This window comes from Sphaeramia orbicularis, chromosome 20 (genome assembly GCF_902148855.1).
Source record: "Sphaeramia orbicularis chromosome 20, fSphaOr1.1, whole genome shotgun sequence".
Lineage (NCBI taxonomy): Eukaryota > Metazoa > Chordata > Actinopteri > Kurtiformes > Apogonidae > Sphaeramia > Sphaeramia orbicularis.
This window is the reverse complement of record NC_043976.1, coordinates 25,823,706-25,890,261: the sequence shown is the minus strand read 5'-3', so window position 1 is coordinate 25,890,261 and position 66,556 is coordinate 25,823,706. Positions and strand designations below refer to the sequence as shown.

Genomic DNA, 66,556 nt, shown 5'->3' with positions numbered 1-66,556 from the left:
GGGAAATATGTCAAATGAAGTTAATTTGTCAGGTTTTTGTCTTTGGAAAATGTGGAAAAAAAACCAATGAGGAGACTTTTCCTTTACAATAATTAGAAATGCAACACCTTTCTGTAATATTTTTTTGTTTTTCTAATTCTCAAATCATTGCTTTGCTTTTGTTGTTATTTTTTCATTATTGCTGGTTGATACTGGAGTGAATAGTTTTAATAATAATTTTTAGAATGATTCCTTTTAGTATAGAATAGAATAGAATAGAATAGAATAGAATAGAATAGAAATTGTGCACCTCCCTTCTCTTCGAGTCACATTTTGTCTTGACAGCAAGAAATTGATTAAAATAATTTTTAGAAATTTTTTGTAATATTTGGCCCATATCACCCAGAGTGAGTAAAGTATCCAAAAATAAGTTATTTCAGGTGGTTTATAAAAATCCAGTTCACAAAATGACTACATAGTGAACATACAAAGCTGAGATTAAAATTCATGCTTATGTGCAGATAAAATGTATTCCCTCAGGTTTGATAAATACGCTCAAAAGTATGTTTGGCTTCGTAAAGATGGCACCATACAGAGATGGAATGTGATTCTCCAGGTGTCATGTTTGCCAAAATAAATATGAGAAAAAAAATGTCCCTGGTAAAAGTGGCACAAACCACTTAGATAAGTAGAGAACCGGCTTTGCACTGAAAAAAAAAACAGTAAGTACTTCACCAGAGTATATTAGACTTGTTTTGCTGATGTTCAGTTTCCTGTATTGAAGGTGTTTTATTATAAGTGTAAAAACTGTTTTTTCCCCCAGTAAGAAATTCCACATCTTCCTGCATTACAGGAAATCTACTCAGCTACATGTGTGAGCCTACATGTTTCTGAGCTCACAGACTAAATGACTGATGATGAGTCAATGGTGACTGAAGTGAAAACGTAGGAAACCCAGTCTCCAGGTGCAATGAGGTCATGCTTTTAGAACCACAAATAAACCTTTACCATCAAAATCCTGGTATGGAGTTTAATTATGGAGTCCTAAAAGGTAAAAGATTTGATTTTTTAAATCTTAGAGCCATAAAATACAAATACAATTCACCATCTTGCAAAATATCATTGAGGAATACTATTAATTCAGGTTATATTTGTGGGAGTATTATTAAGTTTGTTCACATCTGAATTCTCCACAGTAGATTCAGACACATATGAGGGACTCATTCTAATAAATTAAAAGTTTATTTTATTTATGTTACAGATCTCTGCCTTGAATTTCACATGTCCAGCTGTTCTTTTTGGATGCCACTCTTGATTAAAATTCCCTCTGAGTCAAACTGTTGGATCCAAGTTTCATCCCGTGACACAGCGCTCGTCTGATAATCTTTTGACTGTCCTTCATATACAATTAATAGACATGGAAGAACACATCATTATTTTTACCTCCAGTACTCAGTCAAAGATTAACGGCCCATGCTGTCCTCTTCATGTGACACAAGAATGTCAACACTGTCTGTCTATTTTTAGACTTTTCCAAGACTACACAGGTACTGAATAGAGGAGCATCAATGTAGATACATGTCTGCATCATATAAACTGTTGCAGAAGCCAGTGTCTATTATATATGTTCACGTATCTGAACTGAGACAGCCTGTTTTAGTAGTTTACACACTGCAGTATCAAAAATCCACCACCTACACTCATACTTTTAACAATAATAACTGTGGACTTCGACATCATGACTGGATAGATGTGACGCACCACCCTCAGCGGTGCTAGTAATTCATGTTAGTTGGTTTTGTTCATTTCCTGTTTTATTTTGGTGAGGGGTTTTGTTCATTTGTGTGCACTGTGTCTGTGTCCTCCCTGATTTCTCTGATTGTCTTCACCTGGGGCTCATTACCTCTCTACCCTTTATATACCCTCTTCTCCTCGTGTCTGTTGTCAGTACGTCTCTCATGCCATGCCATGCCATGTCTAGCGCTCCCTTGACCTTCTCCTGTTCGTCTGTGCTGCTTGTTACACTTTGTAAGTCTATTGATTCCACATATGTGAAGATCTTTTTTTTTTTTTTTTTGATACCTCGGCTGAGAAGATTTTTGTGTTAAATTTTTGATACCACGTTTGCGAAGACTTTCTTGTTAATTTTTTGATACCATGTTTGTGAAGATCTTTTTGTAAATTTTTTGACACCACATTTGTGAAGATCTTTTTGTTAGAATTTTTGATACCTCGATTTAGAATATTTTTTGTGTTAAATTTTTGATTCAACTGCTGTGAAGATATTTTTTGTTGCTTCAATATTTTGAGTGAATACTCAAACTAAGTTGCTCTGTGTCAGTCTTGTGCATTTGGGTCCAAGTGTTGTGTATTCATAATAGATAGATATCATTATTTTTTTTTTTTTTTTTTTTTTTTAATGAAATGCATTTTTGTTTTTCACATATTTGCTGTATATTCTAGTTGTACATACATTACTACAAAGACTGAGAAATGCATATGTGTGATCATCTCAAAAAATATGTGAATGCTATCGGGACATCACTATTGGTATGTAATTGTAACACCCACTTATTGACTTTACCTGCAGAAGCTATTAAGTTCTGATTTTTTTTGTTTTTTTTTGTTTTTTTTTGTTTCAATACTGTGCAAATGTACAGTGTATAGTGTTTGCTCTTGTGTTGCATTTTGTTTTTGTCCATCTGTCCTTCCATCTATCTAAATATTTCCTGCATACTTCTCTAGAAATAAAGACACACTAATATTACAGCCTTGTAAGAACAACACGAAAGGCTGCCTAAGACTTATGCACAGTATCATATAGTACAATGATTTGATTTATTGTGTTACTCTAGTTGATATGAGTTGATTTATTTGAGAATATAAGAAAAAAGGATCTGAACATTTTGCCTGTATGACTATAACATTTCAGTTAAAAGCATTAACAGTGGCACTGTTTGTTCATTGTTGCCTCTTTGGGTTTGTTTTTCATGTTTTCTGCTGTGACTTGCTACACTGAGTTATATTAAATATTGTCAGAAATACCTGGAGCCTTAATGTTATTGTGGATCCCAATAAACTAAACTGAAACTAAACCATGACTGATTGAACATACATCACTTTTACTATGTCGATGTATTCTGATGGTTGTACGTCATGACTTGACAAGTTAAGACATCAACATTAGCTGGGAAGCAATGTATAGCATAGTCTGTCGTGTCACACAACACAGATTTATGACTCCGCAGTCATAGGCAAAAATATTGTTTAGTCTGACTGTGGCAGGTGATATGTAACAAGACAAAACAAGATGTGGAGGGAAGACTGGAGGGTGGAGAAAAGCCATCAATATGTTTTGAGTTCTGCACTGAAAACTGATTTGCATACTGAAGAAAAGCTATTATTACCATTATATTAGAGTGGTTTAATAATGTTCACATAATAATAAGAGGCATGGTTGAGTTAATGTCATAGAAACTTTTATAGACAACTGTGAGTCCCTTTCAGTGACTATACTTTTTCACTTTACTACAGCACATAAGTTCCTTTTACCAGAGTCTATTTTTACACAAGTATTTCTATAGGAGTAAAGTATGTATTTACTATACCTCATATAAGTGGAATATGACAGTTGACTAGGAAGCAATATCAAATGGGCTCTTATATTGAAAAATACTATGGTAAAAAGGTCATATGTTGACCTTTTGGGGTAGAATCCTGACCCACAATATAAATCACAACTTTATCCCATCTTTTGAATTACAGGTGAATTAGAACAAAACTGTAACATATTTTCCTCCCTTTCTCTGCTTTCTGGAGGATTAGTCTGGGTGTGGTGGCTTTTTGTTGTTATCTCATGAGTATGTTTGCATGTTTGTTAAATCTACATGGAGTCCACATTCTCCTGTACATACAACTACAGTGTTTCCATAAATTTCCCAGACACAAGGTTTATAATTAATCAAAATGTCTAAAACATCTTTGCAAATAAGACTCACTGCACACTGGAGTTCAGAAACACTTACTTACAGATACTTTACTGTACTTAGTGTATGTTGTTTACAGCCTCTCTGCTGGCTGTTTGACATGCAGCACATAGCACATGGTACACGCACTAAAACAGCCATGCTCTTTGAAAGTAAACCCCAGTGACATTTGCCGGTTCTGTAAACGTAACACTGACACTTATTGGAGGGTCGTGTGAGAGGCAGAAAACCTTTATGCCTGAAGTGCATGTCCTGTGTGGGTTTGTGCTGATCACGACCAAACTCCACCCATTCAAATGGTGTGTGTGTGTAGAGCGACCTCCCTGCACTGCCTTGTGTATGCTGAAATGTGTGTGAGTGTGTGTGTATGTGTGTGTGGTGCCTATTCTCTAAATAACCTGTTGATCCAGTCAAGCTAAGGCTCAGTCTCAGGAGGCATCAGGCTCGGCTCTCCTTCCACTTTTTCTTCCTCTTTTTTTTCTCCCTGAATTTCATCTGAAAAGAAGCCGAGTCATTGTAAGGTTTTGGGGGTTTTTTTGTATTGTGGTTTTCTCAGCTCTGACACACATTTTTCATCAAGCCACTAACTAACGGCTCACTGCTCACTCTGATTTCACCACTGACACAGCTATACATGGTGATGACAGCTGACAGTCCATTTGCATCAGTGTCCAGTTGCTTCTGTAAGTACTAAAACAAAGCTTTTTTCCATATTTTAATGTCTAGAAATTGGGTAGTTAACCTTATTAACACCATTACTACAACTAATACTAATTATACTACCAATAACCTTAAATTTTTGTAGATATTTACAATGAAATTAACAGTAGTAGTGCAAAAATGGCTACAATTTCTTTCATTTTGGACTAGGAAGTGAAAGATTACATTCCAAAGCTGCCCTCAAACCTCTAAAAAAACATGATTTTCATTCATGAATTTCATCTGCTGGTCAGACTTCAACTGGAATGACCTTTGTCATGACATGGGAGTGTAGCTGAACAGTACAGTGGAAGCATTTGTGTAGTATTATCTCTCATACGTTAGTCAATAAAGATTGTTGTGAAGCTTCTGTATCTCAAGAGGAGGGTTTTTTTTTTTTTTTTTACTTCTTTTCACCTATTTAATAAAAAGCACACAGACACATCTGAAAAACAAGGTAAAAAGTCATTATAAACAAGTGTTATTTGTACATAATACACTGCACAGAGGCAGCAAAGTAAGCAGCATTTTTATGATTTATTATATTTTGTTTGTACTTATTATTTCTTGTTGAATGAATATGAAAGCTGGTTACACATGTAATACAGGAGCTAAAATTAGAGTCTTAATAGCTGTAATTAAAGGGTTTGACATAATCTGGCAGAGCACAAAAGGATGAAAAGTTCTTGTTTATGCATTTACACCTCAAATATAAGCTGTTATTGGTGCAAAATAATCAATTTTAGTGTGTTTTAAATAGTTACACCAAAATAGTTAATGACTGGTTGCTTCAGATGCTTGTGTTTTACACTGTATGTTGAGTCATGTTACATGCTCATATAAACGTATTAATGTACAGCGCAGTGGGTGTAATTTTAGCTGGAGAGTGCACCTAAGGTCACCTTCTACTAACGGTGTTGTTATTACTGTTTCAACAGAGTTTGTAAATGTTTTAGACAGAGCAGAGTGAACACTTTGTGTCTCTGCACATTGACCTGTTAATGTATGGGGTGTATTTACATTCTTTTATTCTTTACATGTTAAAAGCTCCAGTTTGGATGTAAAACACACTGACTTCAGCCACAGTTTTAATAACTAGAACTGATCAAGTGTTGCTGTCAGTATAAAATGCTCTTTTAGGCTTGTAAACTCACTTCACCTCGCCTTCTTAAACTCTGAGGAAAAGTTCTGGCATGATTTGGGTTTGGTTCACGTCTTTTACAACAGGGAAACTGCCATCTCTGTTAAAACTTAACTTGTTTTTTTTTTTTATATATATATATATCATACTGGTTTCCTGCACATTTTTGCAACATTTACTTGCAACTTTTTGTCTCCCCTGCAACACAAAACAACTCCAGCATGTGAAAGCACACTCAGACAAGTAAAGGCAGAGGTCTTTAAGCTTTAGTGTGCGCTCACTCAACCGCTGGTGCACTTTTGCTCCGTTACCAAGACAAATTATTTGGCCTAAATCCAAATGTTGCCCTTCTTCTTCAGCCAAAACAATGACACGGGCTGTAAATATGGGCTAATGTGCTACTGTGGCACTCTATAATACCTCAAGAGGGGATTGTCTTCATGTGTAATGCAGGAAGGATGCAACAATAACACAAGAAGACTATGACAATGTCACCAACAGTGTGCTTCCACCACTCCCAGCCGACAAACGTCACCACACTCCAGCAGAATATCATTACCCCAGTCACCGTAAAACTAATATTCTTCCTCTTCTTTGAGTTTCAGACACGCTCTGGTAAACTTCCTTAAGCCACAAAGACCGATTTCATCACTGACAGGATACCTCGCATTTCCTCATGTTCTTTGGCGTAAAGTACCAAGTTCACCTGTGTTTGTTTAGGAGTGTTAAGATAGTGTCGAGATAAGCTGAGAGGCTTTTATTCTGCGTGAACAACAGACGTATCCTCTTCCTTTTCGCTTATCAAATCCACTTATGAGATAAAAGAGTGGACTAAATCAGAGGATAAGAACGAAATGACAGAGGGAAACACTTCACAGAAATGCTGTCTTTAAATCCGGGCGGTCTTGTACATCAAACGTCACATGAATCCAGCTGCAAATCTTACTTCTATTTTGTACTTTATGCTAATGAAAAGGGAGGGTTGACGGTAAACTCCTCACTGCTCAACAGAGGATCAAACCTGTATTCACCTCAGGAGACTGTACACGTTCTGTCATGTCTTAACTGTATATGTTGTGTCCATATCAGGAATGTGTCTCTAATTATAATATTCTCTTCTTTTTTTTCTTCATTCTATGTGTGCTTTTGATGGAAAACCACCCAGAGAGATCCAAGGAAAAACCAGCAGCAAAAAAAGAGAGGAAACCTTGAGCTCAAGTGGAAAAATATGGACTGAAGCCTCGACTGCTGCATCATCGTCTCGTTTTGTGTCTTAAATGGTTGTAGCTGAAAGGAAATCATGTCAGCGATATACACCTGGACCTGTTTTCTGCTCTGGATCGGCCTTGCCACACAGAACAAAACGCCAGGTAAGAAACAAACACCCCTTTGTCTGATGGCCTCAACTGATCCACTGGCGCTGAAACTTTCACAGGGATTAAAAAGCTGAAGCCTGCCATGCCAAAACATGAGACATGAATACAGTTTGTGAGGAAAACACAAGCAATTGTGCATCTAAAAGCGGAAGGTTTTAGACAAAACACTGTCTCCTTTGAGTCAGATCACATATTTTAGCAACATTTTCCTGCAAATGAATGACGTCAGGATGGAAATATTCTCCAACCATGGAAAGAAAGAAGCAGCCAGAGTGCTGAACTTTATGGGAAATTGTGTCTGGTCTTATTTTTATAGCTGTGACCATCATTCCTAACAGTAAAGGTAACATTTATTCACCAGATTCCCTGCTGAGATCCACAGCTTTACCTTATAATTAAAACACTTAATTACAGGCCTGACATGTCTCTCACGTTCACTAATTGAAATAATTCTGATTATTTACTTAATATTACACTACAAACTTGTAACCATCATGTAACCACTTCAATCTTAAGAGACTAAATTGGACTAAATCTACAGGTTCAGGTGGTGTTAATGATGCAATGAAACTGAAAAAAACAGGACTTTCATTCATAACTCTCTTCAGATGCTCATTCCTCACCTTAAATGACCTGTATTTTAACCTCAAAGTGCAACTAAACAGCAAATATGAGGCATTAGTGTAGTAGTCTCAAAATTCAGTCATCATAAGAGTATTGTGAAGCTTCTTTATCTTTAAAGGCAGTTTTTTTATTCATTTAGTCAAATTTTACTCATAAAGTATTTTTGTTAGAGATGTTTACTTTAAAGCATGCGACTAAATACAAGGAGTGAAAGAAAAAGTAATTATTAGGATGTTATTTACACTTAATGCATTGTTTAGAGAGAATCAAGTGCATTTTATTTGGAAGTATTATTATATTCTATATGTGTATATTACTGTACTTGTAAAAATGATAAAATTAGTGCTTTAATAGCCACAATAAAAGGATTTGAGATAATGTGCCAGTGAACAAGAGGTTGAAAGGCAATGTGTGTCTTTATATTTCAAATAAAAGCTGTTCTTAATGTAAAATAGGGTATTTTAAAGTGTTTTAGGCAGCGCAGTGTGAATTTGGCATAATATTTATTGACAAATTGCTACATTTGCATATTTCAGGAGTTATAAAACTTAGATAATCAGTTAAATAGGAAAAGATTAACAGCTTATAACCATATAAACCTTTTGTTTTCTTATGGTTGGATTGAATTTATTCTTCTATGGTGCAAAAGATTAGGTGATGTGACCAATTTTTGAGAATATTAACAAAGCTAGAATCCACCAATTATTCAATCCAATTAAAAACAGCTGGAAAAGTTTGATGACACTTTATCACAAAAGAAAATAAAATCTTCATCAGTTGTATTTATGGGAGATTAGACACTTCTCAGCACGTGGAATCACGCCATCATGTCAGTAAATTCTGATTAAATGCTTTTGGGTGTGAAATCACACATTTTATTGGATCATTTTATCTAGTGTATGGCATCAGAATGATTTCAAACATTCAACATTAAAACATTCAAGAAACAGATATTTTATGACAGGGCTGTTCATTTTGCACTGATCCAAGAGATAATCCCAGTAGGAAAAATTTGCCTGTATTTTATAATTAAGATGATTAAATGCAGTACTTCTTCAATAACACTTCCAAAAGCTTTACCCTTAAAATCAACTTGATCTCAGAGGCAAATTTTGTACTTTTTACTGCACTACATTTGTCTGACAGCATTAGCTACTTCTTTTTTCCTGTATATTTCTGATAAAATGAAGGAAGAGGGGATGAGTTTATATAAATTCTTTGGAAAATGCATCTCCTCATAGCTGATATCTTGCCTGTTTTTGCCAAGCTCATGAAAAGATGAGTTTTTACAGACATATAGGCATATGATTGAATATGACGCATTATTGTGGGGGAAACTACCAACAGTATAGGAACATGTAACATGACTCTCAAGTTACTCAACTTTAGAATCTTGACATTTATTCCAACACTGACTAAAAACACAAAAAAATCAGAGTCAATTGGGGATAAAACTTAAAGATACACCAGTATACGCCTCAGTCTTATTACAATGTTTCTTGTAGTGTCTGTGGTGGGTTTTCAAAGCAGCAGAGTTTAATAGCAAACATGGTATGGAAGACATTAAATCCATACCATACACAGTCATGCCCCAGTAATCTCCAGTTACTCTTTGTCCCAGTTCTTGTGATGCCTTGAACCAGACAGATGTTTCCAGTTTGCATAAATGCCGTGGCTCTAAAAGCCTTTGTTGGCTCTGAGCGCTGCCCTTCAGTAAAAAGCGAGGGTCAGGTTGTAAAGTACAACATATCGCTTCTTTAGTAATAACACAAGAGGTCTTAATGTGTTCACAATCAGTTAAGTAAGTACTTGGTTTGCTTTGAGTGTTTGCCTTGTAAAACAGCGGCGTGTTTGAGGTCATGTTTCACACTTTGCCAGCTCCCTTCAACGGAGTGTTTGCTGACGAAATAGCTCAAGCGCCACAAGTCTTTTATCAAGGGCACGAAATGTCGCATAGCAGTGATATCCCCCACCGTCACAGGGCTGTCAGGCAGGTAAAGACGTCCGTTGCTGCGTCAGGTGTGAGTCAGGATGAGTCATTAGTCTGCAGCTGTCAGTGCTCTGATTTATAAGAAGTATGACAGGAACAATGAAAGAACTACTCAGGCGATAGAGTAACAACTAATCCCTTCTGTCAGTCATCTGCTGTGCTCTGTACCTGCCACACTCATGGGAACACATGTGAGCTCTGCATGCAAAGCCAAACAAACCTGCAAACAAATGATGATTATGTACAATATGACACCCTTTGGGCAAAACAAAAGGCTTGGTTTCTGTTTTGTCTTGACAAGGAGGAAACAGAGGCTGAACACAGTGAGCTATGAGGTGGTTTAGTCAGAAAAAGTTGTGAAGGTGTGTGGAAATCAGACCACAGCTTCACAAACACTAGGAGTCAGATTCTATTGTCTACATGAATAAACTGGTCTGTTCAGATAAAACAAAGAGTTGATTTGGAAATACTGGTTATTGTTTTTAAACCTATGAATGGTTAGCTTAGATGTAACATAGACATAAGTGATTAGATACAAAAACATTTCTAAACGTCTGCAGCTTATGTGATTTTATTCATTTATTCAGCATTAAACTGTTGCCCTCCTTTCATTTTACATGCTGTCATCTGACTGCACTGTTGTGAATGTCCTTTGAAAGTATAGTTTTGCCAACTATCACACGGGAAGAATTTTAACGATAGCAAAGATACGCAGACAGTGGTTCTCAGCTGGTCTCACTTTGGAGGCCACATTCTCCCCTGGGCAATAAGTCATGACCCCTTTTACATAATTCAAACCCAACCAATGTATTTTTTAATAATAGACTGGTATGCATGTTTAGTATGCCATATTATCATCTTTAGACCTCAATACTCAATACTCTTGAGTCTTAAGCTGCAGTACTTAATAATCACCTTTCAGCATAGTGTAAGTGAAATGGGATATGAGAGGATATAAGAATTGTGTGTCTACTTTTTGCCTGTGTTTTCTGGCTGTAGAAAATCTACCTTTTGATGCAGATTTACGCTAATCACAACAGGTAAGGTCAGGTTACGATGGGTTTGTTCCACACAAAAAAGACAATAAAAAAGGGAAAAACAGAAAAAACAGGGGAGCATGGGTTCAGTTACAGGCAGTTAATCCAGTCCAATAGTTTAACACCTTACTTGCAGTTGGTAAGGGAGTTGAATACAATTCAATACAGCTGTAAATACCGATTCAGTCAGATGCAGCCATGTCTCAGAAGCTTGGTAAAGGGCACTGCTTTTCCATAACAGCATCTTTATATAGTGTTTAGTGTTTTGATTGCGACAGAAAGGAGAGAATTGCAGAATGGAGAATTCTTGCATTATTAACTCCAGATTTTAGCACCTGCTGCTTGTGGAAGTGTTTTAATTCTAGACGATGTTTCAGTTTCATTCCCTCTTGTGTGAACTTTACAGGTTTCAGTCCCTTTTTATCGTCAAGCTTTGCAAATTCATTTTTAAGATATTCTGCTTCCTTCAATTAAAATCATAAAATTAGCTTGTCAGTTTTCAATCAAAGGTCATTATGACAACAGTGAATGCAAGCCTCTTCCATGGCTTTTGAAATTCATCAGGGGGATAAGCACTGAAGTCAGTTTTTTGTTGACCACACACTCCACAACACACTCTAGTTTGATTAAAAAAAACTGCTAACAAACTAACTTGTACTCAAGATAATAAAATATCACATTCTGGAACTTAAAGGGCTCTGTAGTGTAAAGTATTTACAAGTATTACAGTATTAATGTCAAATTCAATATGATTATATTTGCAATAGCTCATTTTGATGATGTTAACAAAATGTGACTTAAAAATATGACTACAAATATGTAGCTGAAGTACAAGCAAGGGACATTTATGGCTTCATAACTATGTAATTGGTTATAACAAGACGATCTGGGGTACGACCTTTGGACAATAGAATATAAGTATCGTAAAAGGCTCAAAAAGACACACAGAAAAACACCATAGACGGGTTCAAATCTGCAGTTGAAGCATTTTGCTGAGAAAAAGTGAGATTCTTATTAATAAATCAGTTTCAGGCTTCAAACAGTGTCAAGTCTTACCTTTTGCTTTTTTTTTTGTTGCTTTAAGGACAGGTTAACTCTTCACTCCAAATCAGCTCCACATTCACAGCGCTCACATTTTCAACTCTGTATGAAAAAATACAAAACACGATGAACAAACAATACTGACTAAATCACGCATAATGTTTAACGTCAGCCACCAAGTGCTGCTATTTGATTATTCGATTAATGATTCAACGTCATACTGTGTTTCCCTTACGTCTGCGTTATGTAAAACACTAACAGCCGATGTCAGGTGAGAAGAAGCATGACAAAAGTCAAGTAAACGTTGTAGAACTCAAACAAAAGCTCAACATTTGTAGAACGCAATGTAAAACTATGGTGGAAGGGAAGGGCGAGTCAAGGACAAAACCCTTAAATTCTGGAGCACATCCATGAAAAGAGGTGGAGCATGGACATTTTAACCTCAGAGAACTCCAGGTTAACTACCAACTCTGAATGATTACAGTCGGTTGTTTAAACAAAACAATAATCAGAGAAAACTAACCAGTGGCAGTGACTAACAAAGAGGAGGAAACCATGGGTCATAATCGTGTTTGTGGTTTAACAATACAGCACAATGAGAAGCAGAGTGGACTGCTGGCCTTAGCGGAGATCTATGTCCATTTATCATCCTTGTCATGTTCAGTGAAAGAAAGTGCTTCTTTATAGATTAAGTTTAACAATCTTTTTTCCTAAACTCTTCATGCTATTAACCCCCAAAGACCTAAACAGCCACAAGTGACCTAAAGCATTTTCTGATCTAAATGTCCCTTTTTCCTCAGTTTTGTCTGTTTTCATAAAATAACCTTTAAATTTACTCTGAGTTTTTATGAACCTTTATATTGTCAGTAAGTTAGATGCAGGAAAATACCAGATTTTTACTGAAAAAGCAAAATACAGAGTAATATTGTAATAAATCACAGAGAAATTGTTAAACGAATAGAAAAATTCATTTGGAAGTCACCACTAAAATAGTTCTCAGTTGATATTTTTATTTAAGTAAAGGATTTCATCACTTCTTCCATCACTGCTGAATAGTAATGAAAGTTAAATGTCAATAAGCAACATCAACAACCAGAAACATCTGTTCTTTCAATATGAATAAACTAAATGTACTGTTGAGTGTGGCCACAAGCTAAGACAAGTTATTTTATTAATCATCTGTTCATCATGTTCCTGGACCTTCATACAGTCATCTTTATTTGGAATTTGTCCTGCTTAAACTGCCTAATAATGACGTCTGGTTTCCTGTTTTGTGTAATTCATTTGGTCAAAGTCATTGCACATTCACATCTACTGAGGTGAATACGCCACCGACACACCACATGTGTTGAAATAACAGGAACTTGATAATGAGGAAAGAAGAATTCCCCTTTAACCAGCTGTGAAAACACATTTTTTCTGCTGTTTGATCAAATTTAGGGATTACACAGATGTGAAGTAATGAATATCTACAATAAACATACTGTCTGGGGTTCTGTAAGGCAGGTGGATTTGTTTAAGGTTGTTTTTAAAATACGAAAAAACATAACTTTTAATGGCTTAACGTTTATCCATTTTTATAAATTTATATAAAATGTTCCATTTTATAGAAAACAATACATAATGTTTTTATCCCACTCCCAAATATCTACTGGCCAGATTCATTAAAATGAGATTTTACAGTTTGATATAATGCAAATTATGCCCGTTTTTCCCCCTTTAATTACTTTGACCTGATGAGATCAGTGTCATTGAAACTCCAAGTAACAAAAAACCAGGACGTTCAAATCCAAAACAACTGCAGTACTGTTGTCCACACAGAGAGCCAGAGTAATCTGAACCACCTGGAGGAAACATCTCCACGGTATCTGGAAAGTGATGCTGATATTTAATAGTCAGCAGTTCCTTGTGCTCAGAAAGCAAAAAAAAAAAAAAAAAAAAAAACAGTTAGTTTGATCCTTCACAGTGTTCTTACTGAAAGATGGTGTTCAGCATCAAATACTGTCTGTTCACAAATTATTTATTCAAAAGAAAGAAACTGTGCTGGATCAAAACACTTCCTGAAACAAGTGGTAATATTGTCAGCTTTAGTTGAGTTGGAGGACATTCTTTTCTCCAAATTCAAGTACAAGATAAACACCGCTACAGTCACGAATCAAAATGAACACAACTTCAAGTTCATTACAGTTTTTAGAGCAGCGACTCATATTGGCTTTGTTGACTGTGGCTGATGTTTATCTCTGTGTGATATTAAAGGTCAGTTAGAACTAAATAAGAATACCTGAAAGACTTAAACCATCAATTATTTTTTAACCCTTTAGGCGCCAGAGTTTTATTTTATTTTTTATTTATTTACATTTTTTAAATATTCAATTTTGATATCAAGATTTCAAAAAGCTGTCTGTTTCATTCAGTTATCTTGCTTGTCATCATACTGCAGTTTTGGCTCTTAAAGGGTTAATATTGAAGATTTCTTTTTTCCTTGGTCCAAAAGATAAACAAAAAAAATAAAAACAAAAACACAACAAACATTTTGCTATAATGTGAAGATTATATCTTAACTTAAAATAAATATGAAACTATATATTGAAAATAATTAACATTAACTTTCTTCCAAAGCGCAAATCAATCAGTCATTGCCTGCAACAACTGAACTAAAAACAATATGATGAATTTTCTGCAATTAAGTCTAGACTTAGACTTTTTTGTCACTTACATGATTTTTGTCTTGATGCGGCTTTTGTCATTTTGTCATCGTGTCTTATGTTTTACATATTTTTTGTCTTTTATAATGCTTTAAGTGTTTTTGTTATCTGCTGTCTTCTATAATTTTTCATGTTGAACCTTTTACGTTTTGATCTTGTTTCATGTTTTCCATCATTTCATTTTCTTTTTAGATTTTTTTTAAGTGGCTTTAATATTTTCACATTTTTAAAATTTTATTTAGTTTTATCTTTCATGTCATTTTTCTCTGTCTACATCTTTTGTCTTTATTTTGTTTGTTTTGTCTTTCACATTATTTTTGTCTCTTTACATCTCTTATGTTGTTTTCAAATTATTACATCTTTTATTTCATTCCCCTGTTGTTACATCTTTTATGGCATTGTTATTTTGTCTCATCTTTTATGTGATTTTAACTTGTTACAGTTAGTTTGTCATGTGTGAAAGTCACTGATGGATACACCAACAGACCAAAATCATAATCAATCAATTTTTTTTTTAAATAAAATAATTATTAGTTATTAACAAGCCTAGTTTGAAAGTACACTCATTTTATTCAAATCTATGCAGGGAGTAAAAAGGTGGTAGAAAAATTAAGATTAATGTACAGATACTCTACATGTCAACCTAAATACAGTCAATCGTATTGTTTATACCTCCTTACTCCCCATCTAAAGCCTGTGTTTTGTTTTATTATTTTGTTCAGATGTCCATGTGACGTGCATCATATCGGAGGAGTGTATCCTCCCCTGCAGCTTCAAACCGGGATCAAAGGAGGTCATCCAGTGGTTCAGACAGGATGAGATGGTCTACACCTTCCAACATGGAGGGGGCAAGGAGAAAGAGGAGGAGGAGGGGGATGACAGCGAAGACAACAGCAGCGAGGAGCAACCCGAGGCCAAACAGCTCCTCGGTCGTGCCTCCATTTTCCCACACCTGGTATCCCGCGGCAACGCCACCCTCATCCTCAGGGACAGTGGTCCTAAAGACCGGGGCAAGTACAGGTGCCATGTTCGCACGGCAGAGGGAGAGTACAACATGAACGTCATCGTGAAGATGGAGGGTGAGTTCAAATGTGAATAAAGCATCAACAGGGTTCATGCTGATGGGATTTCTGCAAAAATACCAGTGTTTTTTTTTTACTTTTACTGCAGCTTTTTTACTTCTACTCCACTACATCTTTCAGGCAAATAATGTACTTTTACTTGACTGCATTTGTCAAACTGCTTCACTTACATTTTAGACAACTGACAAAATTTGTAAATATAATAAGTTTTGAAAACACAGCAACGACTTTTTGCTTTGTGACATCCTGCCAAAAAAACAGGATGTAGCATGCTTACATTTCAGGTGTTTATGAGTTATTAATAGCTTCTTAGCTCTAAACATTTCACATGGTTTCTTCTCAATTAATGATCAAATCACTCGATATGTCACCACAAATCAGCACACTTTTAAAGAGATCACAGGAAAAGTCAAAAAACTAAACTGATTTTTGCTTCAGGACTGTGTTTTCTCATATTTCCTGTGTTTTCCATATTTTTCGTCAGATTTATCAGTCATCCCAGTTTATAAAACTGTATAAAGACATTAAAAGTAGCTCCACCTTCAGCAGAAACAGCAGCTACATGATGCCTCAACACTGATGATTCACTATTAATAATATAATGATGTCACATATACTAAGATTTCACTCATTTCAATGAAAATACTGTAAATACATTTGGCTGCTATTCTTCTGTACGTCTTCCATTACTCACTTTCACATGAATATGCATTCTAATGCTATGGGTAATACGCTGACTGAGTATGATGTAGTAAAATTGTTTAACATGCATCACTTTTAATTTTGAAAAGTTCTTAAACATCGTCACACGGCTGAGACAGAGGTTAATCAGTCACATTACCACAGAAAAACAGAGCGACAACTCTTAGGGGAACAACGTCTGAAAGGGTTAGCTAATACAATCCAATCAGATATTTTCTTACTGTTGTGAAATTTTGAAAACATAAAAATAAATACTCATAAATTATGAGACATTACTATTCTGTCATGGGAGTCTGGTGGCTTTATGGAGCATGTTGTGGCTTCATCTGGCTATTGGAAAATGACCGAAAACTCACTTACCATTAATTTTTTACAGTAAATTTAATGATGCCCTGCGATGAACTGGCGACTTGTCCAGGGTGAATCCCGCCTTCGCCCCATGTAGCTGGGATAGGCTCCAAGCGACCCCCGTGACCCTAGTGAGGATAAAGCGGGTTCAGAAAATGAATGAATGAATGAAATTTAATGATATAGAGAAGAGGTTCAGTATGATTTAAAACTGAAAATGTCTGAAAATAGCTGAACATTTCTTTTAAAAAATTGCACCAGTTTATTAAGGAGATGTTCACTTTTACCACTGATGATTGACTGATTACTTTCAGTTTGATGTTTTATAATTCAGATATACTTATTTACAATGCCTGTAAAAAGTTTGAAAACACTTTTGTGTCTGAGAGATACATGCATTTTGTTTCTATTGTATATAACATCCATCCAGAGAATTTCCTCCAGTTATTGGAACTGACTCGTCCTCAGCTTACAGCAGAGCTCAGTGACATGTGATGTACCCACGTCAACATCCACTGTGGTTAGGCGGCTTGGAGATGCAGGGCTGACAGGCAGAATTTCCTAAAAGAAACCACTACTGAAGGCTACAAATGAAGCAAAACGACTAAAGTGGGCGAAAACACGCAAGGACCAAATGGTGGAAGAAAATTCTATGGATAGATGAGTCCATATTTGAAACATTTGGCTCTGACAGAAAAAATTACTATCATTGTTTCTCATGCTTCAGTGCATCAGTCAGGGTCTACAGAGTATTTAACATGTTCTCCAAACCTTTAGTGAACAGTAACTTGTGAGGTGTTATCGTCTAAGGTGACAGTTGGATGAAAATGAGGATTTTTTTTTGTACCATTATCTGTACATTTATATACTGTTAGGTCAATATAAACGAATATGAATGTGTCTCTCATAAATTATAAAAGGTGTTTATGACAGGCACTATAGGTATCTATTACTTGAATAATTATATATATATTACATATTATATATTATGACTTAGAAGTGCTGTTGTCACTGATGCCCTAATCAAGCCAAAGACAGACACCGGTGTTGACATTGGATCATTAACCACCTATGTGCTCTTTCTGCACCAAAAAAAATCTACTGTTGGTCGACCTCTGGTGTGCAGTAGCTCTTTAAATCCACTTGAACAAACTATGCAACCGTCCCTCACGTTCCCCTAGTCCCTAGAGATGCAGAAAACCTGTGACTGAGGGTAAAAAAGAGTAAAAGTCCCAAAACCACTATTGACAGATTCCTTTAACCCAGAGTATTGATTCTTGCCTGTTAGCAGAGCTCTTGTTATCTGCACTAGAATGATAGCACTGTCTGCCGGGCTATAGTGAGCGCTGACATTCAGAGTCTGTCATCAGGGGCTGCAGGGAAACATTCAGCCTGCTGTGAGTGTTTTTATGTGTTCAGCCCCCATCAGAGGCCTGATTCTGCAGCTGTCCAGGCTCAGCGGCTATGAGGAGATGAAGTGCATCGTCCGTAATGTCTACCCGCCTCCTCGCATCACCTGGGCGACGGAGCCACCAACCTTCGAGGACCTGCGTCCGGTTACTCGCAAACAGGCCGACAAACATGGGCTGTACACGGTGGACAGCCGGCTGAGGATGCTGAACGGGCAGCCGGACCTCATCTACATCTGTAAAGCCACGTCTTCATACGGGGGTCCAGCCTGGACCGCTTCACTCCGGGAAAGAGGTTCAGAAAGTTTAATTTTACTGACTTTTTGTGTTAACTCTTTATGTAATTGACATTTAGAGGTTACATTTGTGCACATATTGAATTATCATAATAAGTTTTCATAACTCTTTTTAAAGCATCTTCTCTGTCAAGCTGCTATAATTAATAGAAAATGGTATTGAACACTGAATTTCTGAGTGGTTTTTACACATATCCACAGCAGACAAATCCTCTCTAGTAAAGTGTCTAAAATTAAGTTATTGAGTCAATGAAAAAACTCCACTAATCAAAATACATGCATGTTAGGTACAACTTTTAATTATTTAGATGTGCTACACTGAAGCAAAATTATTACAGAAGCACTTAAGGACCTGTGCATGAATAGTGTGAAGTTTCTTTAAAATTTAGTAAATCTGTCTTAATAGAAATGATTGAGTTGTTGTCATGAATTGTGCCTAATCATGAAAGTAATGACAGATGGCAAAATAAAATAACATAAACCTTTTGCATTTTAAACAATGGCCATTCAGAGATTCATGAGTTTATGAGGTGTACTTGAAAGCACCATGAAGTTCCTTTCCCTAAACGCAGACTATTTTGGCACAAACCTTTTCCTTCGAGTGCAACCAATGCCTTTGGGATTTAATATGTAAATGGAAAATCTACCCATATTTGCAGTTTGGTGGCGTTAATTTATGATGTAAAAACTGAAAGTCTAATCTATGTTATAAAAGGTAAGTGGACTCAGTTTGTGTCTCAGGCATCACACAAAATCCGGAAAGTGTAGTTTGGCATTCTTATGTATTTTTGGTCAAGGAAGAGACTCGCGAAAACAGCAAGTTGATAGGACTAATATTTTGGGAGGTAATAGTAATTTTGGGAAACAATGGCCTTCCAATAGCCAATTACATTGCTATTCCCAGAATTATAAAATCATCATTGAAGTGGGTTACCTAGCAACAGAAAGACACCAGGGCCATGTTGCCATGGTGTCAGATTTCACATGCAGAAACAGACATGCCAGCTGAGAGGTTATTCAATGAAAATGCCACTGGAATTTACCAAGAAAGTAAAGAAAGTAAAAGAATGAACTGTATGTGAGGATCAGAGACCTGATGTTGCCCACGGGTCAACTCGCTAGTATATGTTGAATATAAAATACAGTTGTAACTTAAAACAAAGCAGATACCCTCACAAAGCAGCTACCTTAACAATCCCAGCCCTTTTAACACACTTTTAGACCTTGAAAATTAAAAACTAAACACGTTATTAGACTTCTTAATAATCTGCAGGGACCTGAACCTGAATTCTTAGCATTTAAACTCATATCTAATGTTTAATAAATTAATTGAATATTACTTTCTAATTATTGAAGTTGTAAAATGCACATTTAAACAGAAAACTGTGTTTTCAGGTCAAGTTAAATTCAATAGTAAATAGTCATCTATTATTGCTATTATGGTCTGGAAAAGATTACAAAAAAACTGAAGACAAGGACAAAAAGGATAATGATGTGATTTAAAACAGCTCATGTGAACAGGTGATTGAAAAACAGCATCCAGGTTTATTATTAGTAAACTCAACCTGTGACCCGTGGGCCAAATCAGGCTCATGATAGGCTTACAGCTGACCCACCATTTTCTAATTCACAATGAGAATAAACTGATTCACTCTGGGGTTTATTTCTTTTAATATCCCTCAAATGTAATATCCATTGACCGCAGTAAAAGATCTGCTACATAGTCTGAAGATAAGAGGAGACTGAATTAAAAGACTGCATTAAAAGTCTGAATGTTCTTCAGTGAATAAAGCTTGTCTCTAACTGATAAAACCTCAAGAGCTCAGGATTATTTTGGCAAACCTTTGAACCACTATACGCAGTTACATCCACAAACGCCAGTTAAAACCTTTAACTGAAGCCTCATGTGTCCAGAAGCGACTTCTCTGGCCTTGGAGGCATCTGCGACGGACCATCACACAGTGGAAACGTGTTGTGGTCTATCATGATTACAATTAGCTGCTCACATCCGTGTTTCAAACCACATCATTATTTAGTTTTTACCTCATTACTCATCCTAAACCCATGTGTATGTGCATTTACAAATCAAATGAAATTGATAAACACACAAGACATTAAATATCTGGTCTTCATCATGTCTCCGAATCACTGATTTCTGTTTTCATGTGTATTTTCCATGATGTCCCCAGTATTACTGATTTGAGGTTGTGGTTTCTTTGTGGTAGAGCTACAATTATCAACTTATTTATCTATTATATGAAGTGTAAATTAGCTAATAGAAACAAATGGGGCTCATCAAACTGGGGAGATGTTTTTGGAATTTCGAATATTTTCTGATACCAGAGAAAAACAATCTGCAGATGAATCAGAGATGAAAATGATGATTTGTAGGAGACACACTTTTCATACTTTTAACATGATTAACATTTGACGTTACCATTTAACATGATGCACTTAGAAAATATTACTGTAAATTAAACAATGCAACTGTTTATATAAATTTTCTAGAATGAGCTTCACCTCCATCAGACATGTTTGTTGAAGTGAAATCCCTTTTATTACCAATGAATGATGCTTCTCAGTGGGTTAAAATGTATCTCTCTCTGGTAGAAATCAGAGGACATGAAGGGAAGGACCTGACGATTCCCTGTTCTGCCCCGTCATACCTGAACAACCCCGCCCTCCACTGGAGCTTCATCAACAGTGAAGACCCCAGTCACATCCTCACCTATGACCTCCAGACAGGGCGCAGCATCTCGTCCTCGCCTTGGGACAGACATGTGGAGCTGGACGGCTTCAGGGTCCCGTTCGGAGATGGCTCACTACGGCTCATGGACCCCAACCACGAGGACCACACGGGGAGTTACGAATGTGTGTTCTCGTCACCGTACAGCAAACACACCGAGCGAACTGATGTCACCATCGACACTTCTACAGGTGAGGACACAAACACAGTCATAAATCACTAAAAAGAGGTTTGTGGGAAAAATTAGTCAACTATGAGACAAGATAAAGGAACAATCAGTTGCAACTCAGCCCTTCAGGTTTACTTTATAAGGATGTAAAATGAGGTAATTTTGAAATAAAACAACAAAAGGAATTTTTTAACAGGATTTAGACTGTTGCTCAGGTACAGCAACAGACAGACCGTGGTAATTAAGTTTTACTTCTGACTGCGCACATTGTTCTGAAGCCGTGATTCATCTCATGGTTGTCTGTTTAGTCAGTGTCATCTTTTGCTCTACCATATTAGAGCTAAAGTTATTTTTCTCCTCATGATACAGAAGTTCAGTGTAGTGACAGTACTATAGTGAGAATCTGACACTGTAAAAAACACTTGCATAGCAGGCTTGATTGCAAACCTCTGCCGTTAATGTTTCTCCTCATCTTATCTCATTGAGTTTGGTTCATTTGTCCACTGCTGCTGCGATTCTCCTGGTTTCAGTGGCTGTTGGTTCTAGGTTTGGGTCAGTTGTGTGTTTTGCGTACAGGTGTGTATGTTGTAAAATGGAGTTTGTGTGGTTTGGTTCATTGTCATCATTGTGTATAACAATAACTTCATTCAACAATTAATTTATATCTTTGGTAACATGGTTAAGTGAGTCTCCGTTCACCACAATATTTTTGGTTTATTGTACAACTATTGATGATGCAGCACAGTGTGTATCATTATGGGAAACACTAGGTAACAGAATGTAGTTTGTAATGTTTATTTCAGGAAGTTTCTAGAGCTGCTTTGTGTAATCAAACTGTATTTTCATCAATACCAGCTCTACTTACGATGCTGTCTCTGCAGATGGATTTGGGTTTTGTTTTGTCATGTTATAGATGGAGGTGGCTCACACAAACACTGCTACAGGAAGATGCAGCTGTTGATTGTTTGATTGTTTAAAACTTCAAGACCAAATATTCAAGGGCTACACATTAGCTGCACATCCTAATACTAACTTTAAAAATGATGCCTGTTTATTATTCTCTAATTTATGACTAGTTTCTCCACTGAAGATGCATCCATTTCCTCATCAGCTGCTCTGCTTCTCTAACTTACTGCTGGATCTCAAACAAAATAGTTTAATAATAACATTTTCATGGGATAAATAGACTGAAATTCATCTTGTAATTTAATATACTCACCTGTTTTACTGTTTCCTGCTGCCAACCTGACTGTTAACCTAGTCGACAGGTAAGTAAAACCAGGACCATCTTGCACTACACAACATTAACTAACATGGTTAACTAATACCAGTTAACACTATTTTCTACAGTGTGAGGGTTTGTGATGCTAGCTAGCAGGTTTCATTTTAAAAGGGTTATATGTAGTATTGATATTCCAAACTCTAAACAGTAGGGGGGTGTCACGTGTCAAAATATACTCACAGCTGCTAAAACCATCAACAAATCAACAATATGGATTGATAGACTACAACATTCAATGAATAAAGTCACTTTTTACACACATCTGTATTATGGTATCAAGTTTTCTTCTCCATAAAACTAAAAAAGTCTTTCAAAATAACACAGTCTTATCTGCTGCATCAGCTGATATGTTATAGCTCTGTTTTTAGAAAACAGCCACAGTAAAACCACAAATCACCTCTGTTTTCTGTACGGTTTGTGTTGTCAGTAGCTGCACTAAAGATCTGTTTGGAATCACTCAAACAGTCAGAAGTGTCACAGTTTAATCTGAACTGTGGATCAACAAATGCCGAATTAGCAAAGATAATAACATCACATTATAACTTTATACCTTCGTAAGCTTCATAATCATTGCCATTTCAGCATCAACTTCAATTCTTTTCATTTAGAACTCTGTACAGTGGTGAAAACAACAATAGTGCTTCTAGCTTTTATCATTGTTGTCACCTATTTTTTTTACTTTGATAGTTATTTCCTATTGGTTCTCATCCTCAACTAGGCCTTGGTATTAGATTTTAATGCCATGGTAGACCATTAGAATGATTCACAGCTCCCTCTAGTGGTCACATATTCACATTAGCCTGCAGCTGTGAATAAATTCAGCTCGTCTCTGCAACATATTACACATAAGTCTGTCATAACATCAGAACTCTTAATTTTAATCACTCAAGTGATACATTTAGGTGGTTTGACAATATATTAAAGATGAAATACTACATATAACATCTGTAAAACAATGGCTTCTTGTTAAATTTTTACCTGCTCTGGGTGGTGAAAACACTCCTTCGGTCTCTTACCTTTTTTTGGCGGTGGTTTCATGACTGAGTACAGAATGTTTTGATGTGGACAAAGTTAGATGTGCTGCTGAGTACAGCCCACACAGGTGAAAGTGCTATAGTAGTTTTTAAACCTTTAGCCCTCTTGGCATATGTAGAAACTTCACTATCTGGAAGACAAGACAATACAGACATAGATACAGATTAACTTCATTTATTCTCAGGAGGAAATTCAGTACAAATCAGTTCCTCAAATACTGTTAGGCACAACTCTGTCAGGACACTTCCCTATTGTCTATATGACACAAAATCCACTTTATGGTAAGAGAAAAAGCTTTTTGTGTGTGTGAAATCATATTATCTGTTATCTGGAGGCTCAGGAGGTAGAACAGGTTATCCACAAACCAGACTGTTGGTGGTTCAATCCCTGCCCTGTGTCCACATATTGAAGTGTCTTTGAGCAAAACACTGAGCCCCATTTTGGTCCAAGTGACTGTTTCACTGGTGTGTGGTTGTGAGAGTGTTTGTGTGCTAATGGGAAATGTGCAAAGTGCAGTGAGTACCATCAAGATAGAAAAGTGCTAAATGTAAAGTTCATTTAGCATCTGTCTTGATATAGCAAAAGGCATTTTCTCAAAAACATTAGATAAAACAAGTTTCAGCATAACAGAAAATAACCAATCCATTATTATGAGAAAGCAACCTTTGTTATGTCAAGACAATGAAATAATGAACTTGCTATTATTTCATAATAATAGCGTTTTTTTATCGCAGCAGGTGAAGAAGTCCTTTATCATTCTGTACTGTTCTACTGGCTGCTTTTATTCATGTACATTTGAAAACATACATCAAGAGTTTTAAACCTAAACTAAAAACAGGCTGTTTTAGTATTGACAGTGTTTTTGTCACCTGTTCACAGCGAAGCGGAGTGCATCAGAGGAGACGTCCTACTGGTGGATCGTCGGTCTGGTGCTTGCAGTGCTGGTCCTCGCGCTGGCAGGCATGTTGGCCTATTTAAAGGCAAAAGGTAAAAAATTACAGTAAACACACATACAGGTTAGAGATCAGTTCTACATTAGTGATAGGAAACTAAATAAAATAAACACGTGTACAAAAAATAAAATAAAAAAATAACGCAAAAGTATGCAGTCACATATTGTAATGTAAGCAGTCTATTTTTTTTTTATCTTAAATAATTGTCATTGTCATTTAAACACATAATATAGAGACATCATCACAAGAAACACATCTATATTAATGTTTTTCAGTTTTTTAGAGGATGGGACAATGGTTAAGAAAGTAAAAAAAAGTGTGTTGGGCTGTTTCTAAAATTGCATTTTTGTTTTGTTTTGTTTTGTTTTGTTTTTGTAACAGTTTGGCAGAAAAATATAAACAACCAAGAAGGTGTAACAAAAATTTTAAACATAAAAGTGTCCATTATTTTATGAAAATATAGAGCAACTGAAATCACAGAACATAATACACACAATCGCATTTCTTTAAAACTTACATAAAATCTCAAATGTTCTGTATAATGTGCAGCAGCACTTAACTATTTCCAAATTGTGAAAGCGACATCTGGGTCACAGCATCTCCAAACTTCAGGTCTAAACCTGGTCTGCAGTTGGTATCTTCCAAAAGTCAACTAACAAAGACAACTCAATCCTAGTTTCTTGACCAACACAATTTGTGTCTAGTCAGAGTTACTCACATGCTTAGACTGTGCATTTTTCCTTCTTGCAACACGTGAAATTCAAGCACTAAATGTTTACTTGCTCCATAATAAATCCCAGCCACTGGCAGACCATTGGAACCAGGTTATCAACCAGTTCACCTGTCAGTTATATTGATGTTACAGCTGATAAGTGAAATATACTATGAAAACAACTTGAAAAGAGTCATTTTGCTGAGTGAGAGTACTTTAGATACTTTAAATTACCTTCTCTTGAAAATTCTTAAGTACTTTTACTGATTTATCATTTTAAATTAAAGATAAAGACAGTTTTTTCATCTCTCTTCTAATTCACGTAGAAATACTTTTTAAATTTCACTGGCATGTTCATTTCAGAAGCTGTGATCAGACTTTTAAAGGTTAATTTGCTTTGTTAGCTAAATCCAGTCTGCATTTTACCCATCCTAAATCAAATTACCTAGCATTAGCATTGTACATGGTTTAAGTGTCAGTAAAAATGTATGATGATTTCATGATTTTGGGTCGTGATGAGACAATAACTTTGTTCCAACTATATGAATGTGAAATAGGAGGCCAAATGAATAGAAAACTAAAAACATTAAAATATCCGTAAATTAGACTCACCTCATGTCAGACAGGTGTGCTCTGAATTAGCATGTGGATGCTAACACCACAAGATACAAAGACGTTTTAATTAGCTTAGCTTTCGTTTAGCTAGTTTACACAACTTCACACAGAAAAGCACTAAACTTATATATTGTGCACCGAAAAGCGTCATTAACAATATAAATGGAAAACTATCAACAAAACGAAGTCATTACTTACAGTTTTGTCTATAAACTGTGAGAATCAAAACTCATACTCTATACCAGGGGTGTCAAACATGCGGCCCTGGGGCCAAAACCAAAGCCAAAGGGTCCAATCCGGCCCGCAGGATGAATTAGTGAAACATAAAAATCACACTGAAGATATCAACAATCAAGGATGTTAAAATAATTTTAGGTCAAGTGGGTCAGAACAGTAAAATACTATCATAATAAACTATAAATAATGAAAACTGCAAATTTTTCTCTTTGTTTTAGAGGGGGAAAAAAAGTAAAATTACACAAAAATGTTACCATTTACAGACTAGCCTTTTACAAAAAAATGTGAAAAACCTGAACAAATATGAATAACCTGAAATGTCTTAAGAGAATTAAGAGTAATTGTACCAATATTCTGTCTGTTATTAAACGTTTTGTGTATTTGTAGATCCACTGTGATCTGTAAGTTGTAATGAACATGTGAAAATGAGAAGCTGAGACCAAATAATGGCATAAATTGTTAAAATTGTACTAAAAAAAAAAAAAAAAAAAAAAATTTGGTCATGGTTGTTCATGTTTTTCCACATTTTTTAAGGATACTTTGTAGGTGTAAAAATTTTGATAGTATAGAGTAATTTTACTTTTTTCACTCTAAAACGTAGAAATTAGACATACAAATTTTGGAATTGATATTATTTATGTATTATTGTGTTATTATTTTAATCATCCGGCCCACTTCAGGTCATATAGGGCTGTATGTGGCCCCTGAACTAACATGAGTTTGACACCCCTGCTCTATACTGTGTAAATGATGCAATTCACTTCATTACCATAAGATGTCACTGTTGTGTCTCACAAAACACTATCTATGGAGCTTTAAGCCTCTTACATGGATTTATTAAGATTAAAACAGAAAAAAAAAACATATGATATGTACTTTGTTGCCATACACTTTATGTTCTTGTTTCTTATTTCTTGCAATGTAATTTGATAATATAGGTTACTGCTCCATACCTAAATGGAAACCAAAAAAACTATGTCACACCTGTCATAATATAATAACACCAGTTAAACCAATTACACTAAATGGAACCTGGTTAATGGTCCTGATGGATTATGACATGTAGGTAGTGTACACAAACAAGCCAGAATTTTGAGTTTGATATAGATTTTTTATTTATTTATTTTTATTTTACTTTTTATGGACAGAAACAACTCCCTGCCAATTTCTGTTTTGTTCTTCACATACTTCACATCTCATTCATCTGTTTTTAGGAAGTACCTCAAAGCCAAGAAGCGATCCAGAGGAGGCAACAGAGCTACACCCCGTCAAAGGTGGGTCATGAAATAAAACACATTAAAATGCACAAAACTGACAGTAGATAAAGGCAAAGCTACACTTAAAACACCACACAATAGCTACAAGAAAAAGTGAACTATCTGCAGCCTCCAAAATCACTGTGAAATGATTAAAATGCGAAGGTTCTTCTCAGAAATCAGAAACAAATTAAATCTAATGGGTTTAAAAGTTACAATATTGTGACAGAGGCTGCAGCCATTTGCTTATTCACACATCAGTTCATTATTTTCAGTATGAAACATGAGAAAATTGTGAATACTTGCTTATTAGAAGTGTATGTTTGATTGAATGCAAGGATCACCTTGAGGCCAAAGGTCAAGATTCAACAAAATGAGCAATATTTTCCTTCTGAATTAACAAAATGCCTCTAAAATTGTTGGTTTAAATGGATGTTTTTAGGACCTTTAAACTTACTTTCCAGTTTAAACCATCAAGAAGTTATAGTCAGAGTCTGGACAAACATGGATTGGAACTGATACTTGACGATCGACTTGAATTCTAGTGACAGTGTGTGAATCATTATAACCTGATTTTCTACTCAGACCCTATTTTTCATGTTTTCTCAGAGCAGACAGTGGACAATAAATTGAATGCCAGCAGCCCTTTGAGTGTCGGCAGCACCAACGGACAATCAGGCCTCCAGACCGGCTCTCCATTAACCTGAGAACAAACACAAACACAACCTGGAAGCACCAAACTAACAAAATACTAACCAAAGAAAAAAGCATGCACACAGCTAAACACTGAACAGGAACTAAGAGCATCACAGAAACAGGATGAGACTTTTCTTTTTTTAATATGATATGATTTATCATATTTGGTTTGCTTTGGATTTTAGAAAAACACTGCTTTTTGAAGTGCACCTATAATGTTCATACAGCCTTAATGAAGGGTTTGTGATGGAGCAGCTTACATTTAGCTCCAATGGTTCTTTCAAGGAAACGATTCGTCATGAAGAACCTGAAAATCTCTCGCTGAATCTTGAAGCCATTTTGAAGACAGATACACCCTTAAAGGAACCAAGGACCTAAATAAACCAGGGTGGTATTTTAGTTCAGTCCCTAAAGAGGCTCAAGAAGCAGCAGTTTCCAAGGTTTGCTGTAATGAGTGTCACGTGATGTTTAAAATCACAAAATGCAGATGCTCCACCAGCCACACGAAGGGTGCCAGTGGACATTTCTTAAAATGCCTACTGATGTGAAGACAAACTTTTTTGTTTTTGTGCTGTTTTTATTTGTCAGATGATAAATTAAAAAGGGCCATTAGAAAAACTCCAGGGGCCCAAGCATTCTTCATCTAAGCAGTTGTGTTAAAGAAAAAAATGCCTTTAAATGAAATGTTGCACTTGTTTTATAAACAAAAACTCTTACTTGACACAATATCCAATGAATGACATGAGTCAGATTCAATTGGGTTTTGGTTTTGACTTGCTCGTGTATGTGTGTGGTATCAGCTGAAGTCATAAACTAGTCATGCAGCAGATGAACCTTACCTGTGCTGACTGGAAAAATATGGTGATTCAGTAAGTTTATCAGGTGACAGAAAGTACAAAGGGACAACCAGAAGTGAAACTGCTCTAGTTGTACCTTTATAAATAAAGGTTAAATGTATGAATTCATAAAAACATGGTCTTAAAATTATTATGTACTCCACAAGAGAATTTTTTTTTTTATCTCTCTCCATAGGATGCGAGGAAAAAAAATGACAGTGGGTTTTTTTTTTGTTCTTGACACATCATCCAGGCAAAACATTTTTGTCACGTGGTGTCAGACAACTATTGTGTGATTGGTCATAAATTTGAAGTGGGTGTGGTCAATGCATAAAAGCAGAGGACTGCCCTGGATTTCTGCACCTGAGTTTTTCATGAAGTATGGAATGTTCTTACTAGAACTAATATTATTCTTAATTCTTGCCACTTGAAAAAACAAACAAATTTCTCTGTTCTTGTGGAATATTTACTGGCCTTGTGTTTAACAATGCAAGGGTTTGATTGGTTACAGCAAATCAAGACGTAAAAAATGAGAAGAGTCGGAGCAATTCATGAACCCTTTTCCACCAACATGAATCTGGTGCTGCTTCAGGTCTGGTGCATGTGCTGGTTCGTAGTTGTTGACCTTCAACAAACCACCAGAAAGGCACTGTCATGCTGTACAGGTCAATGGTCGATGGCAATGTTTGAATGAAGCTAATGTAGCTTTTGTTACAAAGCTGGCTAATATACATAATAATTTTGGAAATGCTATTGTTTTTGTGTCATAGTAGTTTTATGATTATTTCACATTTTTTCAGTGTAAAGATTGACATTTATCAAGGTAAAGCTAATTAAATGTTTGCTCCAGCATTTTGGTGATGTTTGGTCCCATTAGCTGCTAGCTAGCACCTAAAAGTTTATGTCTGCAATTATTAACTGCACCAGGAACAACATTATATCAGCAAGTCCTTTATAAGTGTATGTTTCAATGCAAAAAGGCCATTTGTCTCCTCCATGGAGCCCTGCTTTTTTCTATTTCATGTCGGTCTTGAAACTGTGGTTTTCTTCATTTCATTAGAGACACAAGATGCTACTACTGCTTCTTATGGTGTGTATGATTAGTGATGCAGGATGATGTCAGCTATTGCTTTCTGAACTGTCATTTTAAAGCTAGAAGTCCGTGATTTAGCAGAACGTGTTTACTTTTTGGAGCCAGAGGTGACCATATTTGGACAACAGAGGCAAAACTATGAAAGCCCAAAGGGTCAGAGCTCAGCTAATGCTAAACACTAGCTTAAAACAGTAAAAATTGAAGACTTTTATTCATCCTGAGATCTGATTAATGGAGGAATATGTTAAAACTGAACACCAGATCACAGGTTCTAAATAAAACAGATGTGACCAAAATGACTCCTAGAAGAAATGTGGTCTCATATTTTTGAAGGGAAGTTTAGTGTAAATCTGTGGGAGCCACGCCTTTTCAGAGCCTCCTACAGTGGCCATCAGCTGTATTACAACTATAATATACATCCAGACTGGTTTCATTTTTGAGCTGAAGTCATTGACCCTTAGTCTGCTTTCTTTATCTTAATAATATTAAAAATTTTTTACTTGTTTTTTTTGGTCCCTGTAACACGGTGGTGCAGCGCTACATACTTAAGTTTATGACTGTGCCATGGCAATAAAGTAATTTCAGTGCCGTTTTCTTGGATTTACATAATCATATTTTACAATCTGTAGTCTTGTGAGCTCAGCTGATGTGGGTAAAATCATAGTTTGATTCAAGACAAGCAACTAATATGTGTTGTCTTTTGGTATTTGGACAAACATGATTTTCTGCTGTGATTAGTTTCATGTTTCTGTCCCACACCTTTCTATCCAAAGCAGATGGAGAGGATGAATTCATATTTTGTATTATTTTTTTGTGTGAAAGGAAACCAAACAAACTTAAAAAAAAAAAAAAAAAAAAAAAAAAATGTCTGAAGTTAAAGTGGCAGAGATGCTGTGTGAGTTTGGTGGTGTTTTTAACCTAGTCCTTTCTCAGAAGCGTCAGTTAATTGGCGCTCTGCTTTTGGGCATTTGTGCAGCCTGAATTTTGATTATTCCTAACATCACGTCTCTGCTACCTAAAAATACACACTTAATGAAAAGGAAACTTGAGGAAATTGAGAAACATATGGAGTTTTCTTTCCAAGTCATAAAATGAATGTGTCCATAAATCACTGTTGTCACTAAACAGTTTATTGTTGTTGCACAAAGATTCACCAACAAGCACATTATCAATATTTACTTGCAAATTGTTCATTTGCTGCTGTATCTACACACTTCCCTTGTTTCACAAATGTGTCATAACATATTAATGTCATTAAAAAGACTAATATCTGATGGCTGATATTCGTTTTCATCCACATTTCCTAAACTAAATAATCTCAAGGTGTTGGAGGTCATCTTTTTTCCTAATTTCTTCGATTTTTTTTTTTTTTTTTTTTTTTTTTAAGATCTATTATGTAACATTTCTGAATTAAAATACCTAAAAATAAAAAATTACTGTGTCATATATTTTGTTGTTAGTATCTACATTAAATTAAGTAAGTCCAACAACAGACATGATATATACAAGCTCTGTCAAATGTCCAGTATAAAAACTGTTAATCAACACTAAAATCTAAATAGAACAAAACTAAGACAAAAAAAGTTTATAGAATGGATAGAAATATGAAATATAATATAAATGTCACTAAGTACAACAATGTGGCTGTGATTAAAAATAAGTCCAATGTTGTGCAAAGTCAGAGAAATCTGTCCAAAAAAATCTAGGACACAGCAAATCAAGTGGGAAAAAATGAGAAGATAAAGGTAGAGGTATTATGATTATTATTGTTATTAGGTAAATATCATCTTTTCTTTTTTTTTATTCATTCATACATTTGTTGATTCATCTTCTGAACCACTTAGTCCTCGAGAAGGTCAGAGGAGTGCTAGGACCTATCCCAGCTACCAATGGGCAGGGGGCGAGGGGCAAGGGGCAGGGGGCAGGATACACCCTGGAGGTACCGTCAGTTCATCACAGGGCTGATGAACAACCAATCACTCTCACATTCACACATATGGGCAATTTAGATTAACCAGTTAACTTATTAGTGCATTTTTTCTTATGTTTTTTTTTTTTAATTAGGGGGCCAAGCCCACGGGGACTGTGGAACGCGTATGCCAGCATACGCGTTCCACAGTTCCAGCGGTGCTGTGGAACCCTATTGTTTTTGTACGGATTTTTATTCATCAATATTTTTATTCTTCCATTGATAAAACTGTTACTGCAGCCTAAACCGTACATGGTACGGCGGTGCAATTTGGAGGGTTGGTCCAGACCCCTGCAGGGACCTCAGACGCAAAAATGCGCATATATTCACAAGCAGGGGGCGCTATAATCAAGGACAATGCGTTTTGGTCTATAACTCCCACACCATATGTCGCACATTCAAAAACCTTATATCCTCGGATTCCCTGAATAGTACAGAATCAAGTGAGCTAGGCCACGCTCATTTCCGCCATGACTTTTTTCCCCGCAAAATGGTGAAAACTGAAAAACATACTTTTTCGAACTCCGATGTGAGAGTTTGTCTGATCTGCATGAATTTTGGCACATACACTCTTCTCATGGGCCTGATCCAAAGTTATTACAAGAATTTTGTTTGGTCGAAAAATGCGCAAATAATTAAAGAACAAATTTCTGTAGCTAGCTAAAAAAATGCTAACTCTTACATATCTCAGTCAAAGTAAATACTTTCAACACCAGGTCTTAGATCCTTGGTTCTCATGTGACTGTGAGGGTATGAGCCGAATTTGGTGAATGTTGGTAACTAGGGGGCGCTGCAAATGTGGAAAATGTATATCTCCTAAGCGGCTGCACCGATTTCTACGAAATTTGGTGGGTATGATGAAGGGCCTTTCCTGAGGCCATATCTTGAAGGTGGGCGTGGCTAAACAATGTGGGCGTGACTTATTACAAGTTAAACAACAAACATTTCCTACAGCTGAACTGTTCTGCTGAGGGCTGTGAAATTTCTATGGACCCTATAGAATAGGACACAGATCTACCAGAGCAAAAACTGTGGATGTGCTCCACTAGGTGGCGCTATAACGGACAAATACGCGTTTTTGCCTCTAACGTCCACATTTTAAATGACACTTTCATAAACTTTACATCATTGTATTCCTTGGATAGAGGTGAGTCTTCTGACATAGGCCCCACCCACTTCCGTTGCATATTTTACTTTCTAAGTCGCTACATATCGAAAACATACTTTTTCGAACTCCTACTAGGGTTTAAGCCCCATTGGCTTCAAACTTTGCACAGACAATCTCCAGAGACTTCTGATCTAAAGTTGTCATGATTAGTTTGCTGCTTTAAAAAATGTGCTAGTTATAAACGAACAAATTTTTTTGCTAGCGAAAAAACACATATTGTTGCATATCTTTGCCAAAATAAATGCTATCCACATCAAAGTTAATATACTTATTTTAGAGATAAACCAGAGGCTCTGTACCAAATTTGGCACAAATCAGACAATAGGTGGCGCTATAAGCAGAGAAAAACCAAGTCACAAAAAAGTTGGTCCGATTCACACGAAATTCAGTGAGCATGATGTGGGTTCACTCCTGAGACCAGCTGTAAAGTTTGGTAATGATTGGTCAACGTGGGTGTAATTTATTACAACAAATCCCAGTCCCACACATTCCTCCTTCTGCATTCCTAATGCATTGGTCCCATTCCAGTGAATGCAGGGAATCCGGCTCCAACTGTTCCTGCAGCCTAAAGCGTACATGGTAGAGTGCTGACATTTGGAGGGTTGGTCCAGACCCCTGCACGGAACTGAGACGCAAACAATTATATATGTCCACCAGCAGGGGGCCATAGAACCAAGGCATATGCATTTTGGTCTATAACTCCCACACTGTATGTCACATATTAAAAAACCTCATATCCTCAGATTCCCTGAATAGGGTTGAATCACATGGGCGTGGTCAGGCACATTTGGGGGACGACTTTTTAACCAGCAAAATTGCAAAAACTGGAAAACCTACTTTTTCAAACTCCTACTTGGGATTTGGTCCAATCTCCTTGAATCTAAGCATGTACACTCTTCTCATAGACATGATACTAAGTTATCAATAGAATTTTATTTGGTAAAAAATTTGAAAATTATTGATGAATAAATTTCCGTAGCTAGCTAAAAAAAATGTTAACTATTACATATCTCGGACAAATTAAATGCTATCAGCACTAAATATAAGATACTTGTTTGACATCTCAATGTGAGGGTATGAGCCAAATTTGACAAATATGTGAAATTTTTATCTCTGAAACGCCTTTAACTATTTCTATGAAATTTGGTGAGTATGATGTGGGGTCACTCCTGAGACCAGCTGTAAAGTTTAGTAATGATTGGTCTACGTGAGTGTAATCTATTCCAACTAATCCCAGTCCCACACATTCCTCCTTCCACTCTACTGGTGCATTTGTCCCATTCCAGTGAATACAGCGGCTCAGACGGTGGAATACTAACTCCAACTGTAAACCCTTATGAACGGGGCCCAGCCTCCACCAGCTCAGCCCCAGACCCACGTCCTTCGGGGACGACTTCCGTGGGCTCTGTGGGGCCTGGGGTCCGAGTGGGCGGGGAGGCTTGGCCCCCGTTCATAACTGCTCGCAGTTCTAGTTATTGTTATTATTTCTTTCAACAGACAGTCCTTTAAAGAGGATTAAGTTTTCGTAGGAATATGTAATGGTATGCTAGTGTGGTGGTGTGTCATATCTTATAAATTTATAGACAGAAATAGAGTGTAATTTCAATTCACAAAAGTAGATACAATATATCCACCTTTATTCAGGTTTATTAAGGATGTTAAATTACTTCAACCACAGCTCAGAAACCCAGTTTCCAATGCAACATTGGGCAGAAATGTGCTGAAATTCTCAACAGGAGGCACCATTTGTCCATGTGTATGTAGGACAAACACTGTTTTCGTCTGTAAACCTTTAAACTTTAAACCCACATATCAAGTGTTCTCCTCAGTTTCAACAGCTGTAGGTTACACAAGGTGATCAATTATAATCTTATCTTAACTAAGTTAATATGTGACTTAACCCTGTAAGTTTTTCCTCGCCACTGTCACCAGTCACAAGTGTTTGCTCCTGAACGATTCTGTTGGGTTTCTGTAAATTGGCTTGAGTGTCTGGTTCTAACTGACGCTATATGTAAAATGTCATGAGATGACTTTTGTTGTGATTTGGCACTATATAAATTTGATTTGATTTGATTTGATTTGATAACACCAAACTTATCATATTTGATACATGAGTTTTGAAGCCCTCTACATAATCAGTGTGATATTTGTCATCTTAAAAAAGACCTGATGTATACAATTAGATACATGCGATACACAGATAATAAACAAGAGGGAGGAATTAATTTACTTTCATTCATTTGAGACAAGATGTGTCAAATATGATACAAAATTCATACATGAAAATTGATATTTGGAAAAAAAAAAAAAAAAAGAAAAAAAAAGGGATGTTCAGAGTGACCAATAAAGGCTCCCATTTCAAATAACTGGAATTTTCTGTCAGTGATTTAATAGTTCAGGCTTTACAGGGTTAAAAACACTGGTGAGTTTGACCTTTAGTCACATTTGCACAGATGGAAAAAGCTTGCGTGTGTTTCTAATATTACGTTCTATTTTTGAACCAAGATGCTTGGCCTAGACAGCACACTCTGCTTAAATCATTCTGCTTTTTAACTAACAGAAAATGAACAAAATGAACTGAAAGAAATGAAAACATCGATTGTCATCTCAGTCAGCTATGTAAGCAGGCCGGCTTACTCATGGATTTTTGACATTCCCTCACCTGTTTCGTTGTGACTATGCAGTAAACAGAAGTGAAGTCAAACAGAAGAATGACAGGGGACAATTGTGTCGTATTCTTGGTGGTCTTGACCTTTTTATGGACTGCTGCCAGAGGAGGTGAGTGATCTTCTTCCAGTTTAGGCGTAAATCATGAATGTATTTAAACACTGTACATTGTGTTGTCATGCTTAGAGAAACGTAAGAATACCAGGAAATAAGTCATAATTAAAACTACTTAAGAAAGCTTAAAGGATTCATTCTAAGTGAATGAATCCTTGAAGATTTCATAAGTAATCTTCAAGGATTCTTTAACTTATTTTGACAAAAATAAAGATTGTGCCAGTGTTATCTGAGTAACCCTTTTGGACTTGAACTTCAGTCACCACTGAAACTATAAACTTTACTGATTTAAAGCATGAAATATGACACTTTAACAAGTTCAAAACTGACTGTCACCTGACGTGTAATGAAAATTAAAGTATATGTGAATAAGTAACATTATTATAAATGAGGATTTAAAAAAATAGAAACTACCACAGCTAAAACTTTAGAAGGAGTCACAAAACAAACATAGTCTTCTCACTACAGAGTAATAAAAGACAACAGCTTATTAACTTGAGATAAGTTATCAGAGATAAATGAAAATAAAGATATTATGACAAAATCAGTCATATTTCCTGAAGGACTCTGTTGGGTCTCTGTAAACTTGATTTGAATTGATTTGATTTGATTTGAATTGATAAAGCACTTTGTGACTCTGTCTGTGAAAAGTGCTCTATAAATAAAATTTACTTACTTACTTACTTATTTAATTCCATTTTCATATGAAAGTAAAATAATTAAAAGGAAGGTTAAGGGTGTGTACATGTAAATCCTGTCAGGTGACATCATTCCTGAACAATGCTTTTATTTCTGTCTGTGATTCATATCTTCAACTACTCTCGGTCAGTAAATGTATGTTCCTCATGATAGGGGATTTATTGTTGTGTTGTTTTTATTTTTAACTCAATTACCTTAAAACAGTTCAAAATAAGACTTACGCATTTACAGGACTGATTGACATACAAAATGTTACAGATACATGCATTGTGCAATTAATAAATGATCATTTGTGTCATGATGTGCAGAGGACCACTGATGGAATACTGTGCTGTCATGTTTTGGAGAACACATACTATATTACTGAGTAAATCAGCACTTTAAACGAACGTTTAATGAAATAGGAGTGAGCTGTTGATGTGGATGTCCCAAAAAAAAAAAAAAAGAAAGTATATCATTACACTTTACATTAACATAGCAAATGAGCTGTTGTAAAATCAACTACTTTCAGATTACAGGCTAATGTTGGACACATTCTCCAGCCAGGACACTCAGGTGTTTCACTTCAAACACAAAATTAAAAAACACAGATCACTGATCCATGATGTATTCAAGATGGTCATATGCATTTACACATGCAGGAGGCACAGAAGTACAGATAAAGTATGGACAGGTGTAACAGAAAGCAAGTGTTAATCTTCTGTTTTGTGATACAAATAAAGATGTGACCATTGATTTATGGAAGTAAACAGAACCAGGTGAATTTAAAAGTCCTTTTTGTATTTGTGCTTAAAGGAAAACATGCTTTCACTAGTGTTAAGTATTGTGGGTAAGATGAGAACAGCATTTAATTTTCATAACATCAACTGACAACATGAACTCATGCATCTCCATACACTACTGTTATGAATAGCTTCATCTTGATCTTGGTTGGAAAACAGATTTAGTATTTCATAGAATAACATCCAACCTGTGCTGCTGATGGAATCACTGGTCTGGATCATACAGCATTGTTTCAAACTCTTTTGCCTTTTGTCTTTTATTTGTTTCTGCACTTCTTCATATATGATCATATTTTTTGTACTAATTTAGAGAACTGTGTAGTATATGAGCTCACACATAATTATTGACAGAATCTGTTTCAATTACACTTATATGTATTTAACTTTTATTTACCTTTTGCAGTTAGCTTTTATCAATAACTCCCTCACATGTACAAACTTTTTTCAATTTGTTGTTTCCTGCAATTCCACATTGTTTCCCCCAAATTGAAACAGGTGGATGCAAATGCACTAAATGGGTCAAAATGGACAGTGATGCTTAAAGAGGAGTTAATACTCTTCTTGAATGAAGATAAATCTTTCCATTGTGCAGTGGCAGGATTGTCTTTTTTTTGTTTTTTCACTATCTGTGTATTATTGCTGTGAAAACCCTCCATATGAAAGAACAATCTTTCTGTAGAAGGGATTTAATCATTTTGATACCACAAAACATTTTGTCATGTTCATGTTTTTCACAAAAACAAGTTATCTCCTGAAACTATTTTCCGACACACTGTCACAGTATTCTACTTAGAATCCCCCAAAAGAACCAAGACTTCTACCCCTTTATAAGCTGATAGAGGTGGGTATCAGACCTATCTACAGCACTGGCACAGTTCTGTAGAGGAGCATGAGAAAGTGTGGAGTGTGGACATCTGGCTATCTGGGAAAACATACAGTATAATATATAAATAAATTAAAATAAAACAAAATGTATGATACAAACAAAGATAATGTAATATTACAAACATGATTCACTATTCTTAATCTATGCAGATGTGTTGTATGAATTACAGAAACCACTTTATTGAGAATTTTCTGTGAGCAGGCACAGAGAGACTGAAGGACACTCAGAAAGGTCCTTGGATGTATCATGTAGGAAACAAGGAGTGGATAGGGTGCAATGTTCAAGACAAGACTGAAGATTTGTTTTTGAAAATTTGTTTTTGAAAATGTGTCTATGAACCTTGGGCTGTAGACATGTTGTCTGCAGAACCAGATGGAGGACACGGTACAAGGTGAAGTGTACAAACAACAGCACACCATGTCTGCCAACAGACCACAGACCTATGAGAGAATGTCACTGACACCTCTGTCTTTATTCATGAAGGATGTTTAATTCTAAATGTGTAAAACATAAATAACAAGTGAAACATTACTTATCTAATGTTTCTGATGTGGTCCTTGATGGACATGTCTTTCCTTATGTTGTACAGATGTTCAATGCATTTTCATGGAGAGCTGCATCTTGCCGTGCTCCTTTGACCCTGGGCCAGAAATCGTCATCCACTGGGTGCAAGGAAATAAGCCTGTCCACTCATATTATCACAACGCAAACAAGCTTTCACACCAGGACAAACGCTATACAGGAAGGACTTCTCTGTTTGAGAGCCAGATTTTGAATGGAAATGTTTCACTGCTGCTGAAGAAAGTGGAGATTCAGGACAGAGGCCAATACAAATGTTATACCAGCACCATTAAGGGCAACAAGGAGCAGTATGTCAGCGTAAACGTGAAGGGTATGACCAACACAACATACATTAAAATGCTATTTTCCTATGTTGTTGTATTGTTTTGCTGTGTATTTCTACACCATACAGTATTAAAATGATCAAACATCAGGGTTAATATGAATATGTTAACCCTCAAAGACCTAAACAGGCTCCAGTAACATAAACCATTACTGATTCTAAAATGTATAATAAGTTTTGTACCAATAATCCTTGATATATCCAGTAATTGACATTAAATAACTTTTTATCTCAGCTTTTCATGGTCTTCAGATATGACCCATTTGGACATTCAGAGGCTCCATTGTGATCATGGAAACACCATCATCTTCTGCAGCATTGATTCACAGATAAAACTCATGTACTTTGAAAAATGGCAGTGGGTGTAGATGCTTGTTTTTGTGTTTAGTTAATGATATGTTTTGCTTAAAAACAGCTTTCTCTATTTTGAGCTTTTATGAACAGCTAAATGATCAGCAAATTAAATCCAGGAAAAAAAAACTTGATTTTCACTGCAAAATGCAAAATACTGACAATAACATACTTGATATCTTTCTTCATAGGAACCACTAAAACTAATAAGTTCTTCAACATAAGAATAAACCTAAATTCGATTTAACCTAAACCGATACCTACAAGAACCTTGAGTTCTTGCATTCATTACTGTTGCATCCTAATCTGAAATCCATCTGTTCTCCAAAATCTCATGGTTTCATCTGATCCATTCATTCAGTTTTAGATTTTACATTCTTTATTTTGTGCCCGAGACATTGTGTTTTTATCATAAACATACCAACCAGTAGACACCTTCTTGAAAAGGATGCATCTAAAAACCAAAAGTGAAAGATAATTTCTCTGACACTGCGTATTTGTTTTCATGTCATGACTTTTCACTGCTTAATGGATTAAACCAATCTACTCCACCAATTTTCATAAAACTTGGGGAAAATGGTATGACATGGGCCAAGGATAAAAACATGCAGTTTATGGCCTGTGTATATTTTTCTCTTTCTGTGCTCAGTTTGCAAAGACATGAAACACAATCAAATGATGCCAGATGGAGAAACTGAATTTCATCAGTCACTTAAACACAGGACGAAGGTTATTAATGATCTAATACACAACAAGTAGCTTTCATGATTTAAACTCTTTAATCTTCATTCCATTTGTAAGATAAGAAGTGGAAATTTGGCTTTTATATTACAAAGTATTTAATCTGGGGGGTGTTCTTATGTGGGTTTGATGGGCCAGAGAGAGAGTTTAGATAGAATAGAATAGAATAGAATAGAATAGAATAGAATAGAATAGAATAGAATAGAATAGAATAGAATAGAATAGAATAGAACTTTAATGTCATTGTTACAATACATTGAGAAACAATATGGCTGCATTTTCCTCAGTAGTTCCAATTAAAAATATTAATAAAAACTAAAAATTACAGTGCAAAATAGACAAAAAAACAAAACAAAGCTATTTATTAAATTTCCGATGAAACAAGGTGCATGAAGATTTTTTACGGAGGAGGCTCCACACACTTCATTTGAGACATTTTTTGCTGCAGTTTCTACAGTGCGATATTTGTTGCACTGTACAAAATGAAAGAAAAAGCTCCAGTCCGTCTGGTTGTAGATTTACACTGTGAAAATATTTGACCCAACCAGATCATCAAGCTAAACTACATTCCAAGCAACAAGGAACAGATTTGTATGTTGAAACACACTAAGGCGAGATTATACCAAAGAACTACAAACCCAGTTTTCTGAAATGACATTATGACTAGAGGAAGGGTCACATTTGATCTCTGTGGAAACAGATTGTGCATCATTTTACAGATTGTTACAGCATGGTACAGTAAAGTAGGGTTAATCTGTGTCTGTGGGAAAAACACAGGATTAGCTCAAAGTACCTCTCCAAAATGAAGTATGGGGAAAAAGTCCACTCTAGGAAACTCACCCAGTGGTGCATGAAAACTCAAGCGGGCAGTGATAGACCCTTAAACCTTTTCCTTAGGGTCAGTGCAGTTGAGTTGAACTACTGACCAGAAAACACATTTAAAGCAACAGGTAAATGTTCTGCATGTTTTTGGCTGAACTGGAGGTTTTACAGTGTAAATATCAAGTATATTTAGTTGAACAGGTGAAAAAGTCAGTTCTCTGTGTTGCTTTTTTGCCCGTCTGGTGAACTCTGTCAGCTGCAGCATGTACATGATAAGATTAAATTCTCAGGGAATCCAGTGTGAAATTCACTCAAGGTTGTCTAACAGATGTCTGTGTGTAAAATTCTTGGATAAAAAACATCCCACTCACCAGAATACAAAGTATCATTGTCCTTCTCTGTAAACCACAGATATGTGTAATCTCAATTTTGATATGGAAGAAAAAATGTTTAATTTCAACATTTGTAGATGAAGTGTTTCAGTCATTCATGATGGCTTCGGCGCCACTGTGCAGTAAATATGAATTCATCTTAGAGTTTTAGAGCATCAGCTGGTAGTGACCACAACATTTTTTATCTATTTGTGCAACTGGTTTAAGATTAAGGCTTGGTTTAACACAGAATAAAACATAAAATGCATTTATTAATTTGCACCACAAATCAGAGTGTTGTCTTCACCCCAATTTTGGCCTAAATCTCTCCAGTGTAAAATAGTGCAGATCCACTTCCATCCTAACATCTGCTGTTTGAGGAAAGACAAAAAAGAGATTTTAGAGATTATTATTCATCGACATGTTCTCATGCCTGGATGAGAGCATAGGTTTATTTCCAGTCATTAACAAAAAAAATTTGTAGATCTACAAAATATTACTATACAGATATAACTATAACAGATTATTTAGGCTTGTGACAATGTCATGGCTAAGTTTAGGTTAACCCCTGAAGACCTAGAAGTATTTTTGTGGCGACTTCCAAATTATTAACCTTTGAGTGATTTAAGACATTCATCATAATATTATCCTCTGCATTTTCATTTTTTATTTTTTTTTCAGAGAAAATCTTGTGTTTTCCTATATTTAATTTACTTATCATGTAGATGTTATACATCCAGAGTAAATTCATAGATTATTGTATCATAACAGAAAACTGGATAAGTGACTTTTTAAGCAAAAAAATATCATTAACTAAACATAAAATCAAGCATATCCTACTATTGTTAGTCAAACTACATAGGTTTTATTGGTGAATCAGTGTTGCAGAGGTTGACAGTTTCCATGTTCACTATGGAGCCTTTGAACGTTCAAATGGGTCATATCTGATGATGATGAAAAGCTTAGAAAGTGCATTTAATTGAATTATTTAACTGTATTGATAGGATTAGTGGTTCAGAAGTTATTAAGCAGTTAATCAGTAGATGCTTTTGGTCACTGGTGGTTAAAACTTAAAACTGAATTGTGAAATTAAAGTAGAGAAAAAGAAAGAAAAAAAATAAGTAGTTTGAAACAGGACATGAGCAGTAGTCTCCTGTGTTTAAATCCATCAAGTGTCTTATTCTGTCCCCAACCACTTCCTTCTAAGGCAGTCCATATTTAACGTCAACTGGCCCACGTCATTTTTTTTATTCCTCCTGCACTTATTCATGCGACTGCAAGAGGTACGTAAACATGAGCCATTTTAACCCCTTTTACAGATTGATGGTCGAGTGTGTTTTACAAAAAGTATTTTTTAGAAGTTAAATCTTCTACGTAGAGCCTTGTTTTTGTGTTTGTGAATGAATAAGTCCAGGAAAAAAGCAGTTTATAATGAGTATGGAAAATAATCCAGTAATAGGCGTCACAGGCCCAGGTCATCCAGTTTCATTTGCTTACAATGAGTTTCCATTCTTCTGTAAGCTGGTGAGGGCATGTCCAAAGACTAAAGTGCAAGCATGTAGTTAAAAATTAATACTATTAAGTAGTTAACTAATGTTGCCCATGCCATACAACTGTTCAAGCCTGTAAAGTGTGCTTTTAGTTAATGGAAGAATTAATGCATCCATGTCCAATTTATGACTTGAATTTTGCCTTGAACACTTCTACAAAAAGTGTAATTATGCTAAGTCTGGTAAAGCATAAACACAGAATGGTCCAAGATGAATGCACTGAATTTCAAAATGTAATGTAAGGATAATCAGTTCAAAATCCTTCTTTTTCTTCATTTTTTGGCAGCTCCGGTCAGTGAAGTCAACGTTGAGCAGACAGGAGACAGTATCACCTGCAGCTCTAATGGGATCTACCCACAACCAGAGCTCAAATGGTCTACCATACTGCCGTCCAACCTGACCATCATGAACCATACTGTCCATCAGACTGAGCAGCAGGTCTACACAATCAGAAGCTCCCTGCTTATCTCTGATCATTCTGAAGGTCTGGAATATATCTGCAATGTCACCACTGGGGAAAGCTACTGGAAAGCCACCGTGAGACAGCAAGGTGAGGATTTTCTATATGAACTCCATACTTCCTGACCTGCAGCTGCTCTTGGTTTTCAACCTTTAACCAAAACCATCTACTGGTGTACTGTTTAATACCTATATAATACATGTAAATAATTGGTGTAAAATGCAGTTTGTCATCTTTTCATGGTCATCACATATGACCCATTTGGATGTTCAGAGGCTCTGTAGTGAATATGGAAACACTGTGATTTTCTACAACACTGATTCACCTGTAAAACCAATGGACTTTGATCAATGACAGTGGATGGGCACACTGGGTTTATGTTGAGTTAATGATAAGTTTTGCTGAAAGAGACACTTTTTCTTCAGTTTTCTCTGTTTTTAGCTTACCAATAGCTTACAGCCAATAGGCTGTAAGCTATTGTCGTCATGCGGTGTCCGCCGGCGGCGTCTGTCGCCTGTTACAAAACTTTCAATTGTCTTCTTCTCCGAAACTACAATTCCGATTGACTTCAAACTTGGTATACAGCTTCTTTATGATGATGTCAACAAAAGTTAGGGAAATTATTTGGATCCGGATCTGATTCTGGATTTGGTGCGACTTTGAAAAATTTCCCCATTATAAGAGATAGGAAGTGGATCGATGCAATAACTTTATTTATTTATTTATTTATTTATTTATTTAATAGGGACAGTGCATATTAAGGAACATCTACAACAATTGCAGCTGTAAATATGCCAGATTGTAGCAGCAGTGCTAATTTCCATCTGTAGTCCCTAGGCAGGTGACAACTCAGTAAATATAAATGATATCAAGTGGAAATTTCTACACTACAGCCCTGATGGGGAGATGACCAAAACATAATGGCCACATGCTGATCAGGATCTTCCTCTGGATCCGGGAACTTGCGGAAAGTTTAACATTGGCTCTTATGGGGAAAAAATTCTATCATCTTTCTCTATGAAACTCCAGTTCTGATTGACTTCAAACTTGGTATACAGCTTCTGTATGATGATGTCAACACAAGGTATTGAAATTATTTCCATCAAGATCTGATTCCGGATTCGGTGTGACTTTGAAAAATTTCCCCATTATAACAGATAGGAAGTGGATTGATCCAATAAATCAGTAAGTATCAATGATATCAAGTTGGAATTTGAATTTTTTACAGATCTGATTGGAATATGACCAAAACATGGGCTATTTCTGTAATATAATAAATACACATAACTGGGTGATAATAAATGGCATCTGGATACATTTCCCAAAGCTTTTAATTTGGCCGGTAAGCTACAGGGCCATTGGTCCTATTTTTGATATAATAGCCATCAACTTTAATCTTAGCTTCAATGAACATCTATATGATTTGTAAATTAACTATAGAAAAATACCTGATTTCCACTGAAAAAACATAAAATTAAGAACATAATATTATGATAAATGGTGATAAATCACTTAAAAATGTTAAATATAGCGAAAAAATCAACTTGGGAACTGACGTAAAAAATAACACTAGGTCATTATGGGTTAATCTTGTTATCTGGGTCAACTAAGTGACATGAAAATTCCACAGAACAACCAACTGTGCAGCAAAAAGCATGTTACCAATGCTGAAAGGTAGACTTGTGCCACTTTAGGTCTTCAGGGCGTGAAAGACTCAACAAATTCATGTTATGGTCAAACAATTCTCATGTCTTATGTGATAAGATATGTTTCCAGGTGTTGTGCATATACAGTCTGCTTGCACACAGGTGGAAACACAAAATTCTAACAAAACAAAACAAAAAACAGGAACTTGAAAAATATTCATTGTTGTATTTGTCTTTGTCCTGACCTTGTCATCACCAAAACACACTGACTTTAGAACCTTATGCAGAAGTTTTTAGTGGTATATTTGTCCCTTTATGTTATCATGGAAACTGTAAGGTTTCACTCAAATTCCTGAAGTTCTCAGACAAGAGAAAACAGCATGTGCAGATTTGTGAGATCTGCTTTCAATATAAAATGGCAGAAAAGTAGCTCTGCTGCTCCACAAATCTATTTTCAGTATATTAGCTTTCAGTTACTGTCAGCATTATATCATTAGAAAAGGTTTTGTTTAAAAACTATTAATGTTTACATACAGCTGTTTATTTCCATTAACCAACTCCTAATATTCACATAACTACAGTGGAAGGAAACTCAGGAACTAAAAAAACTAAGGAAATTTACAATCTTTCTTCCTGATTTTCTACAAATTCTGTTAAAATGTTCCATTAATTTGGATGGGAATCTAAGTATTTGCTTGAGATTATTGCAATATGTAGGATGTGAGACAATCATCATATGTAGCTGAAAATAATAATTAGATTCCTTATTGCCACTAATAATCGCTACATCTACAGACTAACCACTGAGTTGGTTCTTCTGTTTATTGAATAAAACATTTTAGTTAAGGCAAAAAGTTACAGGTGCATCAGTGTGTTAGCATAACCTAGCTACAATGGCTAATGTTAGCTATAGTTCAAACTGGAACTAATAGGCTTGCATTAATTGGCTAATTTATGTATTTTTATGTCAGTTGAAGTTGTCATTATTGTTATTAAACACAACTCTATGTGTTAACACTTACAAGTCATAGAATTTATTTGTGATGTTTAATATGACACTATTAGTTGATGGGTTCAGGGTCTTCAGAAACGTAGCATTAGTTTAGTGAGTTTCACCTTTCACTCCTCCACACCCACACCCTCTTACCCAAATATGGACACTTGTTACAAAAAAAACCCTAATGAAGACAGACAAAATGCCAAATGCAAGGCTTAAGAGAGAGAAGAAAAAAAAAAAAACATGAAAAATACATTCTATTAAACTGAGTGGCTGGCTGGCTGGCTGGATGGATAGATGGATGGGTTAGGCTGATTGTGTGTTTTTATGTTTTCTCATTTCAGCTCCAGTCACCAGTGAAGACTCTGAAGCATCCATTTCCTGCATTACTGCCAAAACTCTGAGGAGCCTGGTCTGGAAATTTAACTACAACCAAATCATCCTAAAAAAGACAACATCACCAGCAAACATCCAATACTGGAATAACTGGAAGCAGAAGGTGAAGGAGGAGTCAGAGTCAAACAACCTCATATTAAAGGACCTGTCTTCAGATCAGCAAGGAATGTACACCTGTGAACTCACTACTGCTAATGGAACATACATAATTAACACTTTCCTCAATGTACCAGGTTCAAATCAAGGTAAAATCTGTCAGAGAAAATATTTATTAATAAAGCAACTCACATCAAGACAATATGAGTCAATTTGCTGAAATTTTAATCTACTCATTTTTTTCTGTTGCAGGCAAACCAACAGTTCTTATTGCTGTTATTGTTATTGTTATTGTTATTGCCTTGGCTGTAGCAGGAATTGTGGCAGGAATTATACACTCAAAACGTAAGGTAAGAAAAAATAAAATAAACAAAGAACGCAACCACCATTTTTGCAAATTTTTAAGTGTTTGTCATACAACTTTATATATGTCTAGTGCAGTTTTTCCTGTCAAGAAATACACATTCCAGTCAGGAAACCAAGAGCATATTTACTGAGTTGATTTTTGTATCATGAAGCAACACAAAACATTTGCTAAATAACATTCACAGGCTCAGGGTGATGTTAGCTCTGTTTTCTAACTGTGTGGAGTGTTTGATTCAATTTATATGATATCTTAATGTCCTAATATAGTCTACAATGCCATATTTCAAACTCTATAGCGTGAAGTTAAAGAATTATTATTTTAATGATCATTACAGATGTTCTGCACTGTACTAATATTTAACTTGTTGCATATATTCAGAAGAATACCTCTTCAGAAGAACCAGGCTATGATCTAGTACAGGCAAAAGGTTCAGGTATGTATGAGTAATATTTTTAATATTTTATAATTATGTTCCATAAAAAGATATTATTTACCAGTACTTTGTTTGTTTATGTGAGATGAGCTTGATGTTATCAGAAATAAAATACAACACCTTATATATTACAATTTCTTTGCAGACTAGAGAACCGGTTAACTGTGAAGCTGAAAGCAAGAATGTACCCAGAAGCAGACACTGCACATAAAGAGCTGAAAAGAAGGACTTCAGGCTGCTCAGGTGCTCTACTGTACTTCAATGTGAATCTCTGGGTTCTTTTCACTGAACACACAAACCACCAGCCACCAGAAGAACACATGGATGATTGGGAGAAAATTGTTGCACAAAAACACTAGTGAACCTTGGGATCAAACCTCTGAATGTGCAATAATTACTGAAGGATAAATTATGACTGCAGGACTCTGCCCAGACTCTGACTCATGAAGTTCAACATGCGGTTTGTCTTCTACCTCAAATCCTGATGCTGCCAACTGGAACACAAGAGTAAAAATAAAGAAACAAGAGGAAGTTATGACAAGACAAAGATGGACTAACTGAGCAACACATGCAGGACTTTATTTTTAAGCTTTTATTGTAATGGGACAGATGCTGCAGACAAATCATTAGAGTCTGAGTCGTCATGACTCAGACTCAGCTTTATTGTCATTCAATCAACGGAACATGATAATAATAGATTACATTTTTATAGCACTTTTCAAGTTGCCCACAGCACTTTTAGATTATTGATCCATTATTCATTCTCTCTCACAATTACTCTCTGGTGGTGGTAAACTATGTTTGTAGCCACAGCTGCCCTGGGACAGGCTGATGGAGGCGTGGCTGCCAGTTGGTGCCAAGCAGCCCCTCTGACCACCACCAAACATTCACACGCATTCCACCAGTGTGAGTGACACTGGAGGCAAGGTGGGTCAAGTGTCTTGCCCAAGATGCACATGACTAGGACAGAGTGGGATTTGAACCGCCAACCCTTCAGTTATTGGATGATCCGCTTTACCTCCTGCCCCTTAGAACAAAAGATAGTTGCTCAGGTCTCGGTTTTGTAGCATAAGAAAGATAAAAGAATAAAATATAAAATAGAATGTATAAAGGGTAAGTAGGGTAGAATAAAACTACAATAAAAATGTGCCAAAAAAATAATAATTAAAATAGATTCTTAATATGTACAAAATTACACAGTATGCAGCAACAGGACAGTTAAAGTGATGGTGCATGTAGGAGCAGCATGAACGGCAGCATCAGTGAAATAAAATGGCGGTAGTGACTTAATCAGCATTAAGGTGCATGGTGGATAGTCTATGGGGGTGGTCAGGGCCGGACTGAGACTCATTTTCAGCCCTGGAGTTTCATACCTCAGACCGGCCCACTTTAGATCACGACCGATTATTATTAAAATCATGCAATTCTAACCTTACATGTTAGGTCTACACACTGTTCTGCAAAGCCTTCTAATTCAGTGTATTTTCTAAAATATTTCCAATTCAGCACAAGTAAAGGTTGCTTCACAATGTGGATTTATTTCAACAGTGAGTGCACATTGACATCTCCAACATTATTATTCCTCACAACACAACAATAACAAAATCTATATTTTTTTTCTTATAAGTGTTAACATTTTTCAAACTTTAAAATGTTTGAAATGAAATTAAAGTATAAAAATATTAAAAATTAAAAAAATAAATAAATAAATTAAGCTTGCTGCACTTTCTAATAACTATTATTTTGGTATCCTCTGCAACAAAAGATTTCCATCACAACTTACTTGCGGTTTGTTCCATCGATGCTATTGAAAACTTTTGGTACAGTGATATTAGGGGTTTGATGAGGATGATAAGAAAAAAATATGTGTATCCTGTGACTGAGGGTGAGCAAAGCAATCAAAGCTAACAACAGACTCCTCTTCATCTGTGTCATTTGTGACTAGTGGTTCAGGGTTGTGCTGCTGAGCTGCTCCTCTGTCATCAGCAGACTCTGCTCTCCCTTTCACTCTTCCTCCAGTTTCTCTAGACTCGCCTGCACCTGGATCACAATAAAAAATAATATCTACAGACATTTTGACTTACTGAACCAGTTCAGATCTTTACACTGGCTAAATATGCAGGCTTATTTAATATGACTTTATACTATTGCCTTTCAGTTGTGGGCTTTGTGTATTTACTGTCTCACTTTTAATAATAAAAATTAAAATAGGTCAGGACTATGGTTTGGGTATAGAAAGTGGTTTTACTGGAACTAATGCTTGTTCACACAGTCTGTTCCAACAGCTCACCTTTTCCTTCCATACTGACAGGAACAATCCCCTCATCACTACTGGCTCCTGGCTCCGCTTCTGACACTAAAGCACAGTTTTAAAATGCTCATAATTCTCAGCACAAATCTTCTATTTTCAAAGCCTTGGTGTCAGTTTCATTCATGTAGTGCTGAATCCTGGAGCATCTCAGAGCACCTTTCATACTGAACAGGCCTACACCATACTCTTCATTGGAGCCTATTTCTTCTAATCCTCTTCCCTCTCTGAGCAGTCCTACCTGCCCACTCTGGACTTGTGGGCTCATGGCAGGTGCTGGATCTGGTTTCTGAATCTGAGAAGCTACAAGACAAAGTTTCCCACTTTCGTGGCGTCGCATCATACTATTATTTAAATGACATAACGTTATGTTCCACGTCACAATGCCACACAATTCACTGACTCGATAATTAAGTAACTTGAAAGGTGGTTTACCCGGTTCATCGTCCTTATTAGTTGTTTCCAACCGGGAGGTCGTTTTTGTGAAAAAGTTGCAGATTTTGGCACATTTGGCTGCGTTTGCTTCCAGAGCTTTCCTCTTTTTAATTCTTGCCTTCTCCACACCACCCTTGCTCTTTCTATTATCCATGTTTCAAACAGCAAACACAGCTGACCATCGACATAGCCTACAGAGCACAGATCGTAAAAGCTCCACAGCTACAGTATAGAGCTACTAACCGTATGCAAGGAGATGTTACGCCAGGTCACGGTGTGTCCGCAAAAAAAAAAAACAGGAAGAAAACAAACAGTTTACTAGTAGAGGGGGTGGGGCCCAGGAACAGCAGCTGCAGATTACGTGGTCAACTCAGTGCTATGACTGAACACCGGCCCCCAAAAAATGAATAAATAAAATATTAAATACATATTTAAAGTGAACTCCGGCCCTCGCGGCCCAAATATTATACCGGCCCACCGGGAATTGTCCCGGTCCTCCCGATTAGCCAGTCCGGGCCTGGGGGTGGTGTATGGGGGGTGGAGCAGTTCAACAGTCTCAGCCACAGAGAGCACAGATTTTAAGAATACGTTTTAAAGCTTTTGTTTATAAAAAGGTTAAACTAAGGTAATTACCCTGTAGGGAAATCTGATCTCTATATTTTCCATCCATGATCCAATGATAATGGACTATGCAGAGTATTAAAACAGAACAGTTTTTAACCCTCAAAGACCTACAACTATTTTTGGCCTTTTAACCTTTCCTAGGAGTTTTTTTTGTACCCTTAGAAGGTTAACCTTTGCATTTTGTGTTTTTCAGTGAAAATTAGGCATTTTCCCATATTTAATTTACTGATCATATAGCTGTTCATAAAAACTGAGTGTAAATTCAAAGGTTATTAAATAAAAACAGAGAAAAAGGACTTTTTTCAGCAAAAAACATTAACTGAACATAAAAATAAGTGTCTACAACCAAAATTTCATGCATACATCATGAATAGTGCAAAGAATATTTGTCAAACTACATGGGTTTTATTGGTGACACACTGTCATCAGAAACAGATGGAAAAAATGTCTAGTGTGTTTAAAAACAGATTTCCTCAATTCTTCTTTCCTCACATCTCTCCCTTGTATTGGATGTAGAGCTGAGAAGAAGGAACCAAGAAGATATTTTAGTCTGATGAGAAGCAGTAGGAGAAAATTCTAGTCAATTAAATGTGAATTATTTTCTTAGCTGAGACATGCATTGTCATATTAGAGATCAGTCTGTGCTCGTCTCAATCTCGGTCAAGACAACTGTTGGGTAAAAACAGCTACCTATGTAATGTGTAATTTATTCAATGACCTAATATAAAAGCCTCATGGAAGTGTTCATTTGGAGTTTGAGTACTTTAGTATGCAGTTGCAGCTGAAACAGACCTACGTAACATTGTAGTGCTTTTGTGTTTTGAGTGCTATCTGACTGGGCGTTGGGCACATAAAAGTAAAGTACATATCTCCTCCGCATAAGTCTAAGCACCTTAAATATATTTGTTTTATCAGATTTCTGATAAAGAGATTAACTGGTTTGGCCATGTCGTACAATATCATATTGCTCACTGTGTACCTGATCTGATCTGGTCTTGACTTGGTCTCAGTTCAGATGGTCTTCTTTACAACACTAGTATCTACAGGTGTTAAATGATTTTATATACAATGTGAATGCGTTCATAGTACGACAGAGAAATGTTTTGTAAAAATGCCATGTGATCTTTCTATTGCTGTTTTATTGATCTCTTGAAAATTAAATGAAGTTGAATCAGCAAGGATTAAAATTCTACTGAGTATGAGTCAAAGGCCCGTCAGTCCAGTCAGTTCAGTCAAAAATAACATTTGAATGAGACCTACTGTATGTGAACACTAACACTAATTGCACTGTTTTTCTGTTTTAGTAATTTTATTTAAAAGATTTATTTTTACAAGAATGTTTATTAAAATCTATGTTAATGCCACTTTTATGATAAATCAAAGGGTTTAAAGTTTGGTGCTTCCACAAAGGTACAGTATGAAGGGTTTTGTGTATCATGCATATTGTAAAAAGTTCAAAAGAAAGATATATTTTTTATTATTGTGCTACAAAAAATTTTATTGGGTGGTGCAGTGGTTCGCACTCATGCCTCACAGCAAGAAGGTCCTGGGTTCGACTCCAACACCAGTCGACGGGGGGTGGGACCTTTCTGTGTGGAGTTTGCATGTTCTCCCCATGTCTGCGTGGGTTCTCTCCGGGTACTCTGGCTTCCTCCCACCATCCAAAGACATGCACTGATAGGTTAATTGGTTAATCTAAATTGTCCATAGGTGTGAATGTGAGAGTGATTGTTTGTCTCTATATGTCAGTCCTGCGATGAACTGGCAAAATGTCCAGGGTGTACCCCGCCTTCGCCCATAAGTAGCTGGGATAGGCTCCAAGCGACCCCCATGACCCTAGTGAGGATAAAGCAGGTTCAGATAATGAATGAATGAATGAATGAATGAAAAAAATTTATTGGCTTGACTATACTTTTATTATGATGTTTTTAACACAATAAAATGCCTCATTTTTCCTTTTAAGCAAATTTATTTCCTGTTCCTTTACCTGTTCTACAGTTCTGTTAAATTGTACAAAACTCTAAGCTGCGTCTGTATCTGAGTGATATCAGTTTATAACATAAAGGGTGTGTCTTCTACGGTAAATGCTTCTGTTTCTGTTTCTGTTTGTTTCTGTTTCTCATTTCTGGACTCATTTGAGGACACTTAATTGTATATTTCATAAGCCTAAATAATTTTTCATATCAAAATGGACTTTTTCAGTCTCGGATTTGCCATTAGTGTAATGGTCAAAACTGTGAGAAAATCCAGGAGGCGTTCTTTACTGAAGACAATGAGGAAAAGGAGCCAGTATATCACTGAGACTCAAGACAAGGCTTGGCCATGAGTCACAAATGAAAGAAAAGAGGTGGAGGACTTGGAAACCACCATCATAGTTGCAAATATCCATCATGTATTCTTGCACAGAAAGATGATATGGCGGATCTTTCTGTGTTTGTTATCAGCAAAAGCTTCCAAACAATTGAAATCAACTCAAACTTCTGAGAAGCACTCATTGGATAACGTGAGTTTACGTGAGTTATGCTTGCAAGGTTCACCAAATGGTATGGCTCCATACCCAGACTTCTTCTTCTTCTTCGATTTTTACTGGCAGTTGGTGAACCTTGCAACCATAACTCACGTAAACTCACGTAAACTCACGTCAGGTACAAGAACGAGCAAAGCCTAACGCAGCCGGAATGAGGGCGCCTGTGAGCCTGAGCCCAGGGCAGACTGAGCCCAGGAACACAAACCCTGGTTTTACAGACAAATCCCGCTGCGCATTTGTGGATCTCTCTCGGCAGAAGTGTAGCAAAATTCACGTGTGTAAAGAGAGCCAATCGAGAAGCCGCTTGACTTGTAACCAATGATTTGTCTGTATTTCTGGGTCTTGTAGTGAAAATACTTTGACTTTTCAAATCTGATTACACACACACAAGTTGTTTTACACATTTGCAGATTGTTGTACAGACACTCAAATCTCATCACGTATTTACAGATTCATTTACACATTTGCAAATCCGACTGCGCATTGCAAATAATATTGCTACAGGCAGATATCTCGAGCAGACCCAGGCTCCTGAAGGATGGCTGTCTGCCTTGACCAGTTGGGGTTAAAGAGAGAGAGTAAAGGAGGAGAAAAGAGAGAGCGATAGAGGTATAGAGAGACCGGGGGGGGGGCATGGAGTACTTTATGATGAATACATAGAGTGTAATCGGTTTGTGGTGGCCCTGGGTCAGGTGGGAGACTAAAAAGCCTTTTTGAACAGGAGGGTTTTGAGGTGTTTCTTAAAGCTCTCTACAGAGTCCATGGACCGTAGGTGTAGAGGCAGGTCATTCCATAGACGTGGTGCCACAGCTTTAAAAGACCTGTCACCGCGTGTGCTAAAACAGGTGCGTGGAACCATCAGCAGGTGCTGTCCTGAAGACCTCAAGCTACGAGTCGAGCTGTAGGGCTGGATCAGGGAAGCAATGTATACAGAGGCCTGGCCATGTAGGGCCCGGAAAGTTAGCACAAGAATTTTGAAACGAAGACGATATAGAACAGGGAGCCAGTGGAGAGATTTAAGAATGGGAGTGATGTGGGTTCTCCTGTTTGTGCGGGTCAGGAGCCTGGCAGCAGAGTTCTGGACAAACTGTAGACGGGCCAGCTCCTTCTTATTTAAGCATATAAACAGGCTGTTGCAGTAGTCTAAGCGAGAAGACACAAAAGCGTGAACAATCATCTCGAGCTTTAGTCAGTAATATTACACATACAGTATTTACCTTCAATCAGTAATATTACACATACAGTATTTACTTTCAGTCAGTAATATTACACATACAGTATTTACTTTCAGTCAGTAATATTACACATACCGTATTTACCTTCAGTCAGTAATATTACATACATTTACCTTCAATCAGAAGTAGATTCAAGATTCAAAGCATTTATTGTCATGTGAACAGTAAAGAACCGGGTTTCTCTGTACAATGAAAATCTTACTTTGCGGTCCACACTGAATGCCACAAGAATTTAAGATAAGTATAAAAGTATAAGTGTAAAAAAAATTGGAATAGAATAATTTAACTGGGAGTTACACAACCAAAAAAAAAGTGGCATTTCAAAAATGGCATGTAAGCAAAAACGAGTATAAAAATATAAGGTATAAACTAATATTACTAAGAGAAAAATTTTATATATATTTATTTACATAAATGTGCAACATCTGGTAATTGTGCAACCTGTCAGAGGTAAATGACATATAGCATGTGCAAAACTGCCTGAGATAGGTGAGACGTTAATGTGCAAAATTATCAGAGATAAACAGCATGAACAGTCAGAGATAGCAGTGTGATATATGATAAACAGTATGACATATAAGGAGCATTAGTATTAGTATTACATATACACTCCTGATCAAAATCTTAAGACCAGTTGAAAAATTGCGAGAATTTACATTTTTCACTGTTGGATCTCCAGAAGGTTCTAAGTAGAACTTCAAAATGCATAAAGAAGAAATGGGAGTGAGACAAAAAAAATGTATTGCATAAGCGAGAGGCATCGCTTATGCAGCTCAACATTCTGACCATGTTCAAAGAAAAAGCTGACAGATTTGACACTGAATCCACATACTTGCGCAGATTTTGGCTTTTAAAGGCTGTGGTCTTAAACTTTAGACTGGCTGATGAACAGCCTGTTTCAGTTTAATTGTTGTTTTCAATACTCAAATACATTTTTGTCTCACTCCCATTTCTTCTTTTTGCATTTTGAAATCTACTTAAAAGCTGCTTAAGATCCAACAGTCCAAAATGTAAATTCTTGCAATTTTTCAACTGGTTTTAAGATTTTGATCAGGAGTATATTTACCTTCAATCAGTAGTATTACATTAATTTACTATCAGTCAGTAGTATTACACACATTTACCTTCAGTCATGATTACACACATTTACCCTTTGTCAGTAGTATTACACATGTTTTCTTTCAGTCTGTAGTATTAGTATTGGTAGATATGTGTAATACAATGAGTGAAGGTAAATATACTGTATGTAACATTACTGACTGAAGGTAATCGTATGTAATACTACAGACAAAAGGTAAATACATGTAATACTATTTAGTTGAGGTAAATGTCATTTTGAAGATGACATTACTTAAAGCATTACTACATTAATTTAACATAATGCACAGTTATCATTACAGTCATATGTACTTGTGCATTAATGATGTGATATCAATAATAATCACTTACACATTCAGATAGTTGACAGTTTGATTTCAGTTTTCCTTTCTTGGCTTTGGCTACAACCACTGTTTCTTTCAGCTTGTTTACTATGTTCCCCTCATATCTGTTTGTTTTTGTTGTGAGAAATACGCAGCTCTAGACCTGTGTGTGTTTGTGGTCATCTGGTGTGAACTCCGCCTTGATATGTCACAACAAACTGTGATTTCAGTTATTAGGCTGAGCTCGTAACAGAAACAAATATTGAGTATTTTCAACTTGAATCATGACACAAACCTATGAAGTATATTTACATTTGTGGACTAGAGGAGCATCTCTTATTGAGCACTGCATATCATTTAGTGTTCAGTCAGTCTAATGCTTGTTTCACAAAGAATCTTTCGGTGTGAGTGAGTGTAAATGAGCCAAACCCACCCCCCCCACCATCATATGGTTGTTGGATAAACACTTCACACCTTTATGTCTTGTCTTCATTGGAGAATATGCAAGCTTATATGAGAGTGTTTTGATAACACAGAGAAAACAGTGGACACATGAGATAGATACCACCAATAAAAGCTGTCTGAACTTTGACACCAAATGTATCGGAGTTTCAATCCGTCTGCAGCTAAACAATCTGCACAACACATGAGGGAAACTTAGAGGAACATGCAAGCATTTACAGACATGTAAACTTGTACAACTACATAGTTAATGGCTGATTCCTTTAGACGTCCGTAGACACAACGTAACATACCACACCCATTTTATTTGGTAAACCTCATGACAGCGGGAATCACACTGGACGATGAGAGGGCAGATTTTTATTTATTTTTTTACTTTTCTGTGGACTTCTGCTGCAGGAGATGGTGAGTTAAGCCCTTCAGAAAAGCAAATACACGTCAAAAGGACAGATTAGTAATGAAAGAAGGGGTAGAACAGGAGGAAAAGGGTGGCCGGATGTGTACTGTTGTTAACCTCACTGCTCTTTAATGTGGTTTTATATGGCGCTCTTAGAGCTGTTGTGCCAAATTCTACTCCCTGCCGAAAATGACTCCCCCTTTCTACGTCAGCCATGAAAAGGACAATGTGGACCAAATTCACCCTGTCACAGCTTGCTGAAAAATGCTCCCTGCTCACCCTGGTTGATTAATTTTTCTCCTTTCTGACTGTAGGGTATGAAATTGATTGTGAATTAATCAACTTCTTAATACCATCATAGCTGTGTAGCAATTAATTAATTAATAAATAATAATAATAATAATAATAATAATAATAATAATAATAATAATAATAATAATAATGCTGTTATGTTTTTTATCTGTTTAATATTAAAGAATGTGCAAACTGTAAGGTATATAGAACTTTCAAAAGTTAAATCTCAGATGCATATCACACAAAATATATAGAAACAGATACTGCTGAAAACATCATCCCCAGCTTGGGATGCAGTTTTATGCAGGGAGCAGAATTCGGCACTGGGTACTGACGAAAACTGCATCTCCCATCAGAATAAGCTTGCAAAGCCGAAGGAGTGAAATGACTTTACCAGCTCACATCTGGAGTTATTCTGGTGTGGCAGGGTGAATTTAGTTCATGTTGTCCTCTTCATGGCTGATTTAGGAAGGGGGAGCTGTTTTTGGCAGCTGCTGCGTGATGTAGTTTTCAGCAGGGAGTAAAATTTGGCACAACAGGTGCAAGTTGTGGTGTATCTGAAATGGGTGTTTATGTTGCACTTTAATGAATGATCAGAAATGTAGACATGTGAAGAATGAGTTGTTGGCTCCAGGGAATATGGTGACAGTCAGTAGCAAAGATGATTTTTTTGTTGTGGCAGGTTTAATCTCCCAAAAATATGACATAGTAAGTACCTACTATAATGTAGGTCAGTAAGCCACACCGCAGTGCTGAACTGAAGGAGCTGCATGTTTGGGGAAATTGTAGCTTTATATTTCTACTTCACCTCAGAGTTAATACTGTACTTTTTAATGCACTTTCTATGACAGCTTTACTTCCTTTTAATGTGTGTGTGGATAATTGTCATGTTCAGTGTTGAAATCTTCTAATTATTCTATATGTCAACATTAACCAAAAACAAAGACAAAAGTGACAAATAGAAAACACAATCTATTTCTTAACTTCTATCTCGTTGTGAGATTTATCTAATGCTGCCACTGTTTGTTAAACTGGATATTAAGGACATATATATCAAATATCAAGGGAAAAAAATAACATTATCAGTGTTAGCGTGTTCTTTTGTTGGAAGCTCCAAGAAAAAGTCCAGATTCTTTTAGGTCTTATTTTTATAAATTTATTGTTGACTTGATCTGATCACAAACAAAATATTACTCAGCTGAGGATCCACACCCCAAACGGGGAAATGGACCCAGACATTCCAATGCAGATCACTTTTATAATCCTTGTAAACTGATCTTCAGACTCTGGGCTGACCCCCTTGTGCTAGGTGGGCTGGGTCACAGAAAATGGACTGGTGTCATCTGACTCTAAAGTCAAGCAGATAAAACCCCATATTGACAATGTTTTCCTCTTATCTCCTGTTGTTTACGTTCATCTGTGGACATGTGTATTTAAAAGATCATAAATCTGTTAGTTTAGTATGTGACCAAGATGCAACCTATCCAAAGAACTTTAACACTGACCAGTGAAACAAAGAAAATCGAGTGACACAAAAGAATCCTAACTAATACTGACTAATACTAATACTGACTGATATGTGATTAAACTTAAGAATTCAACTCTCTAAATTAAAATGATATTTCATCAGCAACATGTCTCAAAAAGCTTGGGACAGGGGCAGCAAAAGGCTGGAAAAGCAAGTGGTGCTGTAAGTTGGAGGGGCATTCTGCAACCAATTAAGTAAACTAGCAAAAGGTCAATAATATGATTGGGTATAAAAAAAAAGAGTATCTGTGAGAGGTAGAGTCTCTGAGAATTAAAGATGGGTAAATTTTCTTTATCTTTAGATTGTCTTTAGATTGTGATACAGTACATAATGAAATAAAATCAAAGCTGGTTAATTTCTCACAGCAACATTCGACTCAAACTCTAAACGTAAATCTTAAACCAGCTCTATATGAAGCACTTCTTTTTCAGTCCTATGAGTTTTTAACAGACCAACACATAAAAAGGCTTTTCTCTTGTAAAGCAGAAGATTAAACAGCGTTTTGACTCAGAATCAAATCTAAAGAGACTATGTGGTTTATAAATACAAAACAACAGAGAGTTTTCAAGGAAATGTCCGGAGCAAGGTTCGTACTTTCATTTTCAGAGGCATGAAGCAAAACTTGAATTTCAACCTGCCAATGCTTCACATTCCTTTCAAACATTTCCTTGATACAGCAGCCACAACAACAGCAGTCATTCATGTAAATTTACTACAGCTTATGCTACAACAAAACGATCATGAAATACAACATTTCACATGATACGATTTAACTGGCTATTAAACAATTTTAATAGGGTCTAATAGGGTTTTAAAACTCTACTATTATGATTTTAACATGTGGTTGAACATCTGACCTCCATCTGTATTTATGGCATCTCACGCCATGTTTTTGTTGAGTGGAGGAATCTAACTAAAAGCATTTACTCTACAATTTTAGTGAGTTACATACCATTTTGATATACTTTTATTTTTTATATTCTTATACCATACAATATTGTACTGTATAATTAATACACCTAGTATTAAGAATTTAATATTTTCTCCACATTACTAATTACAACATTTAAAAAAAATCTTACTTGTAGTTATTTGCGTACAGCAAACAATTGCAAAATATTTTCTATTATACATACATATATTTTACAATATATGTATATTTAATAGTAAAACTCATGATGGAGGAGTTGTACATCGTGGTATTTCTACTCTGACTTAAAAGATCTGGGTAGTACTTTTTAACTGTACTGTGAAACCTGATGAATGACTGCAACTCAAATCATTTGAAGAAATTGTTTGCTTGAAATCACATGAGTTTAGTAACACAAATAATTTAAGCATGAAAAATATTTGATTTGGGTACACGTAACTCAAGCCTTTCTCACTGGTTAAATAAAGATGATACACTCATTCAGTTAAACTCATTTGAATTAAGTAAGATTAACTGAAACACAGAGCATTGCATCATGGGTCATCATTTTTAACCTGGTGCATTGATCACATACTGAATCCCAGTTAAACTTTATCAGGAGTAAATCATATTGTCACAATCATTTCATGAGAAGAGGTAAAAATATTTTATTCCAACTTTATGGACAACAGTGTAAATGTAAAAACAGATGTCCACAATAGAGAGGAGGATTAGGACTACTAAATATTTATCAATAATATTTTGCCTATAATTGAAGATATTACATGGGCTCCGTGATCTCAGGTCATGTCTTATTCATTTTTAAATGTATTTAAGATTCTTGTTCTAGTCTTATGGTCTATGTTCATCACCTCCAGGTTTTGTCTTCCTGGTGAGTCTACCTTCCCTCCTGTCTGATTACCCACCCCTCCCTAATGTAGTGTATCTGTGTTTTGTTATCCCCTCTCTCTCCTCTTCTCTGTCAGCTCATCTTGTCTGTTTCACTGGCAGCTTCCTAGTGTTTAACCTTGTGTTTACTGACTTTGCTTGTATTTTTATCTGTTTTTTGCCTTAGTGACCTTGTACCTCTGCCTGATTATTTCCTAGTGATTGCTGACCCTGCTTGTATTTTCGACCAAGTTTTCTGCCCTACAGGCTGTGCACCTCTGCCTGATTTATTCTGGTTGTTTTTTCTTAATAAACTGCCCTTCACTTCGTCTGTACTCACTGAGTCTGTAAGTATATTTACTAGAATCAGCTAGGAGCTCCAGCACCTGGACTAAACCATATCATGAAAAAAGGGCGGGGGAGACGGGGTTCAGAAGTTGAATGGATATTATTTATTTTTGCCTACAACAAAACAAAACTAATGAGAAGAGCAAATATGTTTATTGTTCCTTGTGATGGCTGTGCCCACAGCCACACAAAAGGTTGCAGCAGCCACATTCACCAACACCACCACATGTTGAATTATGTTGAGCCGCAGTCACTTAGTATACATACAACACTCATTGTTTTTTGTTTAAAATTGATTTATTAGCACTTTGATAATACACAGTCACTAGATGGAACTTGCACATTTAGTTTACATTGTTTGTCATTTTGCTATTATTTTTTTCTTTTCTTTGAGTTACCCTGGCTGCTGGGTGGCATTTCCTGCTGCAGACAACAGGTGGGGCTGAGGGCATAGCAGGGTTTCATGGTGAAGTCCCTCCCATGGACCAGACCAAGAGCGTACATCAGAGGGGGGATTAGGGTTTCTTTGTGCTAGTTTTAGTTTATGTCTATTTACTTTCCCCCTGTGTGTTAACTGGTTTGCTCTACTAGTATATACAGGGCATTCCATAAGTCTCCATACATAGGAAAAATAAACGTTTCTTGACATAAACCATTTTTATTCATATAATATGCTCTATATGACAGCCATTTTGTCGGGAACACATTTCAATGCGTGTCCTCCACTGCTGAAGAACTATAAAGAAGAAATATAAAGAAATACATGTTAGAACCATGGAATGTATTATGTCTCCTATGTATGGAGACTTATGGGACACCCTGTTTATTGCCTCAGTGTCTCAGTCTGGGAGGTCTGTTATTTGAGTTGATGTCTGGTTTTGTTAGCATGTTTCTTCAGTAGAGCTATATTTTGTTGACCTCTTTTAAGGGCCCTATAACTCCTTTTTCAGTTATCTGTTTTGTAAAGATTTTTTCTGGGAAATAAATTCCTTTTTCCAGAACTTTAAACCTGTGTTTTGTGCTTTGACTGCTTGGTCCATGACATTCCTTGTGAATCAAACATTCACATTCATATGGCGATAGATTAATAATTTTCACAAAAATATTTGACAAATGTTCTACTTTTTTCTAGGATCCCTGTCAGTCATGGGCCCTTAGAGGCTTCATCATCACTTTTCTCCTCCTTGTGGTGCCCTTGTGTATTATATAGTATTATAGTCTCAACGGGGGGGCCAGAGCTCACAAGGGGCCTAAAGGTGGCAGCAAATGTCTTTAAGAAAAACACTGGAAAATACAATGGCAAAGTAATAAGAGGGGCGACACAGTTGTGCAGTGGTTAGCACTGTTGCCTCATGGCAATATATATATGATAGGTTAATTGGTCAGCATAAAAACATTGCTCATTGGTGTGAATGTGAGACTGATTTGTTGTTCATTTCTATATGTCGGCCCTGTGATGAACTGGCGAGTCTGTACCCCGTTGGTAGCTGGGGTAGACTCCAGCACCCCCCCTGTGACCCTAGTGAGGGTAAAGTTCAGAAAACAAACAACTATCTAACTATAACTAAACAAAGAATTGGTCTGCAGTGCTTCATTTGTGTAAAAAAACTGCCAAACCCCATTAAAAAAATTGATCAAAATGTAGTGTTGGGCAGTAGCATGGCTGTGCACTTCATTGAGGTCCCCGTCATCCAGATCTCTGTATTTATTTCTTCATGTATTGTGTACATGAATAAAAGTAGTGAACTGCTTCGAAGGACTTCACTGCAGCAAAGACTTTAACACCAACATCAGACACGTTTCCCTGCAGTGTTTGTGTGTTTGTCTTTGTCGCCTGTAGGGGGCACCTGGAATTTTTTTATTAGACATAGGGGGCTTTGGCAACAGAAAGGTTGAGAACCACTGGTAGAGAGTATTTGTAAAGCTAAATCATTCGATCACTGGTCTCCAGTTTCTGCCTTTACATTACATTTATTCATGTTTCTTCTTCACTGAGGATTCTGTTGGTGTCTGCAAATTGGCGTTTTAAGAGTCTCATGTAGACCAGCTCTAAATGTAAACAGTCATGAGAGAACTTTTGTTATGATGTGGCGCTATATAAATAAAATTTCATTGACTGATTGATCAGTTGGTTGATTGATGATATGAAAAACTTCTATGATAAAGGACTTGCTTTCCTTTTTTCAATCAACTTTCTCCATGTGCTGCAGATAACTGTGAAAACTTTTCAACATATTTTGTATTTAATTTGTTGTTCTCTTTATATGCTGCTGTTATAATTGATTTTAACTTTATCTGAACCTGAATTCAAGTCTCTCCATATGACATGTTTCAGATGATACCAAGGTGTCCTGCATTTTCATGAGGCCCTGCATCCTGCCATGCAGCTTCCGCAGTGGCATTGAAGTCATCCACTGGGTTAAGGAACCATCAAACATACAAGTATACTCCTACTATGACAAAAGTGCCCAGCTCTCACAGCAAGATGTCCATTTCAAAGGCAGAACATCTCTGTTTGGGGATACAGTCTCTGGAGGAAACGCTTCATTGCAACTCAGAGAAGTGGAGGTTCAGGATGAGGGACGATACAAGTGCTACACCCGCATCGGTGAAGACACTAAAGACTCATTTATCAGCCTGAAAGTGGATGGTAAGACAAGTATAATGAAGCGTTTTATCATGTTACCCAAAAAAAATTCCAAAATAAGATGAAACAGATACAGTTTACTCCAAAAGAAATTTTTATTTCACATTTCAGATGATTCAAACAGCATACATTTCACTGCAGTTAGATGTTATTTCCCACGTTGTCACTCAGTAAATTCCTGCTTTGATACTTTTGCAGCTCCAGTGGATAAAGTTGACATTGATGAAGTAGAAAACAGGATTTTCTGCAGTTCAGAGGGGATCTACCCAAAACCAGAGCTCACCTGGTCCATCAGTCCTTCATCTACTGAGACTGAGCAGAACAAACCCACAGTCCTGCAGAATGACCAGAAGCTGTACACCATCAGCAGCTATCTGATGCCCTTAGATAACATCACAGATGTGAAATACAGCTGCAACATCAGTACTCAAAACAGCTGGAGGAGAGCCACTTTAGTTACATCAGGTAGATGTATGTTTTATCCAATTTCATTTGCAGCATCTGGGGATGTTTGTTGATGTGGTAATTCATCCTTCTGCATCAGCAAAATTATTCACAGCAGTTATTTGTGTTATTAAGCCACAAACTGGAATATAAATTAGTTTAATTTAACACACAGTGGGAATTATTTGCTTTGGTGTGTCTCTCAGTTAACAGATACAGCAATTTTTGATTGACATAACAATGAGTAATGTAGATTCACTACTTCTGTTATCTTTCACACTGATAGCTCTAAACCAGGGGTGTCAAACATATGACCCATTGGCTAAAACCTGCTCTGACCAGTCCAATCCAACCCGCTGAATAAATGTGCGAAGTGCAGTTAAGTGTCAAAATCATTCAGGGGCCACATACAGCCCAGTTTGATCTCAACTGAGCTGAAACAGCAACATACCAGCACAATAACCTATAAATAATGATAGTATAATAATAATATAATGAATAATCATTAATGATAAAAAAAAAAGTCTCTTTGTAGTGTAAAAAATTTAAATGACATTGTGACAATGTTAACATTTCCAAACTATCCTTTCACAAAAAATGTGGGTAAGAAATGCAGTGAATGAAGTTGGAATAAATGAAATGATTGTGACAATATGATTTATTCTTGATAGATAAAGTGTAAGTGGGACTCAGCATGTAATCATTGCATCAAGTCAAAGGTGATTACTGATGTGCTTAAATAGGAATAAATGTGTCTGAAAACAAAGGGTGACACGGTGGTGCAGTGGTTAGCACTCGTGCCTGGGTTCGATTCGATTCCAACACCAGTTGACAGGGGTGGGACCTTTCTGTGTGGAGTTTGCATGTTCCCCCCGTGTCTGCGTGGGTTCTCTCCGGGTACTCCGGCTTCCTCCCACCATCCAAAGACATGCACTGATAGGTGAATTGGTTAATCTAAATTGCCCATAGGTGTGAATGTGAGAGTGATTGTTTGTCTCTATGTGTCAGCCCTACGATGAACTGGCGACATGTCCAGGGTGTACCCCGCCTTCGCCCCCATGTAACTGGAATAGGCTCCAAGTGACCCTACTGAGGATAAAGCAGGTTCAGAAAATGAATGAAAATTATTCCAACTTTATGGGCAACAGGGTATGAACACCCTGAAATGTCTTAAGACAAGTAAGTGTAATTTTAACAATATTATAACTTGTAATGCACATGTATAGAAGATAATTTGAGGCAGAATAGTTAGAATTCCATTTATTTTTCTTAAGAAATTTCAGGTTGTTCATATTTACCTCCGCCAAGGAGGTTATATTTTTGCCAGGGTTTGTTTGTTTGTTTGTTTGTCTGTTTGTTTGTTTGTTTGTTTGTCTGTCCGTTAGTGTGCAACATAACTCAAAAAGTTATGGACAGATTTGGATGACATTTTCAGGGTTTGTTGGAAATGGGATAAGGAAGAAATGATTAAATTTTGGTGGTGATCGGGGGTGGGGGGGCCCACGGGGGGGGCCACTGATCAGCCTTGGCGGAGGTCTGTGCTCTCCGAGTGCTTCTAGTTGTTCATGTTATTCAATTTAAAAAAAAAAAAAAAGATAATTTATAAATGTAATTTTATTTTACTTTTCTGCACTCAAATGTAGAAAAAAAATGAAGTTGACATTATTTATAGATTATTATGCTGTTACTTTACTTTACCACTGGAGATTGAATCAGGTTATATGTGGCCCCTGAACTAAAATGAGTTTGACACCGCTGCCCCAAACAGTTGTTTTCACGTAATTTCTAGTGTTTATTCATGTTGTGTCATTTAATTCTAGTGAAACAGACAAAAGTAGTCTTAACTTAGTAAACGGGATATGATGTCATTGACAGGTGACATCATTAAATAGACCATTACAGTGAACAGATGTTGAACATTTGATGTAATTTAAGTACACAAATAAAATACAGAAATACAGGTTTAGCTGTTTATAGACATTTTTATCTGGAAATCATACCAGCTGCATGAGATGCGCATTTTCACGTTTTATTTCATGGTATTTTGTGGTTTTTGGAGGGAATTATTTATCATTTACCTAATTCAGATTATTGAGACAAACCATAATGAATTATAGGATGTCTAGGTAAATAGTTTAATATGTTCTCAAATGTTTCCACCAGAGATTTGTGATGTGATGGTTTGTTATAGTATTTTATTTTTACCACCATATTGTCTATCATTTCAAAGTCTGAGAATTTTTTTGTGCAGTTTTTATTACAATTCTTATTTTTGAATGAATTTGCATAATAATCTTTCATTACTGGCATTACTTTACCCATTATTCACAGGTTTAATTTCATGGAAAACCACACTACCAGTCTGTCGTCGATGCTGTGTCGAGCAGTAGAATTTTTTAAAATCACAAGTCAGTATCTGGAACTAAATTTATTGAACAAACTCACTGTTCTGTTGTTGTGTGTTGATTCAGATTATTTTAACAGAACAGACACTGAAATAACCATCCCCTGTGCCGCCCCACACACTTCTCTAACGAGCTTCATCTGGAGATTCAACCAAACTCACATTATTGTGAACCAGACTGGACAAGTGTCAGAAACCTGGAGTCAGAAGGTGAAGGTGT

General features: G+C 36.3%; 2 protein-coding genes across 6 annotated transcripts; both read left to right on the top strand.

Moving 5' to 3' along the window:
• Positions 1–4,393: 4,393 nt before the first annotated feature.
• On the top strand, positions 4,394–30,911 carry LOC115410897 (programmed cell death 1 ligand 1-like). Of its 4 annotated transcripts, XM_030122722.1 has the most exons (9): positions 4,394–4,481; positions 4,594–4,648; positions 6,971–7,175; positions 15,301–15,657; positions 18,130–18,414; positions 21,026–21,352; positions 24,527–24,634; positions 27,379–27,438; positions 28,030–30,911. In XM_030122722.1, exons 3-9 carry the CDS (start codon positions 7,106–7,108, stop codon positions 28,125–28,127), a joined length of 1,305 nt encoding a protein of 434 aa, XP_029978582.1. In that variant the 5' UTR covers positions 4,394–4,481; positions 4,594–4,648; positions 6,971–7,105; the 3' UTR covers positions 28,128–30,911. The 4 variants fall into 4 exon arrangements, with proteins under 4 accessions (XP_029978582.1, XP_029978583.1, XP_029978581.1 ...); XM_030122723.1 differs by having other exon boundaries at positions 4,394–4,648; positions 28,035–30,911; XM_030122721.1 differs by having other exon boundaries at positions 4,394–4,648.
• Positions 30,912–35,694: 4,783 nt separating this feature from the next.
• On the top strand, positions 35,695–47,991 carry LOC115411600 (V-set domain-containing T-cell activation inhibitor 1-like). 2 transcript variants are annotated; one of them, XM_030123790.1, is made up of 7 exons: positions 35,695–35,960; positions 38,920–39,222; positions 43,356–43,619; positions 46,517–46,813; positions 46,917–47,014; positions 47,413–47,464; positions 47,610–47,991. In XM_030123790.1, the coding sequence occupies exons 1-7, from the start codon at positions 35,894–35,896 to the stop codon at positions 47,612–47,614; spliced, it is 1,086 nt and encodes a 361-aa protein (XP_029979650.1). In that variant the 5' UTR covers positions 35,695–35,893; the 3' UTR covers positions 47,615–47,991. The 2 variants fall into 2 exon arrangements, with proteins under 2 accessions (XP_029979650.1, XP_029979649.1); XM_030123789.1 differs by having other exon boundaries at positions 35,696–35,960; positions 47,410–47,464.
• The last annotated feature ends 18,565 nt before the right edge of the window (positions 47,992–66,556 follow it).

Excerpts from the sequence above, each read along its gene's own strand:
- LOC115410897 (XM_030122722.1), top strand. The coding sequence starts at position 7,106 with ATGTCAGCGATATACACCTGGACCTGTTTTCTGCTCTGGATCGGCCTT. Across the intron at positions 18,415-21,025 it reads CGCTTCACTCCGGGAAAGAG|AAATCAGAGGACATGAAGGG; the intron begins GTTCAGAAAGTT and ends TCTCTCTGGTAG. Across the intron at positions 24,635-27,378 it reads GGCCTATTTAAAGGCAAAAG|GAAGTACCTCAAAGCCAAGA; the intron begins GTAAAAAATTAC and ends ATCTGTTTTTAG.
- LOC115411600 (XM_030123789.1), top strand. The coding sequence starts at position 35,894 with ATGACAGGGGACAATTGTGTCGTATTCTTGGTGGTCTTGACCTTTTTA. Across the intron at positions 35,961-38,919 it reads ATGGACTGCTGCCAGAGGAG|ATGTTCAATGCATTTTCATG; the intron begins GTGAGTGATCTT and ends TATGTTGTACAG. Across the intron at positions 46,814-46,916 it reads TGTACCAGGTTCAAATCAAG|GCAAACCAACAGTTCTTATT; the intron begins GTAAAATCTGTC and ends TTTCTGTTGCAG.